The 72,089-nt window shown below is 47.1% G+C and overlaps 1 pseudogene; it reads left to right on the top strand.

The window, feature by feature from the left end:
* Positions 1 to 37,957: 37,957 nt before the first annotated feature.
* LOC120879244 lies at positions 37,958 to 38,413 on the top strand (annotated as a pseudogene).
* Positions 38,414 to 72,089: the final 33,676 nt, after the last annotated feature.

Below are 72,089 nucleotides of genomic sequence, written 5' to 3'. Positions count from 1 at the left end.
GGACAATAAGTTCCTGGGGAACCCCAAACCAAGAAGGGACTGTCCTTGGCCATTCTTGTGACTTAAAAGCATCATTCACAGACTTGAGAGCAATAACTGTGTCACTAACTGTGGGCATAGGAGACCTGAGTTTGGTCTGAGGCAGTGAGAGGGGACCTGGAAGGGGGCTCCCTCAGGTGGGAGTCCCAGGAAGAAGGCCCAGCATAGAAGCACCTGGGAAGGCAGGATGCTGTGGCTAGGGCGTGGGTGAATGTCACCCCACACTGCCCACACTGCCCACTCTGCACTGCTGAACAAGCCTGGCCTGCAAGCTGACAAGTGCCATTAACATCCCCAAAGTAACAGATGTCTTGTCAAGCACTCAGGGCCCATGAGAGAATGACATTGATAAGAGATGGAGTGGAATGAGGGGACCCTCTGCTAGCTACGGAGGTGTCAGAGCATCTGTGTTAGCAGGTCATGAGAACCTCAGTGCAGTGAATGGTCTGCTTAATGAGCTAGTATCTTGTGAGCAGCGTGAGGATTAGAGCATCCATACTCAAAACAGAATGCTCCAGACAACCAGAAGTAGAGGGTTCAGTTGTGTTTTAGGGAGAAGAGGTCAGGCTCACAGAAACTAATATGATGCAAGCTTCATGGACACATGAGCAGCATAGCTGTACCAGGTAACTTTGCAATCTTCTGTAGAATTAGTTTCTTCCTTGAAGAAAGAGTTCAAATAGTCATGTGTGAACAGGTATTTAGTTTCCTTTTTAGGTGCAGGTGTGGGTTGGAAGGACTGATGGGCTTTGTGACTCAGAGGAGCCAGCTCATGGAGATGTTGAAGACACCATTCCTAACATCTGCTCCATCTTGATCAAAGGAAACAGGTGGAGTATGAAGATCCTAGGGATTCCACCAGGGCTGGAATTTTCTCTGTGTTGGCACAAAGGACATTGGGACTGCCTGAGACATTCAGAAAACTATGTAGTTGTTGCTAAGTAAAATGGCAGCATTATTTTCCAGTTTTTAGCCATTGGCCAACTCATTGGTGAGACAAAAGGATCTTCCCAAGAGCGACTAGTGGGAATGAAAGAGCTTTCAGTTATTCCATGCTGCTGCTGCTGCTGCTCAGTCGCTGAGTCGTGTCTGACTCTTTGTGATCCTACGGACGGTAGCCCACCAGGCTCCTCTGTCCATGGGATTTTCCAAGTAGGAATACTGGCGTGGGTTTCCATTTACTCCTCCATGTTCTGTGACTACATTTCCCTTCTTATTTAGCCTGTAGGTTGAAAGAAAAGTCTTAGGTAGAGGTAGTTTGCATGAGTGTGAGGATGCTTGCTAAGACCCCTCAGTTGTGCCCAACTCTTTGCAATCCTATAGACTGTAGCCTCCAGGCTCCTCTGTCCATGGGATTCTCCAGGCAAGAATACTAGAGTGGGTTGCCATGCCCTCCTCCAGGGGATCTTCCTGACCCAGGGATTAAACCTGGGTCTTCTACATTGCAGACAGATTCTTTACCGCTGAGCCACTGGGAAAGCCCAGAGGTATTTTATTATACACCAAAGAACCAAGTTGAGAGTGCTAATGCTCCAGAATTGATGCTGGCTGGCGGAGGCCAGATGCTGGCAGGGAACAAGCAGCCCACCCTGGGGAGCGCAGTAGCTCAGATTCATGTGCCTGGATGCACAAGGAGAAGCAGCCTGTCCTGCCAAGGACCTTCACCAAACTCATCACGATGCAGCTGGGATCCTGCAGAAGTCCTGCTTTCCCTCCAGAGGCTCTCAGCCGTCTCCCAGTCATTGTCCTGTAACTTCTCACTTGTGGGCTGTGGCTGTTCCTTGCTGTTTGATCTGACAGTTAATTTTAGAAGGTCTCAACCTGCTTTTTTTCAGCTTCATGTTATGAGAAAAATATGTAAGTTTGCAGGTGGAGAAAGGATGTATGGTTCTGTTCTTTTCTTGTGAAGGAAGAAAAGAAAATAGTAACCCATTACTTGCTGCAAGGAAATTGCTTGACCTTGGTAAGATTCTGGTTTCTTCTGTGTAAAGTGAGAGTATTATAATTATACTTATATTTAGTGTTGTTAGCAGGATCACAGATAGCATTTTCAAGAAAATATTTTATGAGCTCTTCAGAATTCGACAGGTGTTAGATTTTACTTTCTCAGTTAAACCTTGACGGTTGAGGCTGGGTCTGGACTTTATCCTAACCCACCTGTTCTTCTACGGACTCCATCCTTGGGTTACAACCGCCCGCTCCAGGCAGACTCTCACTACTGAGCCACCTGGCGATGCTGCGGGCAAGTGCCAGCTGTAGCTGATAACGGTCTTGCCTCTTAGGAGAGCCGCGAGCTCTAAGGCGGGATCCAGCCTCTTGCACACTACAGACACATCGTAGTGCACTCTTGGAACAGAAGCTCTTAGGTTCTGATGGTTCTCAAAGTGATTTGCTTTACTGAGAAGTCAACTGGTTCCTTCTTGTTTTAAAGTTGCAAAGGCAAAGCCTTATACTTTCACTGAACTTATAACTAAACTATATTTTCAGTAAAAGACAATATCACCACTTTGGTGTCCCATCAGAAGCACTGCTGTTTTTGCGGCTGCTGAGTCACTCAGTCGTGTCCAACTCTTTGTGACTCCATGGACTGTAGCCCACCAGGATCCTCTGTCTGTGGGATTTTCCAGATAAAATTACTGGAACGGGTTACTATTTTCTTCTCCAGGGGATCTTCCCCATCCAGAAATCAAACCCACATCTCCAGCATTGCAGGTGATTCTTTACCTCTGACCCACTGGGGAAGCCCCATCAGAAGCACTATTTCCATATAATTTGGTAAATTGCTTTGGCAGTGAGAATGTAAAAGAGGTGATCTCACTAGAAATGAAATAATCCACACACCGGAGACAGAGAAAGATCTGAAGAGAATTGTTAGAAATAAGAATTCCCCAGGGAGATATCCCTATTTCAATCTTTAGAAGCTGAGATATTTCACAAAATAACTGTCTTTGGGGTTCAGAAACTCAGAACAAGCTTCAGACCCCAGACTGGCTTGTAGAATTGAGGTCCAGGGGCTATAATTTGAAGTAATTGGAAAGAATATAGGTCATGTGTGATATTGTGATTTGTAATAAGAAATATATACTTGCTCTTCATTCTGGGTTCTGGCTCAGAGCTCTTAAGACCTTTGGAATGTCCTAAGTGATGAGAACAATAAAGTTGTCATTTGTTATGTCAATAAGGTGACTGTCAGGAAAACACCTAAGGATGGAGGCTGGTTGTCAGGGGACCCAGCCTTGTGAATTACAGGGTTGGACCTTTCAGGTGGTAAAGAATCTGCCTCCCAATTCAGGAGACGTGGGTTGAATCCCTGAGTAGGGTTCCATCCCTGGCTAGAGAAGATCCCCTGGAGGAGGGCATGGCAATCCACTCCAATTTTCTTGCCTAGAGAATCCCAGGAACAGAAGAGCCTGGAGGGCTAGAGTCCATAGGGTCACAAAGAGTTGGACATGACTGAAGCTACTTAGCAGGCACGCAGGCCCTTTTCAGCCCCACCCCCTGACATCTAGTGAGGAGAGACAGGCTGGAGGTTGCATCAGTCACCAATGGCCAATGATGTGATGGATGTGCTGCATGACAAAGCCATAATAAAGACCCAGAAAGGAGGAGTTCAGAGAGATTCCCAGCTGGTGAATGCTTGGAGCTTTGGAGAGCATGTCAGGGGAAGACATGGAAGCTCCACCCCTTTTCCCCATGATTTGCCCTATGTATCTCTTCCATCTGGTTGTTCCTAAGTCATATCTTTTTATAATTAACCAGTAATCTAGTAAGTAAGATGATTCTCTGAGTTTTGTGAGCCACTCTAGCAAGCTAATCAGACCCAAGGAAGGGGTCCTTGGGACCTCCGATCTTTAGCAGATCAGTCAGAATGTTACCAAAAATGCAAGTTCTTGAGCCCAATGCACAGTGAGGCCAAACAATACCAAAATATCAGAGTCTGGAACAGAGAAAGGTTTATTAAAGGGCCATGCAAGGAGACAGGTGGGTCATGCCATAGAAACCCCAGACTCCCCGAAAACTCTCAGCAAAGCCCTTGTCTAGAAAAGGGGAGGGAGGGGTGTGGTTAGTGGTTGCAAACTTCTTGGTGTTAGATCTTTTGTTCTGGGGGTCAGGTTGTGGTCGGGTAGTGATGTTCCTGTAAATCTCTACCAGGAGGACATTGTTCTCTATTCTGACAGGAATGGGCCAGGTCCCAAGGCACAACTTCCACCCTCCAAGGTCCCAGTCCTGGAGTTTTGCTTTTGAGTCACTCAGTGTGTCCAGCTCTTTGCAACCCCATGGACTGCAGCCCACCAGGCTCCTCTGCCCATGGGATTTCCCAGGTAAGAACGCTGGAGTGTGTTGACACTTGCTACCCTGGGGGGTCTTCCTGGCCCAGGGATTGAACCGGCATCTCCTGATCTTCTCCTGCATTGTGTGTGGATCCAGCCCCACTGCTGACTAAGAGGAGGCAGCTCTCAGTTGGCAGCTCTCTCCCCATCAGGGCTGCGTTCCCAGGTTCCGAGCAGCTGTCACGGGGAGTGAAGCGATGGGGACTGGGGGCAGTTCCCGCAGACTGCGCCCTGGGCAGGCTGCCATTGCTATTAGGTCACAGGGACAGGCGTGGGGAGAGGTTCACTGCTGTCTCAAGGCCTGGGCCAAGGCGAGTGGGGAACTCTGGCGAGGGCCCTGGAGCCCTGCAGGACACAGCCCCAAGCCTGTCCTCTGGACCACCCCAGCTCACCCGCCGGCCAAGGCCAGGGAATAGGCTGGAGGGCCTTGGGTAGAAGGCCGGACCCACCCCTTACCTCATTCTCCATCTCCTCACCAGCACTCTGCTAACTCTTGGCTGAATCCCCTCACTCACTGTCGCTCTTCGGCAGTTCCTCGCCTGTGGGAGGGGACAACTACGGCCCCAACCATGGCTAAGTGGGACCCGTTGCCTGGTGACAGGGTTCAAGTAGTGGCCTTACAGCAACAGCTGCACTCACTGTGCTCTATTATAAAAACTCCTGGGCTTGAGACTGGAGTTTGAGGTTAGGAGGTGGGGGGTAAGTCTTCTAGGACTGAGCTGTCAACTTGCAAGATCAGATGCTACCTCCAGGTTGAAAGTGAAAGTTGCTCAGTCATGTCCGACTCTTTGCGACCCCAAGGGCTATCCAGTTCATGGAATTCTCCAGGCCAGAATACTATAGTGGGTAGCTGTTCCCTTCTCCAGGGGATCTTCCCCAGGGATTGAACCCAGGTCTCCCGCAGTGTAGGCAGATTCTTTACCAGCTGAGCCACAAGGGAAGCCCAAGAATACTGGAGTGGGTAGCCTATCCCTTCTCCAGCAGATCTTCCCGACCCAGGGATGGAACCCAGGTCTCCTGCATTGTAGGAGAATTCTTTACCAGCTCAGCTACAAAGGACATCTTCAGGTTATGAATTCTAATTCAGAATTAAGTTAGATTACAGGAGACCTAGCTGGTGTCTGAAAATTGCTTGCTCATTTGGGAATGCTATCTCCTACACTGACATTGGAATTGGGTGCAGAGTTATTTTACAATTGAATCAGAGCAGCTTGAGTTTTAGTGCCTGGCAAAGTTATCTACAGATGGGGTTCAGTTCAGTTGCTCAGTTGTGTCTGCCTCTTTGACCCCATGGACTACAGTATGCCAGGCTTTCCTGTCCATCATAAAGTACCAGAGCTTGCTCAAACTCATGTCCATCGAATCGGTGATGCCATCCAACTATCTCATCCTCTGTTGTCCCCTTCTCTTTCTGCCTTCTGTTTTTTTTCCAGCATCAGGGTCTTTTCCAATGAGTCAATTCTTTGCATCATGTAGCCAAAATATTGGAGCTTCAACTTCAGCATCAGTTCTTCCAATGAATATTAGGATTGATTCCTTGCAGTCCAAGGGACTCTCAAGAGTCTTCTCCAACACCACAGTTCAAAAGCATCAATTCTTTGTTGCTCAGCCTTCTTTATGGTCCAACTATCACATCCATATGTGACTACTAGAAAAAAATGTAGCTTTGACTAGACGAATCTTTGTAGGCATAGTAATGTCTCTGCTTTTTAATAGACTCTCTAGGTTTGTCATAGCTTTTTTTTCAAGGAGCAAGCACCTTTTAATTTCATGACTGCAGTCACTGTCTGCAGTGATTTTGGAGCCCAGGGAAATAAAGCCTGTCACTGTTTCCATTGTTTCCCCATCTATTTGCCATGAAGTGATGGGGCCAGATGCCATGATGTTAGTTTTTTGAATGTTGAGTTTCAAGCCAGCTTTTTCACTCTCCTCTTTCACTTTCATCAAGAGGCTCTTCAGCTTCTCTTTGCTTTCTGTCACTAGTAGTATGACCCCAGTCAAATGATTTTACCTCTCTGCGTTGCTCTTCCAACCTTGGAGAGCTCAGGCACGTGGATCACCCAGAGAGTAGACAGTACAGGAGGAAGCTCTCATCCACACAGCCTCTCCTCTTTGCCAGGTGAGTGGGAGTGCAGGTTTGTTCCAGGAGTGTCTGTATGGGGACCAGGCAGACGGGTGCTAGACGTGGGGCTGGCACACCACCCTGCTGTCACAGTCACATCACAAAGGCAGATCCAGAGATTAGGGAAATAAATTTCACCTCTTGATGAAAGGTGAAAAATCATATCGCCAAAAGACATAGACACAGGCAAAGAAATAAAAGCTAGTATTTTTGCAAGAACAACTTAATGCAAAATGTAAAACAACAAAAACCAAACCAAAAATCAAACCAAAACAAGAATTCTGGTCATAATTTAGACTTGAGAGGGTGAAAAGCAATCAGCCTTGGGCATGCTTCCTGAATCAGTGGCTCCAGACATAGTCTGTCTCCCAATGCATTGACTACACTCTTCCAGAATTTAGGTCTTAGATGAGCTCCCCTGCTGGTAAAGAATCCACCTGCAGTGTGAGAGACTTGGGTTCGATCCCTGGGTTGGGAAGATCCCGTGGAGAAGGGAACTGCTACCCACTCCAGTATTCTGGCCTGGAGAATTCCCTGGACTGTGTAGTCCAGGGGGTTGCAAAGAGTCGGACATGACTGAGTGACTTTCACTTTCACTTTTACTTCCTGATGTGAGATTCTGCTCTCGTACGTGTTCCTGGCAATGTCCTCTTGATGCCTGTTGGAGATAATGGGAGAAGGATCTGGGGGGAGGTGGGGATGGAGAATCATCTGGCTTGACTGTGTTTGAGTTTTCTTCACTTTTTTCTCCAGCTGGGAATCCATCTACACCACATGCTCCTCACTCCTGGTCTCAATGGTCTTGGAGTCCAGGGTGGCCCAGAGTTGACCCAAAGGGTTCTAGGTGGTTCCAAAACAAGGCCAATCCAATCTCGGCTTCTCTTCTCAAGGTGTAAGGATTTGAGGATCACCCTGGGGTCTCCCTTTGCTCCAGGAAAGCCCTCTGACCTCGCCCAGGGGAAGCTGTGGGGTCTCACCAATTTCTTAGGTCTGCATCCACCTGTGGCATGCAGGTCTCCCGTAACAGAATAAACTGCCTGCCGAGTGAATAGGGCACCCTCATCAGTCCATGCTTTTGTGTCTCGGCTGCCAAGAACCCTGGGAAGAACAGAATGTAATGCCACCCCTGTGCTGGCTGGTGTTTAATCATGTGAGCTGTGGCATCTGAGAAGACATGCTGCTTAAGGGAGCTTGGACCCAGGCTGTGGAGCGTCAGCGGGTATCCCCATTGCTTGTAGCTGAGCTGTACATTCCCATACGATGTTCTAATGCAAAGGAGAAGTAAAAGAGGTACACTTTCCTTGTCAACATTAATCGAAACAAACTCCGATTTCGTGTAAGAAAATGCTAGCATGTTAAGCAGCTACTGATAGCAACAGTCTAATCTGCGCACTTGGCAGGCAACCACAGAAAAAAATCAGAGAGATTTGTTTGGTGTAAAAAAACATAATTCATAGGAGATATCTTCCTAACGTTTGTCACAAAATTGAGGTGGGACAATAATTTTTTAAAAAAAGAGAACTGTAAAACCAGGAAGAGTATTGGAGGCATTTTTTTAAACTTGTGCAAGTTGGGATGACACCTCACCCTCCACGGAGACCTCAGCAACTCCACGTAACAAAGGAAAGCTTTTTGCTTGAAGCCGGGAGCTGTGTGTTACCTGGGCACCTCTCAGAGCTGGACAAGGAGCTCGTTAACCCTCACACCAGGAAGGTGTGCACAGAGGCAGGAGGCATGGCTATCGGCTTTACAGGGATGAACCAGTCAGATCCCAGAGTCATCACACAGGGGCCCTGCAAGCGGCCTGAGACCTGCCGTCCAAGGCTAAATGCTTTCCAGTGGCACCAGTGCAGCGTCATAGCCAGAGAGTACGCGGGAGAGTGGATGAAAAAGCAGCTCCAGTCAGGCTTTTGGGGCCCCGAGAGCTGGCACCTTTGGGGTCCACTGCACCCTGTAAGGCTACAATGAGCCATTGCCCCTTGGAAGCGGAGATATCTGGTCCTTCTCCATCAATGTGATCTTTTAAAGTGTAAGATCAGGGCTTCCCTGGTGGTCCAGTGGTAAAGAATCCACCTGCCAATGCAGGAGACCCGGGTTCCATAGCTGATCCAGGGAGAAGCCACACGCCACGGAGCAGCTAAGCCCGTGGGCCACAACCATTGAGCCTGTGCTCTAGAACCTGTGGCCGAAACTCCCGGGCCCCTGTGCCGCAACTCTTGGAGCCTGTGCCCCAGAGCCCACTCTCTGCAGCTGCAACCAGAAGCCCGTGCACTGCAGCTGGAGTAGCCCCCGTTTGTCGCAGCTGGAGAAAGCCCGCGTGCAGCAATGGAGGCCCAGCGAGCAGCCAAAATAAACACATAAATGAAATCTATTAAAAAATAAATAAAATGTGAGACTTCAGAAGTGAGACTTTCAAAGCGATGAGGAGTATAAATGATACTATTATTTTTTTTTTTTTTAAAGAAAAAAGGCCCACTTCTGCTTTCAAAGGCCACCTTGCTTGCTTGATGTCACACAAGCATCTGGGACCAACCCAGAGGCTGCAAGGTTGCCCCTTCCCACGGCTGGGGTGTGTTTGCCCCTGTCGGGGTGCTAGGGTGACCCCAGAATGGACAGGAGGAGGTGCACCCAGTGAGGATACAGGGGACCCTAAGGAGGTGTGGGCAGGCTGCCTTCTGGGGCCTGGGGCCTGAATCTGCCAGGCCACTGATGCCTGCATGCCCTCCCTGCTCAGAGGAAAGCTGTTCACTGCTATCCACTGTTTGCTGTGGTGGGTCCAGCTCCCACTGAGGCTCTCAGGCTGTGCCAGGGGGCCCGGGCCAGCCTCCGGGCTTCCAGGGCAGACGGAGGAGTGAGTACCAGGCAGGCTAGCTTTGTCAGAAACCATCCAGAGGGCCATGCGGGGGAGGAGACAGCCTTGCCTTTCTGGATTTTCTCTTACTGGTTGTGGGTGTGTGAGAAGAGGCAGGTGGATGGATGCTCTCTGGAGCAGGTAGGCTGTGGGCAAAAGGATTCCTGCTGTGGAGACAGGACCATCCATCCATCCCAGGGGGTGCGTGTTGGGTTCACACTCCCTGTGTCTCTCTGCCTCCAAAGCTGGGTGGGTCTGCACTCACTCCAGATGTTTCCCTACCCTCATGGATGGTGGGCTCTGAACCTGCGCCATCCTGGAGTAAGAAAGAGCAAAAAGATGTGAACATGCCCAGAAACACCACTGTCTAGTCATAAAGATCTCTGTCTCTATCTCTGCCTGACCCAGGCTCTCCCCTTCTGTTTCTGAATCCCTTGATCTCCTTACAATGGTTTGCAAAGTGTTTGAAAGGAAGGATTGGACCAGCCAACGTACAGGATACACCACAAAGTGTCTCCTCTAAGGCTCATAGCCTTCAGTTGGTTTTCTTTTCTTTTCCCAAAAGGAAAAATAAGTTGATCAGCTGCCACATTACAGCCAATGAGGCTCTGGTGGCTTCTCTGTGAATCCTACCTTCTCTCTTGGAACTGGAGGCAGTTTCCAGGATGTCAGGGGTCGGGGGTGAGGTTTCCTACCAGCCCAGGGAATGGGGTTGGGGGGGATGGTCCTACCAGCTCAGGGGTGGAGGGTGAGAGGTTAACAGGCAGGAAGGCCAGGGGTCTCTTTCTGTGGTTTAGCAACAAACTGTCAGGGGGTTCCTATCAGTCCAGGGATGAGGGGGAGGTTCCTACCAGCTTAGAAATTGCGGGCGGGGTCCTACCAGCTCAGGGATGGTGGGGTGGGTGTCCTACCAGCTCATGGGTAAGGGGTCCACGGACTGCAGCACGCCAGGCTCCTCTGTCCTCCACTATCTCCTGCTCACCTTCATGCCCACTGAGTCGGTGATGCCATCCAACCATCTCATCCTCTGTCGCCTCCTTCTCCTGTGGCTTCAGTCTTTCCCAACATCAGCGTCTTCCCCCCTCTCTGACTTCCGTGGCTTTTCTTTAGAGCTAAACCAGTCTTTTTTATTTCTACTTTTTTGCCTATTGCTCTGCCCCACTGCCAGTCACATGGATTCCCAGCAGAGCCCTCCCTCAAAGGGAGGCAGGCTGGGGACCGGCTGGCGAGGAGGAGGCCCGGAGACGTGGTGGGCTATGTGTCCTGGGAGCAGCTCTGAGGAGGCTCCGCTGACCACCTAGCTGAGCCGAGACCCATCCTCTGTCCTCAGCTGGTCCTTGGGCTGATACTTGGGTTGTTCCCAGAGCTGTGTTAATTGGGATTAGAGGGAGGAGAGAAGCCCCACGCAAGTGCTTTCTGAAGTGTGTTAGTCACTCAGTCCTGTCTGACTCTTAGTGTCCTCATGGAGTGTAATCCGCCAGTCTCCTCTCTGTCAATGGAATTCTCCAGGCAAGCATACTGGAGTGGGTTGCCATTCCCTCTCCCAGGGGATCTTCCTGACCCAGGGATCGAACCCGGGTCTCCTGCACTGCAGGCGGACTGTTTGCCTTCTGAGCTGCCGGAGGAGTCCTGAATAGAGAGACGTTTCCTAACTTCAAAGTCCCCGTCCTGCTATTTTGAGAACCTAAATGGACAAGTTGCTGGAGCTGCAGCCTATTTCAGCTGGATCGATGACTGTAGTTTTGTGAAATGGGGGTGACTGTGTTCACTACCCCACCGCTAAGCGCTGACAGTCTTTACTGGGGGGAAAGAGGCTGAGTGGAGAAAAGATCATCTTGCATCATGGACTGCAAGGAGAGCCAACCAGTCCATCCTAAAGGAAATCAGTCCTGGATATTCCCTGGAGGGACTGATGCTGAAGCTGAAACTCCAATCCTTTGGCCACCTGATGGGAAGAACTGACTCACTGGAAAAGACCCTGATCCTGGTAAAGACTGAAGGTGGGAGGAGAAGGGGATGACAGAGGATGAGAAGGTTGGATGGCATCACCAACTCAATGGACATGAGTTTGAGCAACTCCGGGAGAGGGTGATGGACAGAAAGGCCTGGCATGCTGCAGTCCATGGGTTCACAAAGGGTGGGACACGAATGAGCAACTGAACTGAACTGACTGATTTTTATTAAGTTGTTTGGGACTGGATAGTATATTCATCAGATTATTCAATCTAAAATATATTTCATTTCCTCAGCACGGCAGACAATTCCCCCTTTTTTACGATGGTTGAGGAATTTAATATTGAAGGGATTTCACTTGGCAGTTTGCATCTGTGAAAATTCAGCTCAGATCTGAGGTGCATAAAAGGCAGAAAAAGACAAGGCTGTTCAACTCAGCAAACGAAACAAGAAATCTTGCTGAGTCTCAGGAGTTTATCTGTAGCACAGAGCATGTCAGTCAGAGCACCCCCCGCCAAGAGCCCTCGAGGCCCCACCCCTACCTTTTATAAGAGCAGGAGCACATGTGCAGTTGTGCAGTTTAGCGGGAAGGATGTAGTTTGCAGATGATCGGGCTGATTTCTTTGTGTTCAGCTGACCGTTTCCAATGAGGCAGGAACTCCTGTCTTTCAGGACTACACGGCGATGCAGCAGGGTCAGGCTGGGCCGTGTGAAGAAGCGGTAGGCCCCGCTTCCCCTGCGTTCTGAGTGTTAGTGCAAACTCGTGGCTTGCTTATACCTGCTGGCCATGCAGGAAATGTCTCCATGGCTGCTCTTTGGAGTAACAAGGAGTGGCGTCTGATGGATATGGGCTTCCCAGGTGGCTCAGTGGTAGGGAATCCACCTGCAATGCAGGGAGACGTGGGTTCGATCCCTGGGTCAGGAAGATCCTGTGGAGAAGGAAACGGCAACCCCCTGCAGTATTCTTGCCTGGAGAGTCCCATGGACAGAGGAAACTGGCAGGCTACAATCCATGGGGTCACAAGGTGTCAGACACGACTGAGCGCTTGCACACACACACACACACACACACACACATCTGATGTACATAGAGGAATGAATTCCAGTTCAACAAACCAACAGAAAAAAATTCCTCTAAATGCTTTCAATGTTGGGAGGGTTTGGGAGGTGTTGGAGACAAAGGAATAATGGCAAAGTAGAGAGATGGACCACTTGTCTAATTGAAGGAAGCCTTGGAAACAGACTCAGGACCAGCATTTTAGGGTTCAGGTGGTGAGCTGGACCGTGTAACTTATTAATACTTTGAATGGTCACTGTTGCTTTCCCCACTGAAGCAAATTAGAATTTTCTACCTTTTTTTTCCCATATTGAATGAAGACTTTTCTTTTTTTACTCAGAATATTTAACATAACTGCTAAGCTTTCTTACTCCTAATAATACTCTAAAAGCAGAAATACACTCTGATAAGTCCTTGACTTTTAAAACTTACAGTTACTGTCAATGAATGGCATAGTCCCTAGCCCCCGCATTCTGCCTCCGTAAAGAAGTTATTGCTGATTCTGATCTTGTCCTTGAAATATTTCAGTTAATTAAAAGAATGTGAAGGAGGCCCATCTCTCCAGCTCGGTGCTGTTAATTACAAAGGTATTCAATATGCCAGTGCAAATGGCATTCTGCTAGTGCTTAATTAAAATAAATACAGAAATTTAAATGAACAAAACAGATTTTGGCACTGGTCTGCAGTTACGGGGCCAGATTTTATCTGTGGATATAACGCCAGTGGAGGAATACATCTTTACTCTTTGCTTTTAATGGATTGGCATCTGGCCAGAAGCGGGGCATGCAGCCTGCCGTGACATCCTCCAAGTCTGCAGGGGTTGCTGGGCCCACCTTCCTCACCCCCACTCCCTTGGACTCCCCCACTTCAGCAGCTTCTGGGAAACACTCCAGATTTTAGCGGAGGAAAGAGAGCTTGCTTCTCGAAGGGATCTTTCCTCAATACCAAATGGGAAGAGCAACATATATTTATTTCCCACCTTTCACGAGAAGCTCTGAGACGTTTTCCAGTCAGGAACTCATTCATTTGCCCAGTCCCCTCCAGGCAGGCAGCTGGAAAGGGCGCCTGCTCCAGACTGCCTGAGCAGGAATTGGAAGAGGTGCCTGGAATAAACCGCTTTCTTGGGATGCTGTCCCCATCCCCACCAGTTCCATGCCAATTCCATGCCTACAGGAGCTCATCTGGGGGTTGAGAGTTCACCTTTGCACCATCCATCAAGGCGGTGCTGATAATCAGCTTGATGCTGCCAGTCGAACGAATGGGATGTTTATTCACAGCTTCCCAAGTGTCTTAGGACCTCCGTTTGCATATGAACAGTGACAGTGGTGTATCAGACTTCCTGGGTGCCGCCTAGTGGGGTACATATGCCGGGACCTCAGGTTAGGGGGGTTGTGGACGTGGCCGCGCCCCAGTTGCATTTCATTATTTTTGTATACACCACAGCATTTATTCTGAATCAGCCATGTGCCTGTGTGCCCAGTTGCTGCAGTCATGTCTGACCCTTTATGACCTTATGGACTGCCATCCACCAGGCTCCCCTGTCATTGCGATTCTCCAGGCAACAGTACTGGAGGGGGTTGCCATGCCCTCTTCCAGGGGATCTTCCCAACCCTGGGATGGAACCCACATCTCCAGTACCCCCTGCATTGAAGGCGTATTCATTACCACTGAGCCATCAGGGGGGCCCCAAACAGCTATAATTCCATCCAATTTAAAGACTACACTGACTGCCTTGTCATAGGAATGATTTTTTGTTGTTGTTGTTATAAGTGATAGAAACCCAACAAGACTAGTTTACAACAAAGAGTGAGTCACCGGGAGCTCCCGGATGCCGGAGGAGCAGCAAGAAGCAGAAATTCTGCGGGATCTGGAGGACAGAGAGCCTCGCAGACCCCCCTTGCAGCCCTGCTGGTCTGCCTCTGCTTGTGGGTCTGTCCCCCACCACGCTCCCCTCCTCCTCCTGCTCTCTCAGAGCCCCTGCCTCCAGCAGGTGAATGAGGGCACCTGTGTGCTCAGGTTACAACTTCAGCCACTGCCAGAGGCCATCGGATGCGGCTTCTGGTCCTCAGTAACAAGACCAGTAACTGACCGGTATCTGAGTGGAGGCATCGAAGAGTTTCTTCTCAACTTGAATTTTCAAGTTGTTGAGTTTATGCTTCCACTGCAGGCCTTTTGTGATAGTTTCTGGGAAGAAATCTGTAAAATGAGGGGCCTACTTGAAGGCGTGGGTCAGTCACATCCACATTTCCTGGAAAAACAAGATTCTTCAATGATCAAATTCAGTATTTTCAAAATTATCAACTAGGGGGGGCAAAAATAATGGCAATAAAACCGTGACATGAGTCATCAGGCTAATTATATTCAGGGTGTCCTTTGTTGGAGGTGCTAGTGATAAGGAACCAATGCAGGAGATGAGAGTTCGATCCCTGGGTCGGGGAGACCTCCTGGAGGAGAAAAACGGCAACCCGCTGCAGTGTTCTTGCCTGGGAAATCCCACGGACAGAGGAATCTGGCTGGCTACAGTCCATGGGTTTGCAAAGAGTCAGAGACGACTGAAGCGACTTAGCATGCGCCTGGGGGCAGGGCAGCCACTGACACAGCCAGTCCTATGCCAATCGTTTGGGGAAGGAAGAGGGGTCCCTCAAGGGGTTGCTGCTCTCAGAAGAAGGGGCTGCAGATGATGGCAGTGAGAGATGCCCGTGATGATGATACGATATGTGTGTTAGCTGCTCAGTCACATCTGACTCTCGGCGACCCCATGGACAGGCTCCTCTGTCCATGGAATTCCCCAGGCAAGAATACTGGAGTGGGTTGCCATTCCCTTCTCCAGGGGATCTTCCCCACCCAGGGATGGAACCGAGTCTCCCACACACTGCAGGGAGATTCTTTACTGTCTGAGCCGCCAGAGAAGCCAGTGCTGAGCGTGCCTACCCGAGTGCAAAGTGCAGAGCTGGGGCAGCAAGGGTAGGATGGAGAACGAGAGCTGAGCGTCACGTGAACCAAGTGATCCAATAACTGGTAGCTTTCATCTGAGGCCTGAACTGAGCCTGAGAGGCAGGCTCTGTGAGCCCCGGTCGCGGGAGCGGGTGACGCATGTTTATTCCTGAATGTGAGACACTCCCAAGTGTCCTGTGGGGGAGCGAGACCCCTCCCAGGACGGCCGGACTGCATGAAGAAGCGGCAAGTCACGACACACGCTGGGGGGCAACGGTTCTGACCTGTAGGGCTCCGAGGGGAGCAGAGAGGAGGGGACCCCAGGGGGGAAGGATGGTTTGAGAAAGGGGGACAAGAGGAAGGAGCCTGCGGATCACCTGGATGGAAATGATGAGCTGGGGTTTGGGTGGGCGGGGAAATGACAAAGCACCACAGCCCGGGGGGGGCGTAAACCACGGCTCCGGAGGCTAGGAGTCCCAGGTCAGCAGTGGGCAGGGCTGGTTTCTCTGCAGTCCTGTCCCTGGTGTGGTGTGTAGGTGCCTCCCTACAGGGTCTTCCCTCCAAGTGGTCTCTCTCTGTGTCCTCATCTCCTCCTCTTATAAGGACACTGGTTGCATTGGATTGGTGCCCGCCTCAACGACCTCACTTTAACTGACTCTCCTCTGTAACTGCCCCACCTCCAAACACAGCCATATCCCAAGGTACTAGGGTGGGCGCTTCGATACACAGGTTTCACAATTCAGTCCATAACATGAAGGAACTGGACACTGTGCCGGGGTCCCTTTTAGAGCACATGGAACGTCTCAGCGAGAGTTTCTCTGTTACCTCAATAAGCAGCTGTGATCAGACTTGATCCCTAAGATAGTCAATGGGCAGATTGCAAACAGGACCAGTGGTGGGTTAGACTGAAACACGAGGCAGACAGGAAGATGCCTCCTTTTAGTCGTACGTTTAATGTTGCTGGATGGAAAGGTTCAGGCTAGGTTCACGGACCCGTCTTCTAGTTGGCCACCCCTGCTTCTGGGTCTAGTGAACTTGCCAGCATCTAAGACGTCCCAGGAGGCTGTGGGCAGGAAGGGGAGAGTTAAGGACTGTAAACGGGGGTGCAGATCCTCCTGAAGCCAAGCCAGCAAGTGTAGAGACCAGAGACACAGGGATCAAGTATTTAGGCTCATGGCAAAGAAAAGCTCTGGCAGTCTGTGGGGCTGGGGCACTGGACAGCTTGGAGCTGGACCCCAGGAGGACCCTGCATGGTCCTGGGTTGGGTCCTGGTGACCGGGGGCAGCCTGGGTGGGTGGTGAGAGCCCCTGCCTTGAGGCTACACTGCGGTCGTCTAAGGACTCCAGCTTCTCCCGACTCCACCCAAGGAGTCCTCATCCCATCGCTCTTTCTCCTCTGGATCCCTGGTGCTCCCTCACTTTGTCTGACCACAAAGACAGGTATTTTCTCGGCTCAGAAGGAAGAAACACTCTTGTTTACAGCCTCGTCCGCGCAGGGCTGCAGTAAACCCAATCCTGTCTCTGAGGAATGTGTAATTAGCGCCAGGTTCGGCAGCAGGCTTCTCAGCCCTGATTAAAAGCACTGGAGGTGATGGTGAGGGGATCAGGACTCTCTCCCCCTCTCCCAGAGCTGCTCATTAGAGATGCTGGGAGGAACCAGCCGCCGTCAACATCCTTGATGTAAGACACACGATCGGGGCCACGGAGAGGCCTTGCAGCCTGCGCTAATGGGGGAATTAGGAGGCTGACATTTGGTGTCTGCAGTTCACTCTGTGACTCACACTCTCATCCGCTTGCAATCTGATGGCCGGAACCAGACAGCGTGCTCTAAACCAGGCTGCCTGTATTTCTCCTTCCACTCTTGTGTGTTTTCCTACCATCTAAAAATACTTCAATGCATGGTATCATTTTAGGGAGTTTCGTTATTCAGTCATATCTAAATAACTTCCCCGGTGGCTCAAACAGTAAAGAATCCGCCTGCAGTGTGGGAGACCCGAGTTCCAGCCCTGCGTTGGGAAGATCCCCCTGGAAGAGAACATGGCAACCCACTTCAGTATTCTCGTCTGGAAAATTCCATGGACAGAGGGAGTCTGGTGGGCCACAGCCAGACACGACTGAGTAGCTAACACACACATCAAAATAGCGTTTAAGTAGGGCTATAAAAATTGCAGAGATTAGAGGTGAAACCTGTAATTGAAATAGAAAACCACACATTCATCTAATACATTGGCCCAAATAAACATAAACGTGGGTTCCAGGAGACACCAAGACCAAGATCCAAAGCAGTAGTTAGCCTTTTCTGCGGCTTCTGCTCCAACTGTTAATAGGATGGTGACCACTGCAGCAGGAGGGAAGACCCACGTCCGTTCGCCTGGAGCAAGCAAGCTAGCACGCGCGTGGCAGCTGGCGAGGACTCAGGACAGTGCCCGAGGAAATGCTTAGCGCGGTGACACAGGCTGTGTGTGCTGCAGGCATCCAGGGACCCAGACCCGGAGGGAGAAGGGAGGCATTTAAGCCTGGAGGATGCTGTGAAGAAAACGGCAGTGTGATGGTGTGGGGAGCAAGGCGTGGGGCTGTGCAGGACACGCGGCTTCCTTGTGGCAACAGGGTGGCTGGGCAGAGGGAAGGGGGACCGACACCCAGAGAGCCCGGAGCTCAGGGGGTTCTGAGACCCAGTGCAGGGAGACGTCAGAGGTCTGGACTCCAGGGGCAGCACTGGAGGGCTGTGGTGGGGGGGCGGGGCGGGGGACAGATGACATGTGCTTCCTCGTGACAGTCAACAGACTGTGGTTTGGGTCTAGACTCTGTGTTTGTGGTAGGACTTCAAAGCTCCCAGAAATGTCTCTTGTGAGCATTCCCACAGTCTCTGCCTTGGAACGTGGGAGGGAAATTTGGTGGAGAGTAAAAGTGGTGAGAGTGGGCTTCCTTGTCTTGTTTCTGATCTTAGAGGAAATGATTTCAGGTTTTCATCACTGAATAGGTTGCTGCTAAGTCGTTTCAGTCGTGTCCAACTCTTTACTACCCCATGGACCATAGCCCGCCAGGCTCCTCTCTCCATGATATTCTCCAGGCAAGGATACTGGAGTGGGTTCCATGCCCTCCTCCAGGGGATCTTCCTGACCCAGGGATCGAACCTGCACCTCTTATGTCTCCTCTATCGTTAGGCGGGCTCTTTACCACTAGTGCTGCCTGGCCTTCATGATGTTGAGGTATGTTCCCTCTATACCTACTTTCTGGGTAAAGTATCCTTGGTTGTTGTTTTTCCCTTTTTATCAGTTTCAATATATTGCATCACCTCTTTTTAGCCTGCAAAGTTATTGCTGAAAAGGCAGTGGGCAGTCTTATGAGAGTCCCCTTGTATGTAACTTGTGGATTTTCCTTGCTGCTTTTAGTATTCTCTTTTTATCTTTACTTTTTGCCATTTTAATGACAGAGTGTTTTGATGTGTTCCTCTTCGGGTTCATCATGTTTGAGACCCCCCTTTGTTTCCTGGACTTGGATGTCTGTGTCCTTTCCTAGGTTAGGGAGGTTTTCAGCTATTTCATTTTCACGTATTTTCTCGGCTCCTTTCTTTCTTTTCTCCTTCTAGGACCCCTGAAATGTGAATGCGAATCCCAAAGATCTCTTAAACTGTCCTCATTTCATTTTACCCTTTGTTCTTGTCTTCTGTTCAGCAGCCGTGATTTCGGTGTCTCCAACCTCTGGCTCGCCGGTTCATTCCTCTGTATCAGTTGGTCAACTATTGATTCCTTCTAGAGCAGGATTCAGCAGCCTCCAGGATCTAAGGCCTGACAATCTGAGGTGGAGCCAATGTAATCATAATAGAAATAAAGGGCACAATAAAAGTAATGTGCTTGAATCATACCTCCTTCCCAAGTCCATGGAAACATTGCCTTGCACGAAACAGGTCCCTGGTGCCAAAAAGGTTGGGGACTGCTGTTCTAGGGTATTTTTCATTTCAGTTACTGTATTGTATTGTTCTTCATTAGTTTTATTGTTCTTTGTATTTCCTGAAAGTCAAAGTGTTAGTTGCTCAGTTGCAACCAACTCTTCGTGGCCCCTTGAACTGTAGCCCACCACAGTTAGGCTCCTCTGCACATGAGATTTCCCAGGCGAGAATACTGGAGTGGGTTGCCATTTCCTTCTCCAGGGGATCTTCCCGACCCAGGGATCGGACCTGGGTCTCCTGCATTGCAAGCAGACTCTTTACCGTTTGAGTCACCAGGGAGGCCCTTCCTCACCACTTGTGCCACCTATTTGGAGTCTTTTCCAGTTTTGAATTCAGTCTCGGATGCAGGGTGAGTTTCTTCTCCGAAGACAAGATCCACAGGGCCCTGCCATCCTTGCCCCCTCCACACCAGGCTTCCGCCAGCTGGCTGCCCCAGACTGTGTGAGCCCTGCTGTCTCGCCCTGGTTCTGACGGGAGCTCGGCATATCCACACCCAGACTCCATCTCCGGGTTCGGTCTCTTAATAGATGGTGCTGTAAGGAAAGTCAGCTGCTTCCGGCAAGCAGTACGGTGTACCAAAGGCAAGGCTGGGTTTCAGTTTCGAATGGGCTGCGCAGACCACAACATGCATAATCCTGCCCCGATTAATTAAAGGCTAAACCTCCTATTCTCTGGTTAAACACAGGAGGACCGACTAGCAAGGATGCTCCCGTCAGGGCAGATGCTCTGGTCCAGAGGACAGGCAGGCCCCGTGTGCAGAGGTCATTCTTTGTTGGATCCCGGCCAGCTCTCATGCAGAGGGACTGGCCCTGGGATGCAGGCTCAGCATCACCTCACTGGCCCAGAGGCCGCCAGGCACAGGCCTGAGGATCACAGCCACTCAGCCCTCCCTGGACCCGGAGATGGAGGCAGGGGGCGTTTCAGCCAGTGGGAACAGGAGACATGGGCCACAGATCAGAGGGCTGAGACCTCACGGGCTGGAACACCTCAGCGGGGGGAGCCAACAGGGGTGATGGCTGGGAAGTTCCTGGTCTCTGCAGAGCTGCACAGAGCGATGGCCTCGTGTTCAGCTGAGAGCAGGGCTGCCTGCTCCATCCTCAGGACGCAGGAGAATGGTGTGAGCGGGGCGCCGATGGAATGAAGCCAGGACAGGCTGTGCTGTTGATCAGCCGTGTCCGACTCTCTGTGACCCCATGGACTGCAAGCTTCCCTATCCTTCACCATCTCCTGGAGCCTGCTCAAACTCACGTCCATTCAGTTGGTGATGCCAGCCAACCATCTCAGATTTTCTGAGGCCCTGCTAACCTCACTGCACTGACCGTCAGCCAGACTCTTGTGTGGACACAGTTCTAGTACGTCCTGATTACAGCAGAGCACTAAAGCCATGTTGCATTATCTTTATTCTGAAAGAGCAGTCTTGCTCCTTCTTCTCTCGCCATCAAATCTTTTTCTGTGGATGTTTGCTCTGGCTGGATCCAAGTTGCCCATAATCTCCCAGGACACTGACCTTTCCACTAATGTCAGAAGTTCCCTCTGATAACAGGAGATTCAAAAAGAGGACAAACCGTTGCAAAGTGGATTTACCAAGGCTCGAAACCGGGCCATTATCGCACATTAATTCTGAACGCCTCCCCTCCTCTGACTCGGGAGGGAATTTATCTTCCCTGGCAGTGGAGCTGGGCTGTGTTCCCACACAATTCATCACCCTCCCTACCTGGCAGGGCATTTTTCGAGTTTTTCTTTTTTTTTTCCTTCCAAACGCAGTGCCTCTTTCTGGATGGAGGCTGAGCATTCCCCGCTGGCTATCTTGCCGCTCATTTATCCAGACCAAATCTTCTGTCCTTTGTATCTGTCCAGTTCTGAAATTTAGATTTATCTATTCTGTTCCTGTGAAAGAAATTGCCCTTGTCAACATTGTTTAAAAGAGTTTGGGGGTAGCAGGTGCATATGAGTCCCTGCTTCGAGGTGTGGGAGGTTGTGCTGTCTCCAGGGAAGCGTCCCAGCACCATGTGGATGGATTCCCAAGCTTTCCTGTGACATCCACACAGATCATTTCATTACCCAGTATTTACATCTGAAAACATTTCGTGTAAAGGTGATTCTAATGTTTTTTCATCCCCACATCCAAATTTTTTTTTTCTTTTTTATCTTAGAATTATAGTCATGGATAGCACCCTATGGGCTTCCCTGATAGCTCAGTTGGTAAAGAATCTGCCTGCAGTGCAGGAGACCCTGGTTCAATTCCTGGGTCAGGAAGATACCCTGGAGAAGGGATAGACTACCCACTCCAGTATTCTTGGGCTTCCCTTGTGGCTCAGCTGGTAAAGAATCCCCTTGCAATGCGGGAGACCTGGGTTCGATCCCTGGGTCAGGAAGATCCCCTGGAGAAGGGAAAGGCCACTCCAGTATTTTGGCCTGGAGAATTCCCTGGAATGTATAGGCCATGTTTGTAAGACAGGATACCCATAATTTTCTCCCAGAGCATCTATATCTGTCTTCTCTATTGCTTGGGCTCAAACCTTGGTGTATGGGCGCCTCGGGGAGTAATTAGGGTAAGAAATGTTAAGGGAACTGTGAATGTACAGTCAACAGAGCTGTTGCTTTCAGCCGCCTTGCTTGTCAGTCCTCTTCTCTGCCCTTCCAGGCGGTGGGAACGATCTGTGGCTTTGCACACATTTATCTCATCAGCATCGCGTGTCCCTCCATCAGAGCTGCACCTGCCAGGTCAGCACGTTCCGTGTCCACAGCCTCAGTTGCTGCATAGCCACGTTCCTTTACCCTCTGGGGCAACGTGGCGGCTTTTCCTCCCCTGTCTGAGCTGGTTGCACTCTCTTCCTGGATCTTCCCATCTCTCTACCCATAGACTTAGGGACCCTGGGGTTAATTGTTACAGAACAGAGAAAAACCAACGCTGACTCTTTGCAACCCCATGGACTGCAGCCCATCAGGCTCCTCTGTCCATGGGATTCTCCAGACAAGAATACTGAAGTGGGTTGCCATTTCCTTCTCCAGGGAATCTTCCCGACCCAGGGATAGAACCCAGGTCTCCTGCATTGGTGGTGGATTCTTTACCATCTGAGACTTCAGGAAAACCCCCCAAAACTGAAGTGTGATCCTCAAAGGACCAGAGGGGTGGAATGGGAAGGGGGATTGGGAAGTGGAATGGGAAGTCAGCAATTTCCTGTTGTGCAATGTTGTGTAATAGCCAAAGTGAAAGTCACTCAGTCATGCCCGACTCTTTGTGGCCCCATGGACTATACCGTCCATGGAATTCTGCAGGCCAGAATACTGGAGTGGGGAGCCTTTCTCTTCTCCGGGGGATCTTCGCAACCCAGGGATCAAGCCCAGGTCTCCTGCGTTGCAGGTGCACTCTTCAGCAGCTGAGCCACCAGGGAGGCCCACGTTGTGTAATGAAGCCTCACAAATAAAATGAGACACACAACTCATGCCATTTCAGGGCGAGGAAGGTTACGGGAAGGTGAACGTTGCTAATGACAACCACTGGGTCGCAGTAACCGCCCTCCTTCCCTCTGCTGCAGAGTCGCCCCGATAGCTCTGCGTCGCTCCCCAAACGCTCCCAGTCCCAGTCCCAGTGATCTTCCCAGTGGATCTGGGTCGGACTTGGGGGAACGGGCATGGCTCCCAGGTGGGTCAGGCAGAGCTGCCGGCAGGCTGGACCTCTGGGCCCTGGCCTCTCTCTGCAGCAGGGGGACACTCTGGGATGCCCTCTGGCTTCTCCCAACCCCCCGTGAGCCCCAAAGGCAGCAAGCCTCCATGTGTGCACAGCCAGCCCTTCCCGCTTCCCTGCTGCACTGACTCCTGAGCTGGGACCTCTCAGGACAGAGTCTTCGCTTCTCTCTGTCTGGCTCCCACTTGTGGCCTCCTTGGTTACGAGCAATGTGGGTCCCTTTGTTTTACTGGCACCGCCTGGTGTGACCAGGTGACACCTGAAAAGTCTCAGGAAGCTGCAACGCTGCTCTCTATGCGTTTGGCGGCAGGTTGGCCGGGCGCATTTTATCCTCTCTTGTTTGCTTGGTGCTTCCCTTGTGGCTCAGCTGGTGAAAAAAATCTGCCTGCAGAGCAGGAGACCCTGGTTCAATCCTTGGGTTGGGAAGATTCCCTGGAGAAGGGAAAGGCTACCCACTCCAGTATTCTGGCCCAGAGAATCCCATAGACTTTATAGTCCATGGGGTCTCAAAGAGTCAGACATGACTGAACGACTTTCACTTTCACTTTCTTTCACAGACATTCTTGTTATGTAAACTTGGAACACTAAGACCTTTATAAATGTCACTATGCCAACAAACCAGAGATCAAATTGCCAACATCCGCTGGATCATGGAAAAAGCAAGAGAGTTCCAGAAAAACATCTATTTCTGCTTTATTGACTATGCCAAAGCCTTTGACTGTGTGGATCACAATAAACTGTGGAAAATTCTGAAAGAGATGGGAAAACCAGACCATCTAACCTGCCTCTTGAGAAATCTGTATGCAGGCCAGGAAGCAACAGTTAGAACTGGACATGGAACAACAGACTGGTTCCAAATAGGGAAAGGAGTATGTCAAGGCTGTATATTGTCACCCTGCTTATTTAACTTCTATGCAGAGTACATCATGAGAAACACTGGACTGGAAGAAACACAAGCTGGAATCAAGATTGCCGGGAGAAATATCAATCACCTCAGATATGCAGATGACACCACCCTTATGGCAGAAAGTGAAAAGGAGCTAAAAAGCCTCTTGATGAAAGTGAAAGAGGAGACCAAAAAAGTTGGCTTAAAGCTCAACATTCAGAAAATGAAGATCATGGCATCCGGTCCCATCACTTCATGGGAAATAGATGGGGAAACAGTGGAAACAGTGTCAGACTTTGTTTTTTGGGGCTCCAAAATGACTGCAGATGGTGATTGCAGTCATGAAATTAAAAGACGCTTACTCCTTGGAAGAAAAGTTATGACCAACCTAGAGAGTATATTCAGAAGCAGAGACATTACTTTGCCGACTAAGGTCCATCTAGTCTAGGCTATGGTTTTTCCAGTGGTCATGGATGGATGTGAGAGTTGGACTGTGAAGAAGGCTGAGTGCCGAAGAATTGATGCATTTGAACTGTGGTGTTGGAGAAGACTCTTGAGAGTCCCTTGGACTGCAAGGAGATCCAACCAGTCCATTCTGAAGGAGATCAGCCCTGGGATTTCTCTGGAAGGAATGATGCTAAAGCTGAAACTCCAGTACTTTGGCCACCTCATGCGAAGAGTTGACTGATTGGAAAAGACTCTGATGCTGGGAGGGATTGGGGGCAGGAGGACAAGGGGACGACCGAGGATGAGATGGCTGGGTGGCATCACGGACTTGATGGACGTGAGTCTGGGTGAACTCCGGGAGATGGCGGTGGACAGGGAGGCCTGGCATGCTGCGATTCATGGGGTCGCAAAGAGTTGGACACGACTGAGCGACTGAACTGAACTGAACTGATGCCAACAAATCTACAGAAGCACCGTCATCTCTTTACTATGCATCTAATGATTTTTTAATTAACACTTTATATTTACCAAGTATCTACCATTAACATTTTAAAGAGTTGCCGAAATAGGGAGCCTTCGATGCTGGAAAAATGACCCTATAAACAAGTCTCCTCCACATGGGTTTTCTCCAGAAGGGATGACCACAGCCCATGTGTTTGTATGAGACCTGGCCTCATATGGGACAAGGGGCTAACTCAAAACTAGAGCAGATCTTGACTAATCACATAAATACAGGGGACCAGAAGTGTGGATAATCCAAAGCCATGAATAGTAAGAAGTATTTTATGCGTCCAGTTAACACATTTACTTTGCGTTTGCTACTGGTGAGTGTTTCTCACACTGCTCCATGTAAAGAGACTATTGACTCCACTGTGGGTAAAGATGCTGGGTGTCCCGGGCCCAGGAGGGTTCTGAGGGTGCTCTGTGGGGCAGGAGAGGAGGCGGCAGCAATCGCCATATGAGGAGGCAGCGCTGGTCTCCCGGGAGGTGAGAGCGGCATTTGGAGTTGCTTGCAGCCTGCTCTACCCTGCCCCGCCTGGACATCTCTCTCATCCAGTGGAAAGCTGGCAGACACGGTGTGGCCAAAGCCTAGGAAGGTGCCTGTGCTCTGGGGCTTGCTCCCTGGCCTGTCTGTCTTCACCAGCGGAAGAAGATGCTGAGTCAGCCCTGGTCCCAGGAGGAGGATGAGAGATGTGTGGAGCCCAGCTGGAAATCCACCAACCCACAGGTGTATGAGGGTAAGTAAATGCTTATTGTCAGGTTTTTTTTTTCTTTTTTGTGCTGGTTATATTGTATTATTATGGCCAGAGGTGACTGACGGGCTTCTCAGGGAGCACTAGTGGTAAAGAACCCGCCTGCTGATGCAGGAGACCTAAGAGACGGGAGGTTCAATCCCTGGGTTGAGACGACCCCCTGCAGGAGGGCATGGTAACCCACTCCAGTATTCTTGCCTGGAGAATCCCATGGACAGAGGAGCCTGGCAGGTTACAGTTCATAGGGTCACAAAGAGTTGGACAGGACTGAAGGGACTCAGTCCACACGCATGGAGGTGACTGACAATATTTCCCCACCATGGAGTTTTCTCTTAAAACTATACCAAGACACTCCACTGTCTTCCTTTCCTCATTCTTTCATCACACCCTTTACCCGCCTTCTTTACTGCAGGGCTTTAGGTGCTGGGGAGGGAGGAGATACTATGGAGATGACCGAGGTGATACTTTTGCTGCCGTAAGGAATGCACTCTCTTGCTGGGCCTTGGGCTCTGGGGGTGGAGAGAACTTAATAAGCCAGGAGGCAGTGCAGCTGAGCACTCAGGTATCACACGGGCATCGCCCCCGTTCCACCTAACGGCAGTGGGGACTTGAGTCAATTACTGGATATCTCTAAGCCCCAATTTTCTCATCCGCAGAATAGTGATAATTACACTAATCTTACAGGGCTTTTGTGAGGATTCAATGAGCCAAGGTAGATGCGAGTAAAACACTCAGCACAGCTCCTGGCCCTTGGAAACTGCTCAGTGTGGCAGCTGGGAAATGATTGCAAGAGAACACGCTGAGTCCAGCCAGTGGAAGAGACACTGCTTGAGCGTGTCTGCCTGCACGTTTGGTGGAGGAGACTGCGACACCTGGAGTAGCTGACATGGTGGAGGGATGGGTATTTTCATCTCAGTGCCTCCTCGTCTTCTGCAGACTGTGAGTCCTTTCAAGTTTCATTGTGTGATGACAGCTATCTGTAGCATGGACCATTGAACTCCCAGGTGCATGGCCATGGGGATGAACCTCACAACAACTTTTCAGTCCTGTACACATCGTATTTCACAACAGGAGGCTGAAGCCAGCAAGTGCTTTCCCCCTCAGCTCTGTGGAACGCAGTCAGCCTCGGTTAAAACTGCAATCCAGTCCAGCCCTGCTTCTCCAATGAAATAAGAACGAACTTCTACAGAATGCCTATTTGCCACACACAGAATTGGAAAACCAGATAAACACCTGGTAGTCAGGGCATGAGCTCTGTTTCTTAATGAGGGACCTGCCTTTGTTGTCTCGTTCAGTCACTCAGTCAGGTCTGAACGTGACCCCATGGACTGCAGCACGCCAGGCTTCCCTGTCCTTCTCTGTCTCCTGGAGCTTGCTCAAACTCATGTCCACTGAGTCAGTGATGTCATCCAGCCATCCTGTCCTCTGTTACTCCCTTCTCCTCCTGCCTTCAATCTTTCCCAGCATCAGGGTCTTTTCCAATGAGTTGGCTCTTTGTATCAGGTGGCCAAAGTACTGGAGTTTCAGCTTCAGCATCAGTCCTTCCAATGAATATTCAGGATTGATTTCCTTTAGGATTGACTGGTTTGATCTCCTTGCTGTCAAAGGGACTTTCAAGAGTCTTTTCCAACACCACAGTTCAAACCCATCAATTCTTTGGCGCTCACCATTCTTTATGGTCCAACTCTTAACTGTGTGTTTTGAAGAAGCTGTCTTGCTTTATGATGACGTTAGTAATTGTTATAAACTCTCTGAGTGCCATATGTGAGAAGTGGGAAAATTGCTTAAAATCGCTGGATCTTTCTACCATTTCACTGATGCTTCTTGGTTTATCTGTGAGAAGAGGGAGCATAGTCTGCAATTGCCCCCTAAAGATGAGCTACTTTTCATCTTTGTTCATTATATAATGAGACATTCAGTTTGACAGACAGTGATAGGATCTTCCAATATTGAAGGCAATCATTGTTCCGCAGGATAAAAGGTTGGCTTTGAGATGTTCTGTGACCTTAAGTTCTGCCTGGAGCCTTGTGTCCTGGATCGTGTTTCCTAGGAAGAACCTCTGAGATGGAGAAGCTCTGCGTGCGGACAGCTGATTGGGAAGCCCTCTGGGGACCCACACCTGAAGGGGAGGGGGGCAGAAGGAGTGGGCAGAATGGGGTGCTGGAGAGTCCTGCAGTCACAACACAGGCCTCAGTGGGTCCTGGGGGCAGGTCTGGAGCAGGTCCTTTTCCTTGGTCCCATATCACTGCAGACACTGTCTACAGCTATGCAATGAAAAGATGCTTGCTTCTTGGAAGAAAAGGTATGAAAAACTTAGACAACATATTAAAAAGCAGAGACATCATTTTGCCAACAAAGGTCCATGTAGTCAAAGCTATGGTTTTTCCATCAGTCATGTATGAGTGTGAGAAGGTTGAGCGCCAAAGAATTGATGCCTTGAAACTGTGGTGCTGGAGAAGACTCTTGAGGGTCCCTTGGACAGCAAGGAGACCAAACCAGTCAACCCTAAAGGAAATCAGTCCTGAATGTCCATAAGGACTGATGCTGAACCTGAAACTCCATTACTTTGGCCACCTGATGTGAAGAGAGGACTCATTTGAAAAAACCTTGATGCTGGGAAAGACTGAAGGTGGGAGGAGAAAGGAACGACAGAGGATGAGACGGTTGGATGGCATCATTGACTCTATGGGCCTGAGTTTGAGCAAACTCTGGGAGATAATGGAAGACAGAGGCGCCTGGGGGGCTGCAGTCCATGGGTTGCAAAGAGTCGGACACGACTGAGGGGCTGAAGAGCAACAAGCGTTTGGAGGAGAGAGCTGGGCCTTGGTCCTGCTTCATTGCCCAGTCATTGTTCATGGGCCATCCCTGGGAGTGAGACATGATTCTCAATGAGGTGTCTTTTTTCAGCCAAAAGCAAGTTCCAGAGGTAGACTCTGCTGAGAGCTGCCAGCTGCTACCATCACAGGAGTGACGTGGCTGTTCACTGCAGCCTGGCGTGTTATGATGCAAGCACGACTCATATGCTGTCTCCCAGAGGAGATCTGGCAGCCTCGAAGCCAGAGAAGAATTTCCTTGGAAAGGCCTAATAAGGGCCAGCTTCTGAGATGGGCCCAGGACCCTGAGAACTATTTTTACATGTCCCATACCCTGAGTGTAAGCTTCCTGGGGGCACTAGGGTGAAGAACATGCCTGTCAGTGCAGGAGACACGAGAGACATGGGGCAGTCTTGGTGTCAGGAAGAGCCCCTGGAGGAGGAAATGGCAGCCCACTCCAGTATTTGTGCCTGCAGAATCCCACGGACAGAGGAGTCTGGAGGGACACAGTCCATAGCGTTGCACAGAGTCAGACACAACTGAAGCGACTTGGCACACAGCACACATAGGCCCTGAGCAACCGTGGAGACGGGGCTAGTGAAGGAGAGAGCACCCTGGAGAGGCGGACGGAGACCGGACGTGGAGAATTTTGGAAGGTCCACTCAGAGTGAAGCGAAGAGACCAGAGCAGGGCATCAGCCCTGGGGAGGGGGGAGACAGAGAAATGATTAGCTGGGGGTTCTGGAGCCCCAGGTACAAAATACACCGAGTAGATGGGATTGGAAAGATGGGTGGAGGGAAAGTGGCTAAAGCACTCACATGCCTGACTTAATGGTTTGGGATCCATGTGACCCCAAAGCAGAGCTGTTCAAGGTTTTGAACCTGGAAGACCATGACCCAAAAGGCAGTTGGAGTGGCAAGAGTCATCAACACAAGATGGTCCAAAGCTCTAGCAGTGTTCCAGTTAGGGACCAACACGCTTTTAAGCCTCCACTTGAGTGCCAGGAGGACAGTAAAACCCCAGACTCTGGTCTTGATGGCAAATGCCATCTATCTTCTGAAGTCATGAGGAATTAAATACCAAACGGGTACGGACTGCAGACGTGTACGCGTCTCAGAACAGACTCGGCAGCACTGGCAGAATGACTGATGAGCAGCTTTTCTTCTGGAAAAGGGTCAGTGAGATGGGAAGGCGTGTTCTCCACTCATTTTCGGACTGTGAAGCCAATATTGGTGACTGTCATTAATTAGTCAATTAAATCATTAATTTATTGAGTCATTGGCAATAAAAAGCATAACGATGTATATCTGCCACAGTGAAAGCAAAGTGTTAGTCGCTCAGTTATCTCCAGGTCTTTGCGACTGTAGCCCACCAGGCTCCTCTGACCATGGAATTCTCCAGGCCAGAATAGCGGAGTGGGTAGACATTTGCTTCTCCAGGGGATCTTCCTGAACCAGGGATTGCACCGGGGTCTCCTGTATTCCAGGCAGATTTTTTATTATTTGAACCACCAGGGAAGCCCAAATGATTTGCAGTCTCAGTGAAGACAATGATTCAGCAATTGGATACAAGGAAACTCCATTAATTTGTTTTAACTTCACAAAGCAGTTAATTAGAAAGTAGAATAATTAGTCAGAAATTGATACTAATCAAAGCATGAGTCTCAGTGAGAAAGATGCCCAAGGAAGCACATGACAGTCATTGCCAAAAGACGAACTGTTGATAAAACTAAGTGATCTAGTTTCTAGTATATTTTATGGCAAAAGGGGGATTCTCACCCTTTAATCTCATACAAATACCAGAAAGAATAATAATAATTGGAAAGCACTTTTCAAAATAAAATGCAAATTTATATTTAAATGCTTGAAAACTAAGACAACCACCACTTATTTAATAGTAAAACTTTAATCCATTGGTGTGTGTGTGCTCGGTTGGTGAGTCGTGTCCGACTCTGTGCGACCTCAAGATTGGAGTCCACCAGGCTCCTCTGTCCATGGAATTCTGCCGGCAAGAATGCTGGAGTGGGAAGGTAGCCACTTCCTCCTCCAGGAGATCTTCCCAACCCAGGGACTGAACTCCAATCACTTGTGTCTCCCACATTCGCAGGTGAGGTCTTTACCACGGAGCCACCTGGGAAGCATTAAAGAAATAAAGTTATCCTCTAAATTAATTTTGATTGCATACCCTGTATATGCCAAAGCCTGCCTGCACTGTGGGAGGAGGCTACTGAATTGCGAGCCGTGCTGCCTGAGGATCTTAGGGTTTCAGCCTCTCCCAGTGATAGCTTACGGTGAACGGCGTTGGATTCGCAGTCTCCGAAGAAGCAGCTTTGGCTTCGGGACCAAGGACCAGGCTTGATCACTCCAGAGCTTTTGTGTAGCAGAGTTTTATTGAAGTGAAAAAGGGACAGGGAAAGCTTCTGACACAGACATCAGAAGGGGAAAGTGTCCCCACTCACTAGTCTTACCAGGGCCTTATATACTTTTCCCAGACCCACTCCCACAACATACAACTAAAATTAACAAGACGAGAACTAACAGTAGAAAGGTCTGACCAGACCCAGTAGAAGAAAAACAAACAAACAAACGTTTGTCCTTTTCTCCTTCTTGAGAGCCTCAGACCCCTTTCTCCTCCTCCTCCTCCTCCTCCTCCTCCTCGGGGACCCTGGACTTCTTATCAACCTAACTAGTAATTGACTCTGTCACCAGGACCCTAGTTACAAAGAGATGGCACAGGGTTCCACCAGCCTAACCACAGGGGACTGATCAGCTTGCGACAAAACCCCAAATCCAATTCTAGATGGAAGCAAAAGCAGGCAGGAACTGGAGGGACTTCCAACCTGAAAAGGAGAAAACTGTATTTCTGGGGTAAAAAATCTGTGACCCTCTGGGACAGCTGTGTCACGGACTGAAAGAAGACGGGAACTTCCCTAAACGAGTCAGGGAAAATGGAAGCCTTAAAATTAGAAATAAAGACACATTTTAAATTTATTTCTCCCTATCTTTCCCCTTCAGTAACTAAAAGATTGTTTTCTATGCCTGTGAATCTTTTCTGCTTTGTAAATAAGTTCATTGGATCCGGATCACTTTTTTTTTTTTTAGATTCCACAAATAAGTGATATCATATGATATTTGTCTTTCTCTGTACAGATATACATACTATAAATAAAATAGATAAACAACAAGGACCTACTGTGTAGCACAGGGAGCTATTTTCAATATCTTATAACAAACTGTAATGGAAAAGAATCTGAGAAAGAATATGTATGTATAACAGAATCACTTTGCTGTACCCCCAAACTAACAACATTGTAAATCAACTATACTCTAGTAAAAACTTTTAAAAAATACAACAGAAAATAAGTACACATTTTTATAATATAAAAAGTTTGAAAAGTTCATAAATCCTGTGATATCGTACACTAAATAAATAGATAGTTTGAGTTAACCAACATCTGGGTTATAAATATTTGTATCTTCCTAACATGGCTTTCTGTATCCCCATGAGACAGACTTTCTATCTGCAGCATAAAGGTGAGGAAGTTGAAGTAAGAGCGGGCAGCACAGTTCTCCAGACGCAGAGTTGAGATGCACACCCTCCCAGCTGAGCCTCAGTGTCTGCACGTGCGTATGTGCATGGTTGTGTCCGATTCTTTTCGACCCTATGAACCATAGCTGCCAGGCTCCTCTGTCCATGGGATTCTCCAGGCGAGGATCCTGGAGTGGGTTGCCATTTCCTCTTCCAAAGGATCTTCCCGAACCAGGGAGCCAACCCGCGTCTCCTTCTGCATTGGCAGGCGGACTCTTTACCACTGAGCCACTGGGGAAATCTTGAAATAGCATGATGAGCTTTATAAATCAAACAGCTCCAAAGACAAATGGGTGAAGCTCTGAATTACAAATCCGGAGGAGAGCAAAGCTAAATGATTTATAAGCCTATGAAGAGATCAAATTCACCAACCTCAGGGGAATGCAAATTAGCTTAGAAAGCAACTGCCACTTTACCCACATCTGACATCAAAACCCAACAAAGAACCAGGGCCCCACTGCTGGGGCAGGTGCAGAGAGCGTGTGAGAAGGGGCCTTTCTGCTGGGCTATGAGTGCATCCTCCTCTGTTGAGGGCTGTTACAATTCACAAACTGGTGTCTGTCATCTGGAAACCCATCTCCCAGATGTGAACACAGGAGTTTTGCAGGCACATATGGACAATGTATTATTTTGAGGTGGCAAATCTGATCAGCATCAAATTGCCCATTTGTAAGGGAATTGCTGAATGGTTGAATAATCCCTGATGTATGCACTGCATAAGTTAGTATGTGGCTACTAAATTCAGTAGCAGCTACGTCGATGGGTGGGAAGATTTCTACAAAGTACTATGGAGGTGGGAAGGTGAGCGGCAGAGAAAGTTGCATGTTTTTATTTCTGTAAACAAGTGATGCATATTTTCTCTGTGTTCTTGCAACTGCCTTACTCGGGTTGTAGTGTTGCAACCCGATTCCTCAGGTGGGAAGAGAGAGGGCTTCCATAGTTGGGGAGAGGGGGAAGAATAGGAAAATAAGAGAAAAAGACTGTCCTTTAAACTAGGACAATAGTACAATCCAGGGCTTCTCTGGTGGCTCAGATGGTAAAAAATCTGCCTGCAATGCAGGAGACCTGGGTTCAGTCCCTGAGTTGGGAAGATCTCCTGGAGGAGGGCATGGCAACCCACTCCAGTATTCTGCCTGGAGAATCCCAAGGACAGAGGAGCCTGGTGGGTTATGGCCCAAAGGGTCTCAAAGAGTCAGACACAACTGACTCATGCACGCATAATCACAGAACATAGATTTTTTTAAAATTTTATTTATTTTTTATTTTACTTGTATTGGTTTTGCCATACATTGACATGAATCCACCACGGGTGGATATTTTTTAAGTCGTTATTTTTTTAATAACAGAAGCTCGAGCTAGAAATTTGTGGAATGCTATGACTCATAAAAAAGTACATTTTGCTGCAAGTCATCCTGTCTTTGTTCTGTGCACGTGTGTTCCAAACGTCTGATTTCTTGTGCTCCCAGAGGGCAGCTGTCTCTGAAATCTGGGCAAAGCAGGATGAACTCTTGGTGTCACAGCCCAGGAGACCCCTGACACCCTGGCAGACTCTTTCCAGAGAGGGGCAACTTGACAAGACAACCGTCTGTTCCTGCGGCTCCTGGTGGGTATGCAGGACAGTACCATTGCTGGGATCCCCCCACCCCCAGCCCACTAGAGGATGCCACTTCTCATTGCTTGTGTCTCAGTGGGGACGGGGGTGAGGGGGGAGAGGTTCCCTCCCTTACAGGCACCAGTGCCCTTTAAATTCACCAAGACCGTCAGTCTGAGCTGCATCTTCATGCCTGTCTGTTTGTAACTCTTCAGCCGCTAAGAACAAGCCCACACACAATCTTTCAAGGTCAGGTATTGATTTTCAGTCTAAACAGTAAATCCATATTGAACAAGAAACGGTGCCTTATTAATTAGGCCTCCCCCATCTCTTCCCATGTCTACTGGAATAATACAGTCATCATGCCATGCTTGCTTTCTGCCTCCTGTATTGTCCAGCAAGGCCCGGCTGAATTCTCTGATGACCCCGAGTTCCTTGCCTGGAGGGCCTGGATTAGTGGGTCTGAGGCAGGGCGTGCAGAATCCAACCTGTAACACGTCACGGACATGGGTTATTTTCTTTAACAAAAAAATTTTACAGCTAGATTTTCTTTTCACTTGCCATAAGTTCAACATGTCACTTAACATACAGAAGACTTTGCCCAGAAGTGCTTGTGCACACCTACTTGCATGCACTCACATTCTTACATATTCACACTCGAGTGCAATGCACGCACATGTGTGTTCGCACCCACGCCTGCCCCTTACCGTGAATGTCATGTCTCATTCCAGACACAGGAACCTGCTCCTAGGCTGCTGGGTGAATGTTGAACTCAACACCCAAACTGACTTCTCCTGATCCACTCCCAGGAGTGACGGATGACACAGCCAACCGTTTCCACTGCCCCCTGGGTGCTATGCTGTGCTAAGTCACTTCTGTCGTGTCTGACTCTTTGTGACCCCATGGACTGTAGCCCTCCAGGCTCCTCTGCCCATGGAATTCTCCAGGCAAGAATACTTGAATGGGTAGCTGTTCCCTTCTCCAGGATCTTCCCGACCCAAGGATGGAACGCAGGTCTCCTGCACTGCAGGCGGACTCTTTACCTCTGAGCCACCAGGGAAGCCCCACCACTTGCCCCCTAGCCACGGTTTGCTTTGAAACAGAAGCCTCCGCATTCCCCCAGCAGTGCCTCTATCTCCCATGTTGCTAACAGGCAGTGAAGCAACCGCCTGCTGTAAATCAAGCGCAGATGGAAGCTCATGCTTCAGAATTACCGCAGGGAGCATAAAGGGGCCTGTGTTCAAGCAATCTGGCGCTTTATATTTTGCTTGCGGGGTGGCTGATGGAAAACTGTTTGGGGGTTTCCACTCTAAAGACCAACAGGACTTCTGCTTTCGAGATAAAGGAGAAGCTAGCTGCCTTCAAACTTTCCTTCTGCTGCCTCTGAGGAACCCTGTGATTTGCATTTTAGATGTAAATTCATGTAAATCAGCACTTATTTTCAGAAGAAATTTGACCATTGAGGGCAATCTGGAGTTGTTTTCTGATGCCAGTGTGCATTTGATTCCCGTGTAATTTCTCAGCACATGGATTAAACCTGCAATAAGCGTGGTGCAACTGTGATTGGGCATGCAAGACAATCGACCCTTATTTTGCAGCAAGGATGGGAAAATCTAATTATAACGCCTTTTCCAGCCTGTGAGACAAAGTGAGGCTGGATGCCAGCTAATTAATTGGCTGGAGTGGGGGCCATCCAGGACCCTCCCTTACTGGGTCAGTTACACTCTTTTAGCCTTCAGTGCAAAGACTGCATCTCACCCAAGGCCAGGTTATTACCAATGACTTCAGTTTCAGCAAAGCAAAAGAATGCGCAAAAAACCAACCCAAATTAACCACCCCCTCACGAGCAGACCTTTCTATTAATACCTGGCTATGTTCTTGTGAATGATGGATGTGTTATTCTGCTGACCACATCTGAAAAAGTTGGAAAGCCCTGAGCAGAAGACTTCATAAAAGGAATGACCTGCCACGCTTAAGGCTTTGGAAAAATGGATGTCAGCAGAACTAAGTTGCAGCTTTTCTTGGGTGTTAAGGAAATGAAGAAAAGGTGGGGAAGGTGCTTGTGTAGACTGTAGAGTGAGGGCTATCTAAAGATACACACTTTGTGTCATTACAGAGATTAGACAAATTTCAGGAAAAACATCACTGAGCCTGAAATAGAACAATTCGTCACTGGAGAAAACATTGGTCTGTGAGGCAGGATATCAACATACACCGAGTGTGAAGAGGTTCCTTGTGTGTTTTGTAAGGAATGCACGATGGACGGTGACGGAAGGCATCCTGAACAAGACGCAGGATGGCTGGAGAGAGGCTGTGATCCTCGGTGCATCATGAAGGAAATCAGCCCAGGCAGCATCTCAGGTGGTCCTCCTGGGGCGAGTAGATCTGAGAGTTGACGACACACGTTCTTGATAATAACAGGAGAAATTATGCAAATGATTGCCCAAAGAATCTAGACTTTTCCTCCAACCCTTATAACTCTTGTAGATCCATTATTCTTTGTAAACTACTTTTGAAATATGAGGGGATAGTTCTTGCTGGCGTTTCACTTTCCTTCTCGTTTTTAAGAGATGTGGGGGGAAGGGTTTGAAGCTGAGAGTGTCCTGCCACCTCGAACTATTTATTGTTCTGTCTCCAGATCTCAGTGTGGCAGCCGGCAGCCTCCCCTGGGTGTGCCAACAGCTGCTGTTGCCTCTGTGGGGACCCCACCAGCATCTCTCACTCAGGCCAAGAGTCAGATGGGTGGGAGGGGGCTGGTGGAGATTAATTAGCAGGAGGAGCCAGCTCGTTAGTGGCGAGGGGATGTCTGCTGGGAAGCTAAAAGGGAAGTGACAAGGGGAATTAGTGACAAATCAGTATTAAAACGCAGATAGAAAGGCCTCTGCTAAATCACTATGCTCAATCCCATAATGAGAGACCAATAAATAGAGGCGTCCCACCAGAGAGTCTGCAAATTGCGTGCAGGGGTGATGGGGGGGGGGTCCTGAAGAGAGCAGTGACAGTGCTTCAGGGCTTGCAAAACTGTGAATTGGAGAAGAGGGAAAAGGATGATTTAGTCCAGTGATGTAATAACCGTTTTCAAGAATCAAAGGGGCTGTTATGCTGAGGAGGGTGACCAGCTGTCCCCTCTCTCCAGTGAGGCTGGAACAAAGGGGCTTGAGTTGACAGGGAAGAGTGACCGGGTGGGGAGTGGGGGGTGGCACGTGGCATGGGGGGTGCACGGACTGCCAGGCGCAGGCGGAGTGAATACCCAGGAGTAGAATGATGAAGCCTGGAGACGGCTTTCAGAGCGGACCCTGCAGATTATCATGCCTGGAGGTCTTAGGGCTAAGGCCAGTTGGGGTGGGAGCCCTCCCGGACGAAGACGCCCTGCGGAACTGGCTGTACTGAGCAGGACGGCAGAGCGCCCCCTGATGGTCAGGGGCTGCACTGTTCTCAGCGTGCCGGGTCTCAGGGATGGCTGACCCAGAGCCCCCAGGGCTGACCCAGCTGTTGGGGGCAGGGGGCCGGGGGTCTGGGCTGGGGTGGGTGGAGTCCAGACCTCCAGACCTCCCATTCCAGATAAGCTTCCCCATGACCTTGAGATTCTCACCTGTGTTTCTGCCTCCTTCCTGCCCCACTTCCATGACCAGGGTCAGTTCAACTCACCCACCTTGTTGCCACCAGCCAGACCCACCACCGGCACACGCTTCCAAGTAATTTGGTAATAATGCCAGCAGCCCAACTAAAACCAGGCAAAGACTTTGATTCTACTTTAAAAAAAACAAAACAACAACAACAACAAAAAAAACGCAGTCATAGACCCATTCTCAGAATCTCTTTTTAAGTAGCAAGCGTGGAGTTCTCTGATTCTAGAGGGGATGGCTACTGACTATATTAGGAATAATCTCTCTCTAATCTTTTGAGAGCAGAGGCTGTAAATTCAGTTTGTGTAATGCCACAAAGTCTGCCTCAGAGATTGTTACTAGCGGAGAACTCCTCCCGGATTCTCGATGGCTATCACTCTGTGATGGTACTTGTCTTGTATTAATATTTCTTGTCTCGGAGCAATATAATGGAAAATGAAACCCCACTTATTGAACCTTTGCTAAGATGGGCAGAGAGTAAATAGAGCCACTGCTTGCTCTCCGTGCCAAATCCTCGTATAAATCTGAGTTCATCTCTTCTCTGATTTCATAGGTATACATCATGAATATCACCAGAATCGGGCAATGATTAATCTTCCCAGCAGTTACCAGGCATCATCATGCTTGCTTAATGGGAGCAATCAGTAGCTTAATCACTGAGCTTTGTGCAATTAGATGATACAAACAACACCCTACCTGGCCAAACGTTTCTTTCGCTGGAGATCATTTTATTTGTTTCCATGGAAAATTTGCAGCTGTGGGCTGGGCCCAGGTCGCTGGCGGTCCAGGGCTCCAGCCAGAGGGCAGGGATGAGCAGGTCCATGGGCTGGATGGCGGCCTGCACAGCCCTAGTGTGCAGCTGGTTGGAGCACCTGGACGCATTGGTGAAGAAGGCCAAGGTGGTGGTCTTCCTCAAGGGGACGCCGGAGCAGCCCCAGTGTGGCTTCAGCAAAGCATTGCTGCAGGTCCTGTGACTACTCAGCCTGCAATGTGCTGGATGACCCCCAGCTCCAGCGAGGCATTAAAGACTACTCCCACTGGCCTACCGTCCCGCAGGTATACCTCCACGGCGAGTTCGTGGGGGGCTCTGACATTCTCCTGCAGATGCACCAGATCGGGGACCTGGTAGAAGAACTGGAAAAGCTGGGCACCCGCTCTGCCCTCTGAGATGAAAGACCAGGACTCAAAGTGAGGGAGGGTGGCCCAGGCGAGGAGCCGCTGAAGCCAGAGTCTCACCTCCAGAGAAGCCTTACCCATTCTGCTTCCCACTCTTCAGGTGACTGTTTGCACTGATTCCTCCAGTTTGTAAGCAGACAGGTGATTTTAGCCTGTCTGGTGTCTGGGCAAAGAATATCCCATCGTGAACAAAATCATAACCACTGCACTGTCGTAATCAAGGTCGTATTACGATTGTTGTCAGCAAAATTCCTTCTTCTGTTGTCCTTTGCTCTTTGCCTGATTCAGGAGTAAACCTCGGAGCTTCTGAATCCTTGTTATTATTCATAGGTTCTCCTCAAATATGTCAGTCTACAAAGATAATATAACCCCTTCCCCAGTTTTTTTTTTTTTTGTAGCTTGTTCTGTTAAGGAAAATGATGGACAAGGAAGAAAATAAGATAACTGGGTTTTCTGGTTTTTTAAAAAGATAAATGGCCAACCACTTGGGAAAAAAAAAAAAGAAAGAAAATTTGCAAGGTCTAGGAGGGTGTGGCATCTGGGGAGCAGTGACCTGGGGATGCTATAACCAGGCTGACGTCTCTTCTTGACATCAGCCCAAGAACTGAGATTAAAAGTTCATGGCCCCACTTTACCCTCTGCATCTTAAATAGGATGCAAAACTGCGTCTTACAGGTTTGTCCAGGAAAAACACTTTGGCCAATTAAAAAAAAAAAAAACAAAACATATAAGTCACATGGACTTCCCAGATGTGGTAAAGAATCTGTCTGTCAATGAAAGAATTGCAAGAGATGTGGATTTGATCCGTGGGTTGAGAAGATCCCCTGGAGGAGGAAATGGCAACCCACTCCAGTATTCTTGCCTGGAGAATCCCATGGACAGAGGAGCTTGGCAGGCTACAGTCCATGGGGCTGCAAAGAGTCGGATACGACTGAGCAACTGAGCACACAGCTCACCTATCATGAAATTCAACACATTCCAGTGGTTTTTAATATGCTCGCAATGGTGTGCAAACATAACCGCCATTCAGTCCCAGAACATTTTCACCACTCCAAAAGGAAAGCCTGTACTGCAGCACTCACCCCCTCCCCACCAGCCCCTGGCAGCCCCTCACTGGGCTACAGACCTACCTGTTCTGGGCATTTCATATTAATATACATGCAGTTATACAATGTATCACCTTTCGTGTCCGGCATCTTTCACTTAGCATATTTTTGAGCTTCAAGCCTTCATTTCTTTTTATGGTTGAATAATATTCCATCTTCTGGAATGTTCTACATATTCCAGAATGCTTTGTGTTTATCCCTGCAATCCACTAATGGGCATTTGGGTTGTCTCCACTACTTGCTGTGGTTTGCTTGTTGTAAGTAGTACTACTTTGTGTTTATGTTTCCAAGTTTTGTGTGAACATGTGTTGTCATATTTGCCTAGGAATGGATTTGCTGGGTGATATGGTAATTTTATATTAAATTTCAGAAGGCCTGTCAAGCGCTTTCCACAGTGGGTTCATTGTTTTACATTCCTGGCAGAAATGATGAGGATTCCTGTTTTTCCATATCCTTGCCAACTCGTGATTTTCTCCTTTTCAGATTAAAGCCAGCCCGAGTGCCTGTGAAGCGGTAAGTCCCTGTAGTGACTACTAACGATGAAGAACATCTTTTTATGTACTTGTATGTGTTCTCTGGGAAAATATCTATTCAAATTCTTTGCCCGTATTTTAATTGGACTATTTATCTTTTCTAATGTGGAGTTTTAAAATGCCTTTATATGCAGGCAGATCTCATTTTATTGCTCTTTCATTTTATTGTGCTTCACAGATATTGTGGTTTTTACATATTGAAGGTAGTGGCAACCCCATGTTGTTAGATGATATTTAACATTTTTTAGCAATAAAGGGTTTTTTTTTTTTTAACTCATTTGACTGCACTGTTAGATGCAGCATGAGGGATCTTTGATTGTGGCGTGCGGGATCTAGTTCCTGAACCAGGGATCAAACCCAGGAACCCTGAATTGGGAGCTCAGAGTCTTAACTACTGGGCCACCAGGGAAGTTCCAGTGAAGTATTTTTTGATTAAGGCATAGTTATTCTTTTTTAGACATAATGGTATTGTACACTTAAACTATAATGTAGATATGGTTTTTATACCCACTATGTCGTTCAATTGCTTAGTTGCCCCTGACTCTGGGACCCCATGGACGATAGCATGCCAGGCTTCCCTGTCCTTCGCTGTCTCCTGGAGCTCACTCAAATTCATGCCCATTGAGCTGGTGATGTTAGCTAACTGTCTCATTCTCTGCCACCTCCTTCTTTTGCCTTTAATCTTTCCCAGCATCAGGGTCTTTTCCAATTAGTCGACTTTTCATATCAAGTGGCCAGAGTATTGGAGTTTCAGCTTCAGCATCAGTCCCTCCGCTGACTCTTCACACAATGAATATTATATGCGCTGGGCAGCCGGAACACTTGTGTAACTCCCCTTATATCTATATTCACCTTGTTGCAGTGATCTGGAAATGAACTCATAATATCCCTGGGGTCGCCTTGCATTTTAGATACAAGATTCATACCAGACCCATGATTTGCAAACATTTCCCCCTTCTCTAGATTGTCCTTTTGCTTCCTTGAGTGCTCCTTTGATATACATAGTTTTTAATTTTGATGAACATTTTGTCAACTTTAATCAAAAGTCCTGGGTCAGTGTTTCTGAACTTGTTTTCAGTATCATTCCACTAAGGAGAAAATTCTAATTTAATTTGATGAGATACATTAAAAGTTAAGGGACAGATTTTTGTTAACCAGCCTTCAGCTTTGAAGGGCCACAGTCATTGCAATATATAAGATTTCCTCCAACAATCAACTTTTCCCCTTGGGGAACAATTTTGCTGCCTCGATTCTGCCAAGAATTTAGGTGTTAGGTCAAAGCTAGTGCCCTTCAACTGAACTAGGGTGATGCTGTGGGATGTGAGATTCTGTGGGTTAGTGAGCCTGGATCCGGTGTTTCCCTACACGCTCAGCTAGTCCCAGTGGGGACGGTTCCTCTGGCCATGTTCAGGGATAGGATATGAGGCTGTACAACTTTTCTGAGAAATGCCAGAGGGGACACTGGTCCATGGAGACTCTGGAGTAGCATCCTGGGTGCTGATGGATGCTGGGGAGTGACTGGACTACTGCTGCCTCCAGCGTAGCTCCTGAGAAAATCCATGTCCATCTCTTGCCCATCTCTGTGAGCATCAGCACAGTCTGGACCTCCCAGAAGCTGAAGAATCTGTTCTTTACTTAGTGAACAGATGGAGCTGGTCTGCAGTAGGGGTGTGGGGTTTCCCTGGTGAAGTGAAAAATGAACCCAGGAAGCACGAACTCTTCCAGAAGAATCTTGAGGTGTCCTGATGGCTTTAGAGTCCTGGGAGCCTCCTCTGAAGTGTCAGGGGCCACAGAGGTGGCTGGGTTGTCTACTGCGGCCAGACTGCCTGAAATCCCCAACCGCTCCAGAGCTGCCCTGACTTTTGAAAATAAAGGGCTTCTCTAGTGGCTCGGACAGTAAAGAATCTGCCTGCAATGCAGGAGACCTGGTTTGATCCCTGGAAAGGGAGGCTACCCAACCCAGTGGGTAAGGAATGACTACCCACTCCGGTATTCTTGCCTGGAGAATTCCATGGATAGAGGAGCCCAGAGGGCTGCGGTCCATGCGGTCTCCAAAGAGTCGGAAATAGAAGTGGGTGCACGTGGATCCCTCCTTTGGGAGTAGACAAGATGACCTCAAACATGTGAGAATCCTGACTTCTATACCGGTTACCACCCCTACCACCACCCCCAGCCCCACCTCTGGATGGAAGAAGTACTTTCTGGTGAGCTGATTCATAGGTCATACAGGACAGAAGGGGGTCTGGTTGAGAGTTGCTAGGCAACACACGGAGATGTGACCAGATCAGAATGAATAGCTACAATGGATGTTCTGGATGACCTGTGGCTTTTTGTTTGCTTTTTATCTCCCATTCTGATTGTTCAGATCATTAAACGTGGCCATCCAGGCAGCCCGTCACTGAGAAGCCTGCTCTGCTGCAGCAGGCATTTAGTTTCCAAGGAAGGGATAGAGACAGTAAAATTTGATGTACTGTGAGGTCAGAGCTCATGCCTCATGGCTTCTTTCCTTTCTTCTTCCTCCTCTCCTCCTCCTCGTCTCCCTCATCTTCCTCCTCCTCTTTCTTGTCTTCTCCATTGGACCAGATAATGTTTAATTTCCTAATTTTAAAAGTAGGTATTATCCTCCACCAGAGAAGATTGAAAGATTAATTTATCTCAAGAACCAGTGTAAATGATCTCTTAGTGTTTTCTTTGGTGATAAATATCTCACTTCTGGTCTTCTTGCTCCATATTTAGAGGAAGTGGAATTTTCTTGGATGGTTTTCTGGAAACATTCAATTATCTAGAGGAGACCATATGGTGAGGTGAACACGTGGAAGATATAGAAATCCAGAATAAGAAAGCTTTTAAAACTGGACACATCTAATCAATTCTCTATGTGTCCAACGTGTTACTCAGAGGAATTGATAACATACTTTTTTCCTGGAGAAGCAGGTGGCAGTTGAATTTTTAGAACAGTTTACTATTAAGTGGACATTCTGGCATAAGAAAACAGTGAAAACATGGATGCTACATTATTTATCGTCTTTTATCACTAAAATACCTTGTTCAGTATCACCGAGGCTGCAAAGTAACATGACCTCATGTCTGTGATCAGAGACAGCTCATTATCTAGTGAGTCAAGATTAAAACGTGCAAGGACTGAGTAATACTCCACGGCGTGCCTGGACCACACCTTCTTCACCCGTCCATTTGTCAGTGGGCCTTCAGGTTGCTTTCATGTCCTGGCTACTGTAGATACCGCTGCAGTGAGCGCTGAAGGCATATGTGTCTTTTTGAATTGTGGTTTTCTCAGGGGACATGTGATAAAAAGGAAGGAAACTGGGCCATTTGTAGAGATGTGGATGGACCTAGGGCCTGTCATGCAGAGTGAAGTAAGTCCAAAACAGGAAAATAAGGATCATCTATTAAGGCACATATGTGGACTCTAGGAAAATGGTGGAGATGAGTCTATTTGCAGGGCAGGAAAGAAGATGCAGACACAGAGGATGGACTTGGAGACATGGACGAATGTCTCCAAGGGGACGAACTGGGAGGCTAGCTTTGACATATATACACGACCACGGGTAAAATAGATAGTAGGGGGAAGCCAAGGCATCATGCCATTAGTTCATGAGGAGCCTAATGGGTTAAATGGGTTAAATCGGTATATGCATGTGTGTCTAGCAGAGGAAGCTCGACTCATTGCTCTGTGATGACCTAGAGAGCCAGGACGGGGGCAGGGGGAGGTCCAAGAGGGAGGGAATATATGTGTACATACAGCTGATTCACTTCGTTGTACAGCAGAAGCTAACACACCATTGTGAAGCAAAATAATAATAATAATAATATAACCCAAAACTTGTATGGGAAAGTGCAACCAAATTATTGGAAAAGCAGTCTTATAAGGAGAGATTGCAAAGGCTAGTATTTCAGAAGAAAGCAGACTTAAGTTCAAGTGAGTCAAGTGCAAGTCACATTTAAGTGAGATGATGAGAAAATAAATAGAATAAGACACTAGATACGAAGGAGAACATTCAGGAGGGGTACCTGGGCAAAGGTGCAGAGGTCGGACAAGGGAGGGACGGCAGCCGATGGAGAATGGTGGCCACACAGACTCACACGAGGGGTCTAGAATGTGACAGGTGCAGCCACACTCCCCTGCGTTTAGCACACACTGTGATCAAGGAAATGGCAACCCACTCCAGTTTTCTTGCCTGGAGAATCCCATGGACAGAGGAGTCTGGAGGACTCCATGGGGTCACAAGAGTCGGACACGACTTAGTGACTAAACCACCACCACCGAGCGGTACCGTCGTGGGAGAAATGGTCCGGTAATGGGTGGACCAGAGGCAGAGAGATGGTCAGGAGTATGGTCAGGGAATTCGGGAGCGAGATGCTGAAGGCGTGGCGGTTGAGGGGGTGGGCAGTGCAAAGGAAGGAAGGACGGGAAATGCAGACTGAATATGGAGAAAACCGCCCAAGGCCAGGCAACTGATTGGCTATGCAGGGAGGTGAAAAAGAAAGGAAAGAACGAGAAATGAATGGAGAGTTTCATGTCTGCATGATTAGAAACATGATGAAGAGCAAAGTCAGGAGGAGGGGGTGGTTTGGGAGGGAAAATTATTGTGTGTTTCAGGAGCTGAAGGTCCAATAAGCAGATGCAGGGGTGAGTGGTGAGAGACGGGTAGCTCTCAAGCAGGTAATGTGAATCACCCATCTGCAGGTGCAGGGAAGCTACATCTGTGTGGTGAGATTCCAGCTGGGGAAGAAAAATTTTAGGAAAGCTTGTTCTCCAGAGGCAGTGAGACACCAGTGCATGAACTCTTCTCCTTGCAGGAGTTTAGGTCCTGCTGGGCGTCTCATGGCACCTCCAGTTCAGTTACGTTCAGACCAAGTCCTCTTTTTCCTCATCATCTTCTGGTTCTTATCTCAGTTTTTGGCACCAGTAACAACCAGCTAGGGATTCCCTGGTGGCTCAACAGTAAAGAATCCACCTGCAGTGCAAGAGACCTAAGAGATGCAGGTTCGATCCCTAGGTCAGGAAGATCCCCTGGAGAAGGGAATGGGAACCGACTCCAGTAGTCTTGCCTGGAGAATTGCATGGACAGAGGAGCCTGGCGGGCTACAGTCCATGGGGTCACAAAGAGTCGGGCATGATTGAAGCAACTGAATACACATGCCCTCAGTAACCAGGTAAGCCGGCAAACAGGAGACCTGGGAAACATCTGGACTTCTCTTTTCACCCCTTGTCATGTCTTTTAGTAAACATAGTGCTCAACTGTAATGTAGTCAATCCTTATGTTTAGTGAGGTTTTTTGGTTTCGTTAAAGAAAGCTTTATGCAAAAGACATGAGGATATTTCTCTATGCAGTTATGAACACACTTTAGCATTTTCTTTCCACATTTGTGGCATTAATCCACCTGAAAATAAACTTTTGATGTATGGTGTATGAGGCAGGGCTCTGATTTCATGCATATTTCTTCCATGTAAATAACTACCTCAACATTTATCAAAAGGACACACCCTTTAGTCTTAAAGTGTCACCATGGGTTTTTGCCAAGAGCACACGCATGCACAGATCTGTTTCCATTTAATCCGTTAGGTTCTGCATGAACTAACGGCATTGTGCCTTAGTTATTGTACTTTATAATAACGCCTCTGGTGTGCTAAACAGTTTTTCCATTTCCTAATTCATTCTTCTTCAAGAGTGACTTGGATATTGAAGTTCCTCTAGGAGCCTTTCATTGTTGGTATGTAGAAATGAAATTTATTTTTATATGCTGAGTTTTTGTAAACTTTCAATTTTGCTAAATTTTCCTTTTGATTCTAATGATTTTTTATGAATTCATTTCTATATATAAAATTTGTATCATCTCCATTTTCAGTTCTTATATTTTTCCTTTCTTTGTTATTCTTGCCTATCCTGATGGCTGGGCCCTCCTGTACACTGTGGAAAGAAATTTCTGATATAAAGCATCATTTTTCTTGTGTTCCTAATCTCAGAACAAAAAAATTAATTTTTAAATGATTAATTGCAATATTTGCTGTAGATTTTCTTTTGTAGAATAATTTCATTAGACTGATAAAATCTCTTCTGTTCCTAATTTATTAGGCGATTTGCGATTTTTATCATGAAAAAACTTTATCAAGTGCTGTTTCCGCATTTGTGACTTTCTTCATTTGTTCTGTTATTATGTAGGATTACATCAGTTGATTTTCCAAAATCAAACCAACCTTGCACTGCGGCGTTAGACCTAATTTATTCGTGATAACTGTACTTTTTTGCCAGATTCAATTTGTTCATATTCTGTTTAGACTTTCTGTGTATGGTGGTGGTTTAGTCTCTAAGTTGTGCTTGACTCTGCACCACAGACTGCAGCCCACCAGGCTCCTCTGTCCATGGGATTTCCCAGGCAAGAATATTGAGGTGGGTTGCCATTTCCTTCTCCAGGGGATATTTGAGAAATATTTATCTGTGTAATTTCATTGCACCTACTATTCTTGTCAGATTTTATGTTAAGGTTTTATATGAATTTCAGAAAGTGACATGAGATTTTTTCTGTCCTCCAAATGAATTTATATGTATGTATGTATTTTTTTTTAATAGGGAAAAGCTCTGTGACAAGACACTTGGACCTAGAGTTTTTCTTACAAGGTTTTTGTTTTTTTTAAGCTCTGTATTATGGAAATATTCTGTTTAATACATTTACTGGTATCAGTTCAGTTCAGTTCAGTCGCTCAGTCATGTCCGACTCTTTGCGACCCCATGAATCGCAGCACGCCAGGCCTCCCTGTCCATCACCAACTCCCGGAGTTCACTCAAACTCATGTCCATTGAGTCGATGATGCCATCCAGCCATCTCATCCTCTGTCATCCTCTTCTCCTCCTGCCCCCAATCCTTCCCAGCATCAGAGTCTTCTTGATGAGTCAACTCTTCGCATGAGGTGGCCAAAGTATTGGAGTTTCAGCTTCAGCATCGTTTCTTCCAAAGAAATCCCAGGGTTGATCTCCTTCAGAATGGACTGGTTGGATCTCCTTGCAGTCCAAGGGACTCTCAGGAGTCTTCTCCAACACCACAGTTCAAATGCATCAATTCTTCGGCGCTCAGCCTTCTTACAGTCCAACTCTCACATCCATACATGACCACAGGAAAAACCATCGCCTTGGCTAGGAGGACCTTAGTCGGCAAAGTAATGTCTCTGCTTCTGAATATACTCTCTAGGTTGGTCATAACTTTTCTTCCAAGGAGTAAGCATCTTTTAATTTCATGGCTGCAGTCACCATCTGCAGTGATTTTGGAGCCCAAAAAGATAAAGTCTGACACTGTTTCCACTGTTTCCCCATCTGTTTTCCATGAAGTGATGGGACTGGATGCCATGATCTTCATTTTCTGAATGTTGAACTTTAAGCCAACTTTTTCACTCTCCACTTTCACTTTCATCAAGAGGCTTTTTTAGCTCCTCTTCACTTTGTGCCATAAGGGTGGTGTCATCTACATATCTGAGGTTATTGATACTTCTCCCAGCAATCTTGATTCCAGCTTGTGTTTCTTCCAGTCCAGCGTTTCTCATGATGTACTCTGCATATAAGTTAAATAAGCAGGATGACAATATACAGCCTTAATGTACTCCTTTTCCTATTTGGAACCATTCTGTTGTTCCATGTCCAGTTCTAACTGTTGCTTCCTGACCTGCATACAGATTTCTCAAGAGGCAGGTCAGGTGGTCTGGTATTCCCATCTCCTTCAGAATTTTCCATGGTTTGTTGTGATCTACACAAATTGCCAACATCCGCTGGATCATAGAAAAAGCAAGAGAGTTCCAGAAAAACATCTACTTCTGCTTTATTGACTTTATTTACTGGTATATTTGGGTTTAAATGTACCATCTTACTTTGTAGTTTGAACTTTCCCCACATGTTCTGTGTATTTTTCTCTCCTTTGTTGTCCCTTAGTTTATTTATTTTATTTTATTTTTTTTGTCCCTTAGTTTAAAAGAGTATTTTTTAAAATCCTTTTTTAATTAGAGGAAAACTGCTTTAAAATGTTGTGTTGCTTTCTGTCATACAACATGAATCAGTCATAATTATACCTGTAATGCCTCCCTGTTGAGCCCTCCTCCGACCCCCATCCCTCCCATCTAGGTCTTCACAGGGTGCCAGGCTGGGCTCTCTGTGTTATATAGCAGCTTCTCACTAGCTATTAACAGAGTATTTTTTAAATCAAATTTTCCTCTTCACTGGCATAAAAGTCAGGCACTCTACTTTCGTCCTTTTAATACTTATCCAAGAAATTGTACCATGCTTACTTAACTTACTACTTTTAAAACAATTTGTTACTTTCATCCTTTTTTCAGAACAATGCAAGGAGATTATAACACTTGACTGTTTATCCTTGCTTGCTTAATTTATTATTGTTACTTTAAAGTTTTTTTAGTCCTCAAGAGACATTATTTTGTATAGTAAATTTATTTAGGTTTACCCATGTATTTCCACTTTGTTGGGGCTTCCCTGGTGGCTCAGACAGTAAAGAATCTGCCTGCAATGCAGGAGACCCCACTTCGATCCCTGGGATGGGAAGATCCCCTGGAGGAGGGCATAGCAATCCACTCCATTATGCTTGTCTGGAGAATCCCATGGACAAAGGAGCCTGGAGGGCTACAGTCCATGGGGTTGCAAAGAGTCGGACATGACTGGGTGACTAACACTTCTACTTTATTTGCCTTTATTTTCCTCTGCATTTCAAACCTTTGACCTGGGCTAATTTTTCCTCTACTTGACCTATGTCCTTAAGAATTTCCTTTAGCCTGCTGTTGCCAGTGCTTTTGATCCTTGTTATAAAGAGTGATTGTTTAGCCCTCGTTCTTGGAGGATATGTCTAATGGATATAGATTATTTCTCTCCCACTCATTGAAGACGTCAGTTCTTTGTCTTCTGACTTCAGTGGTTGTCAACAAGAAGTCAACTAGGATTCTCATTCCTTTGAAGGACTGTCTTCGTCTCTCTTTCTACAAACACACACACACGTACACTCATACTCACACGTGTGTGTGTGTGTATATATATTTCTGGCTGCTTTTATGATTTTTGTTATCCTTTCAGTTTTCGAAGTTTCGTTTTAATCTGTCTTCAAGTGGATTTGTCTTCATTTTTCCTGTTTGAAATTGCTTGCACTTTTGAACTTGAATCGTTAGGTAAACTATGGCAAAACAGCTTGTGACAGTAGGGAGGATTATGAGAAAGACATCATAAAGAAAGGAGCAATCAGATTCAGAAGGTGTGGGAGGGAGAAGCAGGAAATAGAAACACGCCATCAGGACCAGGTGCTTAGAAAAGGAGCAGTGACGTGTGTGTGTGTGTGTGTGTGTGTGTGTGTGTGTGTGCACGTGTGTGTTGTTGATGGTCACACTTGAATGAAACTCAGAGGCTACATAAAATTTTTATAAATAATCTTTCTTCTCAACATCTCACTGAATTCCTAGTAGAAAGTTTTAAAAAGGAGATTTCTAATATTAATTCTTAAATTCCATAACCAGGGTGAAAACTTGGAAGCATAATGCTGAACTCTAGGTCACAGTGATCCTGGGAGTTCTCCCTGAACTAAAAAGAATGTTAGCTTTTCAGTTGTCTCATATAATTTGAACACGTTGTTTGAAAAATTAGTGTAAAATGAGAACATCAGAAGCATGACATCAGCTTTCTTCGTATTATATAAAATGCAGTTACCTTAAAACTCTTACAAGTGTCAAATACCCTGGAGTTGTTATTTGTTAAGAACGCAAGTAATGAAAAGTAGATTTCATTCCAGTAGCTTGATGCCCTGATTAATTAATTATGCTCAAAGACAGCCTGGTGAGCCGTGCAGAGTGCCCATCGATTTTCAGGATGCAGACAGGCATGGAAGCCGACCCACGGGGAGCAGTTTTAATCCGTCAGTCCGCGCCGGCCCCTTTGTTGAAGCCAATCACATCTGACACTCCAGGATCCCGGCATTCGGCCTGTGCTTTGGCAATTGGCTTTTCTTCTGCTTAATAAAGAAGCAGTAAGAGGCCCACAGGGCGCTCACAGTCTGTCAAGTTTCTCCCTGTCGACTCTGCTTATCTCTTCATTCTCTAGTATTTCTCAGGCTACTGAGAGAATAATACACCGAAACCATTACTTCCCAGAGAGATAAATGTTCTCAAGCCTTTTCCAGCCGTAAGGGGAGCTCTGTGACCTCTGCACTCCATAGACCCCAAGACTGGCTTGGCAGTTGGACTTGGGGCACCCACTCTTTCCCGGTTGACCTCTTTGTCCCAAAAGTGCTCTCACTGTTAGAGAGGATGTCCACCTCAGGGCCCTGATACTGGCTAAGAAGAGGATTTTATATAGATCCAAACTCACCAGGAGCAATGTTGTAAGACTTGCTGTTCCAAAGTGTATTCAACAGTACCAGGTGCCTACTCAGGCTTGCATCGAGCATGCAGTTACCTACGTGTGTGCATGCACGCGTGCGGGCCTGCTTGTTTCACAGTCTGAGCTGCATGGTTTATAGGGGATCCGCATGGGGTCCGTTCCACATTCTCACTTGATCCTGTTTTAAACTATCAGAAGCACCAGGCAAGATTAAATACTCAGTGTCCAGCCCTGGAAAATGACGATGAAGGCCGCTCTGTCTGGAGCTTACAGAAGGCTGAAAGGCTGTGGTGCAGTAAGATGGAAAAAGCCTGGACCACCCTCAGTCCTGACATTGCTGCTCAGTGGCTGGATGAGTCTTCGAAGTTTCACTGCGCATGAACTGGGAATGATTCCTGCCTTTTAGAGCTGCTGTGAGAGCTAAATGGGTAACACGCATTCAGCACTTCCCCAGCAAATGATGCAATGGCCTGAATGTCCGTGTCTCCCCAAATTCATGTGCTGAACCCCTAATCCCAACGTGATGGTTCTGGTAGGTGGGTTCTTGTAGGTGATCAGGTCACGCAGACGTGCCCTCATGAGTGGGATTACTTCCCTTTGAAGAACAGACACAAGAACTTGCTCTCATTCTGCCCTTCCCCCCATGTGGGGGCACGAGAAGTCTGCAACCCCGAGGCAGGTGCTCACTGCACCATTGAGGCCCCGATCTCAGATTTGCAGCCTCCAGAGCCGTGAGAAAAATGTATCTGTTCTTTATCTGACGTCATTAGCGATAGCACCCCCATACTCATAAACTGAGAAACACGGTACCAGTTTAATCTAAGGGTGCCCCTTGCTAGCTAAGAAACAAGGATATTGGTGCAAGTGGTCTAGACATTTTTTTCTGGTGCTTACACATTCTGACTTTAATACTGTAGTATCAGACTTTAGATGTCTATATTTACCAGTGTGACTTGTACAAATGTAGCTGGATTTTATCTTGAAATGTTCCTTTAGTATCTCAAAGGAGGCTCAGAAGACAGAGAGATGGTAGCCAAGCCGTCTGTCTGAAGGGTTTTTTTCCTTTTGTCCATTTGAATGATTGATTAGCCAGGAACCTGAGTCACAGAGGGTCACAATCACGAAATCATGAGCTGAGGTGAGGGGGCTCTTTGTGAAACTCCTGCTATGTGCTAGACATCTTCATACAGTCTCACTGAATCATGTGAAAAGCCCTCCAAGTTTGGCAGAATCAACATCTCTTGTTTTGCAGATGAACATAGCTGAGAGGTCTCATGGGCAGAAAGGAACAGGGTGCGAGGTTGAGTCCTTTCCCCCTGACCCTGATCCTTGGGTTTCCTCTTCGCCACTGTGCTGGGAGGCATGAGTCAGGGGCCCAGAGGAGAAGACAGATGGAGCGACGGGGTCGCTGGGGAAGAGGATGGTGGAGTCAGCAGCCCAGAGCCACTGATTTGACCCTGATGGGAACACAGGAATGGTTGGTGGCCAGTGTGTATGTCTTGGGACAGAAACAAGCAGAAACTGGACAGCCTGTGGAAGGTCAAGGCCGAGCTTCCACCACATCCAGAAGGTTGGAGATCAAGCAAAGGGTCTCCCTTTCCACCTGCCTCTGTTCATGACTCTCATGCCCTCCTTTATGTGAAGATGCAACTGGCTTTCTGCTCTGGTTTAATTTCCTTAAAAACTGGGACCCAGAGAGGCTCTGTCATGAGATCCTGCAAATTCAGAAAAGGTTTATAAAGTGTGAAAGCAATGGGAAAGTGTGGCAGTTACGTAAATGCTGCACTTTAGGATTGTCTGATTCAGAAACAAATAGAGACTTCCAGGGTCTATAAAGGCGCACTTGCGTAGGACATTGAAATTGTTCTATTACTTGTTCATTTTCTTTTATGAAGTAGAGAGCCTGAGAGAGAGAAGTGTAAGCAAAATATAATTCAATTTGTAGACATTCAGCTTAAATATTTCTAGAAAATATCTGTTTACAGATCAGAGGAATGCCTGTCCCAGAAACATGCCTGAACTATTGTTTCAGAAGCCAGCATCCCTTTATTTGTCACCAAAGGACTTATTAGTTGGCTTCCAATCATAAGGACATTATTTTTTCTAGATTATTAACTTCATTTTGCATGTTGCCATCCTAAATCCACTGTTTTCTTATTTGATGGACAGCAGCTTTTATATCCCATATTTCTTTCCTTATTCTGAGGTTCAGCCGTTGCAGCTGCTGTTCCCCTGTTGGAACATTTAAAAAACATTTTTACTAAGCCCTGCTATTGAATGTATTTGTAACAGGAGCACAGTTGACTCCTTACTTATGATCTACATTTGGCTAACGAGGCTGGTCCTTATCAGAAATTGCAGGGTGAGATAGCTAGATAGCATCACCAACACATTATAACTCATTAGACACGAATTTGAGCAATTTCCAGGAGATAGTGGAGGACAGGGGAGCCTAGCGTGCTGCAGTCCACGGGGTCGCAAAGAGTCGGACACGACTTAGCCACTGAACAACCATTAGTTCTTGGATTTTGGCTTTAGAATAAAAGCAGTGCGTATGCAGCTGTTCTTGAACGTCAACCTTAAGGCAATGAAAATCGAATGACCAGGATCTGAGTTGAGGGTGTCGCAGACCTGAGCCCCTCCTGCATGCTGACATCTGGATCCCAGTGGGTTGGAAAGGAGGTAGGGTCTCACTCTTCTGGACCCTGCTTTGTGTTGCTGAGGCCAGGGCTCTCCCAACCATGACTCCACTTGGCCAATTGATTCCCATGAGGTTCTAACCAAGAGGATGCTGGAGGGAGAAACCGCTAGGCTGGGGGTCAGAGAGTGACTTGATCTGCTCAGTGTGTTGATTCTAGGAACCTGCTTTCACCATGACAGTGCCTGTTGGCCCCAGTTTCCAGTTCTACCCATGCCCCCAAACCAGCCCCAGTGCACCCGCTCAGAGATAAGAATACCAGCTAGACAAACACTCCCACAGCTAAGTTTTAGTATCAGCATCCTGAACTGGTCCATCAATATCGGTGATGCAACTTCCGCACGTGCTCACCCAAGTTTCTGAACCCTGATCAGCTCACCCTCTTCCCTCGGCCACCCCAGCTCAGAGAGTAGCTCTTTCCTGCACATTGCATCTTTGTGTTATGATCTGGTTCCTTTTCAATGCTTTGCTGTTGTTCAGTCACCAAGCTGTGTCTGATTCCTTGTGACCCCATGGATGGCAGCACGCCGGGCTTCCCTGTCCTTCACTATCTCCCAGAGCTCGCTCAAACTCACGTTCATTGAGTTGGTGATGCCATCCAACCATCTTATCCTCTGTCACCCACTTCTCCTTCTGCCCTCAATTTTCCCCAGCATCAGGGTCTTTCCCAGTGAGCTGGCTGTTCACATCAGGTGGCTTTACTTTTGGTTAGAGAAATGTGTATGTTGATTTCTCTTTGTTAAAATGACTAGTGAAATTTCTAGTTAAAATGACTACTGGAATTTCTATGTTCCCGAGTGGACCTCAGCTAATGCCATCAAGTTCTTCATATATGAAATGGCAGTAAGAATACCCGCCTGTTATTATGGGTTGAATTGATTCCCTCCACATTCATATGTAGAAGTCCTAGCCTCCAGTATCTCAGGATGTGGACTTACTTGGGAATAAGACCCTTCAGGATGCAACCAGTGAAGAGGAGGCGCTCCTGGAGTGATCAGGTTCCTAGTCCGACATGACTGGAGCCTCTGAAAGAAGAGGAGATAAAGACACAGATACACGAGCAGAGAACACCCTTCAGTGACAGGTAGAGATGAGCAATGTGCCTGCAAACCAGGGGACGCAGGGTTGCCCGCTGTCGCCAGAAGTAGGAGAGAGAGGTACGGAAGACCATGCCCCCCAGAGTCCTCAGGAAGAAATGATTCTGCCCACACCTTGATGCTGGACTTCCAGCCTCCAGGAGTTTGAAGAAACTGCTCTCCATTGTTTTAAGCCATCTGGTTTGTGGGCCTTTGTAACAGCAGCTCTAGATTCAGCTTCACCGACGGTTCGGCAGGTGAAGGATCCCCCCGCCATTGCCAGGAGAGGCAGGAGATGTGGGTTCAATCCCTCAGGCAGGAAGATCCCCTGGAGAAGCAAATGGCAGCCCGCTCCAGTGTTCTTGCCTGAAAAGTCCACTGGACAGTGGAGCGGGGTGGACTGTAGTCCAGAGTCTCAAAGAGCTGGACACAACTGAGTGATTAAGTACACACACACACACACACACACACACACACTTGCGCATATGTGTGTGCACATGCGCACACTTAGATCTTCCAAAGTTGAATTTGCACAAGTACAGGGTCTGTGAGAGAACAACAGATTCTACAGAAATTCTTGTGATTTTATATAGCTGTTAGTTCACCTAATGGCTCAACACTGTTTGTTCAGCAACATGAGCGAATTGCTGCATTCTCTGTTGAGTCTGACTTCGGAAGCACTACGAATTCTCTGTAAGAAACACAGGAGATTGTCAGGCTGTGCTTCTTATCTATGTGCTCAGTCGCTCAGTCATGTCCGATGCTTTGCAACCCCGTAGATGTTAGCCAGGCTCCCCTGTCCATGGGATTTTCCAGGCAAGAATACTGGAGTGGGTCGTCATTTCCTCCTTCAGGGGATCTTCCCAACCCAGGGACTGATGCTGAGTCTCTTGTGTCTCCTGCAGGGCAAGCGGATTCTTTACCCAATGAGCCATCAGGCTGATTTAAATGTTATATTCCCAACCTGTAAAGGGGGTGGCCTCAATTAGAATACACATTTCAGACTGCACAACCCAAGGACATTCTGTGCTGTGATGGGGTTTACTTCTGTTTGCTGAAAATAAAGATGATATTCTATGTGAACGCATGTAATCCTTCTGTTTACAGTAGAAGACAGGGCTGTAGATTCTAAACACCAAATATCTAAAACACCTATGAATTTGCTCATTTGTCCTATTTTAAAGGTGCATTCAAAGTAATTTGTGACGTGAGAAAGCATTTGAGTAGTTTGGAGCTTCAGATTCTATCCGTAATGGAATGCCTACTTTTCCCCAGCCCCGCACATCATTCACAGGTCTAATACCAGTGGCCACAAGTCAATTTAGAAATTGCTACCTTTCAAGCAGAAATGTAGAGTGTTCACTGTTTACCACGTGTGTGGGCTAGTGCACAGAATTCACAAAGATATTCTTATCATCTAAGACATAAAAGAAAGAGTCTCAGATTCTTTTCAGCTTTGTCTTTTCTTTTTTTTTCAGAATGGAAAGTTAGAAAGCATAAGAGGAGGGTACAACAGGACAGGGGCTTTTCAGTGCTTCTGATAAAGGACGTCTTTTGTAATTTCATTAATTTAGTGACAGTTCATGAGATGCTTGTACTTTCAACAAACACTAATTGAGGAAACACATTACTGTAAAAGATATGAATTCAGTAACAGCTTGGAGTAATTTTTTATTAATCACAGTAACATCAATATAGTTGCAAAATATAGTATATGTGTGTTAGAGAAAGTGTGTGTGTGTGTTTCTGAAAGTGTGAAAGTGGCTCAGTTGTGTCCGATTCTTTGTGACCCCATGGACTGTAGCCCACCAGACTCCTCTGGCCATGGAATTCTCCAGGGGAGAATCCTGGAGTGGGTAGCCATTCCCGTCTCCAAGGGCAGATTCTTTACCCTCTGAGCCACCAGGGAAGCCCAATTCAGTTCAAAGGAAATACACAACTGGTGCAAGAAATCCTGCACTGCCCCTGGATTCTGAGGCCTGGGGTTGGCACAGAGGGAGGAGCAAAGGACAGAAGGCCTGGGATCTGGAACCTGGCTTCCTGTCCTGGTTTCCCTTGCCCCCCGGGGCCTGGGTAATCACGGAAAATTCAACCTTTCATTCACTGTGCCTTCTTATTCCTGAAAACAGTGCCAGCTTTAGAAGGCCTGCTCATTTCAGTGTGACCTCCTGGGAGTCTCTTCTGAGTTTGGGTATATGGCACTTTGCAGTCAGCGATTTCCAATGTCAAGGCACTGTTTCCACCTGCTGTGTGAATAATCTGCTGGTGACCCTGGTCTTGGCCTTAAAGAATTAATGAACACAGAGAGGGGATCAGGGCCTTCTGTGAACATTCAATTAACTGAGGAAGCTTCTGTGCAGTGGCAGGAACGGCCAGTGCCTGGTCCCCAGGAGGGTCCTCAGCCCAGGCTCCTGGGCTGGGCTGGTGGTTATTGATGAGGCCATTGATCATCCATTGTGCCAGCTCATTTTGGGTCTCCTCGGGGAACCCACTGTTCTTTCTCTCTGACTTCCTTCCTCTCTCCTACATGTATGCATTTGACCATGAAAATGTGTCACACTGCCTTTTTGAGCCACAAGGGAAGTCCAAAAATACTGGAGTGGATAGCCCAGTCCTTCTCCAGGGTAGTGAATCAATGGGGTAGTGATTTCCCTGTTGTTAACCAAGATCAGGTGTCTCTGCCTCCCTGATTCTCAGTTCTCTGCAGCAGTTCAAATACAGCTTACATCCATGGAGTAGAAAATTTAATATCTTAGGATTTTAACTCTCTCCAAACTATTCTATCAGTTCAGTTCAGTCGCTCAGTCGTGTCCAACTCTTTGCGACCCCATAAACCACAGCACACCAGGCCTCCCTGTCCATCACCAACTCCCAGAGTCCACCCAAACCCATGTCCATTGAGTCGGTGATGCCATCCAACCATCTTACCCTCTGTCGTCCCTTTCTCCTCCTGCCCTCAATCTTTCCCAGCATCAGGGTCTTTTCCAATGAGCCAGCTATTCTATAATGTTTATAAAATCCCAGTCAAAATTTCAGAAGGGTAAATAAATAACAAAAGGCATACTTACTTGATTTTAATTGGAACCACATAAAATTCTGAGATAATTTTAGAGGACAGTTAACATCAGAGTCTACTTCATCTTCTAACCCACAGAGAAGGCAGAGCCCACTATTTATTCAGGTTTTGGTTTTCTTTTCTTTCTTTCTTTATTTTTTTTTCTTTTTCCAGTAGTAATTTTGTAGTTTTCTGTGTAGAAGTCTTCTGTTTTGGTGTTTTTAAGATTATAAAGTATATTTAAGCATTTAAAAAAAATTTTCGAATCATCTTTGCTGGTGTAGTGTCCACTAGACTTAGTAAACTGATTTATTACTTTTAGTATTTTTTATCTTTAGATTATTTTAGCTTTCTTTTAAAAAGCACATTACCTTTTAATAATGAAATGAAAGCTTAATTCTGCCTCTTTAATACTTACCTTTTTAAAACACTTAAATAAAGTATTTATAGATATGGTAAAAGTGTTAGTCATTCAACTATGTCCAATTCTTTGTGACCCATGGACCACGGCCCAGCAGGTTCATCTTTCCACGAACTTCTCCAGGCAAGAATGCTGGAGTGAGTTGCCATTCCCTTTTCCCAGGGATTGAACATGGGTCTCCTGCATTACAGGCAGATTCTTTACTGTCTAAGCCACCAGGGAAGCCCCTAGATATGGTGATGGTTCCCTTTATTTTATTTTATTTTTTTTAGATGATAAGAAAAATGTTTTTATTTTTTTTAAACAATGCACATTTATTATCTTATTGTTCTATAGATCACAAGTTTGAAATTAATCTTATGTGCTAAAATCAAGGTTTTTGGCAGGGTTGTGTTTCTTCTATTATCAATAGAAGATCACAGCAGAGGTCTTTTTAGGGGCTTCTCATGTCCCCTTGTGACACTGTAAGTGAAACTCATCAGAGAGGTGTGGCAGGATTGACATTTACTAAAAGAACATTTTTGGCTCTTATTTTCTAGTTGATTAAAGGAAACAGTGTTCATGGCCTTCCAAGGTCATGCCAACTGCAATGATATGTTTTAAATAACCTAGTGTCTCAAGGTAATTCCTATCACCTATTGTTTTATCTATCAATCACTGGAAATAAGTGTGTTGATTTTAGATGTTTTTGCAGTATTCCCTTTAATAAATATATAATTATTACTATTTTCCATATTATGATGGTTTTGGCAATATTTTTGTTAACAACTTTTCCATTTTATCTAAATTTTCAAATTTTGAAATATATCTCTAATTTATAGATTTGTTCCTTGATAGCTCAGTTGATAAAGAATCTGCCTGCAATGCAGGAGACTCTGGTTCAATTCCTGGGTTGGGAAGATCCCCTGGAGAAGGACTGGGCTATCCACTCCAGTATTTTTGGACTTCCCTTGTGGCTCAGCTGATAAAGAATCTGCCTGCAATGTGGGAGACCTGGGTTCCATCACTGGGTTGGGAAGATCCCCTGGAGAAAGGAAAGGCTATACACTCCAATATCCTGGCCTGGAGACTTCCATGGACTGTATAGTCTACAGGGTCATAAAGAGTTGGACATGGCTGAGTGATTTTGACATATCTTTATTATTTTAATTTGTGTAGAACCTACATAACCACCGCTTTTATCTTTCCTAGTATTTGTATTTGTACATTCTCTCTTTATGTTTTTTAATATTCATGCTAGAAAATTAATTTTGTTCTAAGAAGCTTTTTCTTTGATTCTATTTTGTTGATTTATGTTCTTTAAAATTTTTTATTTCTTTTTAACAGGAGGATAATTGCTTTACAGTGTTGTATTGGTTTCTAATATTGTAATTAATACCTATACATAGAATCTAGAAAATAATACTGGTTTATGTTCTTATCTTTATTATTTTCTTTTTCCATTTTTTGAAGTTTAATTTGCTGTTTATTTTCTAATATCGTGAGATAGACACATTTCTTAAGCAGGACACGGAAAGCACTGATTATTACATAAAAGGCCAATAAATTGTACGATATTAAGATAAAGAAATTTTGTTTTCCAAGAGACATTAGTGAGAGAATAGGAAAGAAAGCCACAGAGAGGGAGAAGACATTGGCAAAGCTGGTATCCAGAATGTATAAAGATAGTTACAAATTCATAAGCAAAGGCCAATAACACAATTTTTAAAAAATGGGCACAAGCCTTGAAAAGGCACTTGGTGAAGTGGAGTGGGCAAGAGTGACCACTAACCCACTAAGAAGGTCATCCAGGAAATGGAGTGGAAACCCACAACGTGATTTCCTATACTCCCCCTGAAACAGCTGAAAATACAGATGAGTGAACAAGACAGTGTTAAGTATTAAAAGGGCTTCCCAGGCGGTGCCGGTGGTGGTGCCTGCCAATGCAGGAGACCTAAGAGACCCAGGCTCCATCCCTGGGTCAGGAAGATCCCTGGCAGAAGGAAACGGCAACCGACTTCAGAATTCTTGCCTGTAGAATACCACAGACAGAGGAGCCTGGTGGGCTACACTCCAGAGGGTTGCAATGATCAGACACAATTGAAGCAACTTAGCACATGCACACACACATAATATATGCTGTGCTGTGTCCATTGCTCGGCAGTGTCTGACTCTTTGCAACCCCATGGGCTGCAGCCCGCCAGGCTGCATGGGATTCTCCAAGCAAGAATACTGGAATGGGGTGCCATGCCCTCCTCCAGGGGTCTTCCTGACCCAGGGATTGAACCTGCCTCTCTTGTGTCTCCTGCATTGGCAGGTGGATTCTTTACCACTGTGCCCCCTGGGAAGCCCACATATAATATGTGAAACTCACTCAGTCGTGTCTGACTCTTGGTGACCCCGTGGACTATGCAGTCCGTGGGATTCTCCCGGCCAGAATACTGGAGTGCCTAGCCATTCCCTTCCCCAGGGGATCTTCAAAACCCAGGGGTCGAACCCAGGTCCCCTGCATTGCAGGTGGATTCTTTACCAGTTGAGCCACAAGGGAAGCCCAGGAATACTGGAGTGGGTAGCCCATCCCTTCTCCAGCAGCTCTTCCTGACCCAGGAATCAAGCTGAGGTCTCCTGCATTGCAGGTGGATTCTTTACCAACTGAGCTATCAGAGAAGTCCTCACATATTATATATACATATACATATATATATATATATCAGACACACACACACTATATATATATATATACACCATCACATATATACGTATATGTAATACAGATGGTGTACTCATAATATTTAATATACATATAGTATCAGTAATTCCGTCTGGATGTAAGAGAGAAAATCAATTCCCGCATTCATTTTGGCTGAAGGGAAGCCCGAGGAGTCTCCCATGAGGTTCTGACAGCATCACCACCAGAGGTAGCCTCCCCCTGGTGGGGCTGGGGATGCTCTCGGACCCCCTGGTCCACTGTTAATGCATCCTCTCATGTCCACCAGGTACACTCGGGGCCCTCATGTGCAAACTGTTTCTCAGTCTTCAGATCTCACCTTTATGATTATTTCCAGCAGCTAAAGGCAAGTTAAAGTGAATTCTTCTGACTTTATGTCATAGAAAACAATGCATTCTATAGTTCAGCCCCCTCCCCAGCCCCGAACCCCACTTGTGTCTGGTAATTACCCCACCAGCTGTGAGAGTGACACTCATCTCGCCAATGTCCCTTAACGTGCCAGGCACTCCATTGGGAATCTGGGTTCAGTTTCTGAACTGATGCCTCTGAGAAGGACTTCCATGATTCCAGGGGCAATACTGAATCCCTGCCATGTCCCCCAGTGCCTGTGAGATGTTCTTCTAGACCAGCGTGTGGAGAAGTGTATGTCTGTTGACCACAGAAGATGAACCGAAGATGCCCACGTGAAGTCCCTGCAACTTCTTCCCACAGGTGAGCAGATGTTACTTGGGATGGCCCCTCTTTCCTTTACTTGAGGCTCATAGAACAGATTAGTGAATATACAGCAGAGGAAGTTTGCTTATCTGGACTGAAGCATCATCTTTTAATCCATTCAAGATATGCATTGAATATCTGCTATGCACTGGGCACAAAGCGATCTGCCAGGGAATGCAAAGATGAGTCAAAACATCCTTGGGGAACTCCCAGTCCACCTAAGACTAAGCCAAGCACCACCCCCCATATACATTTAATGCAACGTGATGGAGTGTGAAGGGTTAGGAGACAGTGCTGGAGAGGCTTCACTGCTGAGGGTCAGGGAAGGAAGACTGGGGCCTGAAAGATGTCTGGGCTTCAAACATCCAAAGAAAAACCAGAATACCACTGGGAAACCTGCCGCCTGCGGATGCCCACGCAGAGGAGTCTGTACCACCCACAGATGTGCTCAGCATTCCTTCTGTGCGTCACCCCACGTGACTCAGGATGGACGGTGTCTTCACTTACTCCAGCCACAAGCAGCATGGAGAGGAGCCGTTATGATCATGACCGCTAAAGAGGAAAGCTTGGACAAAATAATTCCAACAAAGCGTTCTGTTGAATTGTTGAGCTAAAAGCCAGTAAGTCTGATTATTTTTTCCCACTTAAACTTAATGTCAAAAACATCTCACTTGTCAAGAACTTAATTTGGAACATTATAGACATTAAAGTCTCTTTCAATCTGCTCAATTGGTGCCTCCTGAAAACAAAGGTTCAATTTCTTTCCCATGGTGTCTCCAAACCTAGTCTGCTGCCTGGAGTAAATGCAGGTACTGAGTAAACGCAGCACGTGAAAAACAGCCTTGTTCTACAGAAGATGCTGCGTAGGGTACCAGGAGAGGTGCTCGGTAGAATTTGCCTAATAAATAATGAGCCCAGTGGAGGATGGAAGAGTCAAGAGGCAACACCCAGGCGCATGCGCGCGCGTGCACACACACACACACACACACACACACACACATATACACACACACTTGTTTTATGTTCAACTTTCAAGTCTTACCAACTGTGAAGAAGGTACAACCATGTTTGGAAAACCCCCTGGCACGTTGCTTTGCCAGCGAGATCACTAGGGTTCATTTCTTCATTCCAAACTGCTGATTCTGGCTTGAATGTTGCTTCACAGAAACCCATCTCCATATTAAAAGCAGACTCACATTTCCGTCCACCTCTTGGAACTTGTCATCTCTCAGGAGAGGCTGTACTTCCTTCTTTGAGCTAAACCTCCCCAGTATAAGTATTGATATTAACAAAAGCACCCAGTGGCTCTCATGGGCTGTCCATCTTCCTCTGGAGTGTTCACCCAGTTCTCAGATGCACATCTTTAATAAGCCTCATAGGAAGCTTTAGAAAACAGATATCTTGGCAGTTATCATGCACTTCCCCCTGATTTTGTCATTAAATGGACAGTGTGTCTGTACAGAATGTGTGGTCACTTCAGTTGTGTCCAGCTCTTTTTGACTCTGTGGACTGCAGCCTACCAGGCTCCTCTGTCCATGGGATTTTCCAGGCAAGAACATCGGAGTGGGTTGCCATTTCCTTCTCCAGGAACCCAGGAACCCAACCTGGGTTCACCTGCATCGCAGGCAGATTCTTTACCTTCTGTGTAGACCTGATGTGGGGAGAAAAGCGGTATTTGGCTCTAAGATCCTTGTCCCTTGGCTGGCTGTGTGGTTCTGAGCAGTTGCTCATCATGACTCCTAAACGCAGGGGGCCAGCTGGGCAGGGGCACCTGGGCTCTCCACGGTCTCAGGCTTCCTCTTTGCTTTTTCTGCAAAATGGGTGTCACCTTCATTCATGCACTTGCTTCACGGAAGAAATCTGGGTCCAGGCAGCACTACTGAAGAGAGGGGAACTGGAGTTACATAGACCAGATGTCAAAGTCCACTCACGGCCCCGACCAGCCCTGTGACCCTGGGACAACTGCTCACCTTCTCTGAGTAGCGAGGAATGATCACGACATCCCAGGCACCTGGAACCTTATAGGGGCAAGGGCAGCCTCTCCTCCTCATCCCTCCTCAGTGAGGGCATGTGGGAAGCTCTCTTATTGTCCATGGTGAGCTTGTCCAGAAGACAAGCTCTCTTTTTGTCTGTGTCCACATCAGAAAGGTCAGCGATATTACGGGACCTGGCATCAGAAGCAGTGCCAGAGATACTGGCCAGAGACCTTCACTGCCGGGGCTGATCCACGTGGAGGGTTGCCAAGGAGACTGAGCCAGTGAGTCAAAAGGGGCCACTTCAGGGAGAGAAGGTTTCCCTCCCCCCGCAGATCAGCAGTTAGAGACGCAAGATGATCGTGGCAGGCATGAGTGATGAATGCGGAGATTCAGGGTTCTCGAGTTAAGGCCTCTTAACAAGTGTTGGGAAGGCAGTATCTGCTGCTGACTGTTGATCACTTGGGGTCTATCCCGCATGGTATTTCTGGAACAAAAACCAGAGGAATAAAAGGGACTTACAGTAATTATGGGCAGAGAGACTCGGTAATCTTCTCTTCTTTCATTTGAGGCCATCAGGATTGACGGTTTCTGCCTGACATCTTGATACGGGGCTCAGCCCATGGGGTGACACCGGGCACTCAGGGCTGGAGCTGTTGGGGAAGGCGCAGCCGGCCAGCAACGGCGCCAGCATCCCTCTGCTGCGGGGACTCGTTCACCCAGGACGTGCTCGGAGGAACGTGGAGCGGTGGGACTTTTACTGCTGCCAGGTGGGAGCAGGCAGGAACTGGCTGCAGAAGCCGGGGGTTGGGGGTGCGTCCCGTGGGACCTCCGAGCGGGCCTCCTGGGTCCTCCTTGGGAAGATGCTGCCCGCAGGTGATCTCAGGCATTGTTTGGCCTCTTGGCTCAGTGACCGTGCCCTTCAATGGACTTGCCGGGCACAGAGGTCTCCGTTTATGAGGTGGAACTGAATGCAGAACAGGCCTCTGCTGACCCCAGACACATGAGAATTCACACAGAAGCGTCTTGGTTATTTGGCGGCAAGTCACATCACGGCCCCTGCCCTTCCGACTTTGCATTAGATGAGCATACACACAGTGCAATTATCATGAATCTTACATGAGGTTTGAGGGCAGGGGGAGTTGGGTGGAGGGGACCCGGTCCTGGTCTGCTGTTGGTGGCTGATTTCAGAGCTTCCGTGACCTCTGCATAGCCTTGCCTGGGTGACTCACTCTGTCTCAGCTGCTCATCCTATAAAATGGGTATAGTCGAAGCCTGGGATTGCAGCTTCACAAGGGGTGGCTCGGTGTTTTATGTAGTGTTCAGTTCAGTTCAGTCGTTCAGTCGTGTCTGACTCTTTGCGACCCCAAGGACTGCAGCACACCAGGCTTCCCTGTCCATCACCAACTCCCTGAGCTTGCTCAAACTCACATCCATTGAGTCGGTGATGCCATCTAACCATCTCATCCTTTGTCGTCCCCTTCTCCTCCCACCTTCAATCATTCCCAGCAGTGTGTAGTCTTAGGACCATACAAATAAATTTAATTGGTGTGTATGTGTGTGTTTGTAAGAGTATGTGTGTGTGTACACATATGAATGTATTAATATGAGTGTGCATGAGTGTGTGAATGTGTGTTGTGAGTGTGCATGTGTGTGTGAATGTGTTACTAGCTGTGTGTTTTAGCATATGATCATGTGTGTTTGTGCATGAATGTGTGAGTGTAAATGTATGTGGTTGTGGGTCAGTTATGATATATGAGTATGTGAGTGTGAACAGGTGAGCGTGTGGTGTGTGTGAGTCGTGTGCTCACTATGTTGTATGCAGTGGTGTCCCCATGCTTGGCAGTGTGCCATGACTATTCATGTAGCTGGAAAACCCTCCCTAATAGGTGCATCCCCCAAATCTTACAAGATTTTTTTGTTTCAGAAATAAAACAAGAGGTAGATTTAAGGAGGGAAGGCACAGCAAACAGGTTTGAGTTGATGGGGGCGCTTCACTTACCGCAGAGCCTCTGGCTCCCACTGCCGCCGGGGATGTCCCACTGGCCACATCCACCTCTCAGTCTTGGCTCCTTGCAGAGTCTTGGATGCTTTCTTTAAGGTGACACACCCCTCAGCCAGCCCCGCCCTCCGATCCACCAGCAAACATTTTTCTGTCTCGATGTGAAGTGTAGCTCTATCTACCCTCAGCTCCAACCTGGGCACGCTCTCACATAACCCCAGATTCCTCTCAGGTCTCCAGTTTCCCTTTATGCAACCCCAAATCTCCGTAGGCCCCCTACTTTAAGCAATGCAGGACTCCAGGTGCAGAGAAGTCCTTCATCATGTTGGATTAGGCCTTTAGGTGGATATGACCAGTGTCCACAGGATGGGGAGCTTCTTGGAACTTGCCCCACGTGTGGCAGTGTCAGCAGCTGCTCAGTGCACCGCCTTCTTCCCCCAGCACCCTCGAGAGGTGGGCCAGAGGGCCTGTCACCGAGCGGAGCCTAGGAGCCGTTTTCCTGTCTCCTGGAAGCCAGGAAGCAGGAGCACAAAGCACAGCAGGGAGACGGGCTCCAGAGGAAACAGAGAAAGGCAGAGGGCAGGGCACGTTTCCTCCCCCTCTTGGGAGAGGCCAGGGGCAAATGCACCTGGGGTTTGGGACGAGAGCCCAGCACATTTGGGAGGAAACGTTGTTCTTCAAGGAACAGGTTAAAGATGCAGATAGTCTCTGAGGGGAGATACATCCCAGTGTGCTTTGTACACTCACCATGCATCTTAGGCAATATGTGTTTCAAAATAACAGTACCTCCAATTAATAGGAACATATCAATGCGTTAACTACATTTAAAATATGTTATGGCAAGAATTGCATAGAAATCCAGACTGATGAACAGACTTTGGCTTTAATTTATAACAATGCCTACTTTTTGTTTCGTTTTGCTTAGCATCATGGACTTTCAGTGTTCAATGTACCTTAATGATCTCAAAGGATTTATTTAATGAGAAACTCCTTCTGCACTTGAATGGATGTTTCCGGTGTAAATCCAGAGTCCTTTTGTCTTGGCATTTTGGCTTGCTTTTATGAAGATGATGTGAATTTCTCCCTAATGGTGTATTTAATTAATGAAGATGGTTGTGAACCAAATAATGGAGGGCTAGCTTCTCCGGAAAGAGTACAAGGTCAACCATACTGATGCAGACAGGAGAGGCGCTGTGCTTTCTTTGAGATTTCAAAGATCTCCTTCCAAATTAAAACAACAGCCACAATAAAAAACACACACACAACTGAAAACAAAACACAGAGGTTACATTCTAAGTTATTAAAATGTCCGTCTCACTTAAAAACGGCTCCATCGTGTTTGAGGATCGTTATAGTGCTGGTAACATAATGCTGATCGCTGAATTTGTTTTTCCAAACACTGTATATATCGAGTAATCAATAATGAAAGATTTGCTGTTGTTGTTTACTTAAGGGTCTTTCCTTGTGGCTCAGCTGGTAAAGAATCCACCTGCAATGAGGGAGACCTGGGTACGATCCCTGGGTTGGGAACATCCCCTGGAGAAGTTAAAGGTTACCCACTCCAGTATTCTTGTTTGGAGAATTCCATGGACTGTACAGTCCATGGGGTTGCAAAGAGTCAGACACGGCTGAGCAACTTTCAATTCACTTCACTTCACTAAGTCAAGTCTGATTCTTTGCAACCCAATGGACTGAAGCATTTTAGGCTTCCTTGTCCTTCACCGTCTCCCAGAGTTTGCTCAAACTCATGTCCATCGAGTCAGCAATTCCATCCAAACATCTCATCCTCTGTTGCCCACTTCTCCTTCTGCCCTCAATCTTTCCCAGCATCAAGGTCTTTTCCAATGAGTTGGCTCTTCTCCTCAGGTGGCCAAAGGATTGGAGATGGATATAATATACAAATGTTGTGTGAATTAGTTTCCCTAAATGTAAACTGTCTGCTTTGTGGCTGGCTATTGAAACCAGATATTTTGCTAAAGCACATGAACTAAAATTCAGATGGAGCAAAGTGCCACACAGGGGGAAAGTAGCAGCTTAGATGCAAGTCCCATCTGATTACAGAAAGCGAGTTTTATTTTGCTTTTTTTCTGTGAAGTTAGGCACCGAAGAGTTTAATACTCTCCAAAAGCACAAGCATCGTGCCAGGCTCAGCATGTTTGGAAAATTTCATTTCCATTTGAAATGAATAGCTAGTTTTAGGAGCCTTGGAAGAAGCAACATGTGTTATGCATGAGCTCAAGCCGAGCTTTACCTCCGTTATCTTCAGAGTTCATCTCACAGGGTTCTAGCCCTAGTCCCTCTCCTCCCCTTTGGGTCAGACACTAGCCACCTCAACAGTGTTTGCAAATCTAAATAAGCAAAAGCCTTCTGGAAGGCGGCCAGAGACACATGGTCTGCTCTGAATTTCGAGTGGGAACAGATCTCCATAAATTATTTTATCTTTTTATTGCAGGGTATGTTTAGGGTGCTAATGTGCAAAGAAACTCATTTTCCATCTAAATGAGTCTGTGAAGAGGAACATTCCCCGTGTCTCAAAGTGTGAGGGTTAATGTACTCTATTCTCTTGCAAATCATGCAGTCACTCAGGTTTCTTTCTTAAATGGCTTATTCTTGCTGGTTTTACATTTAGGAAATTGAAAAGAGACAACCTCAAGTGAATGTGTTTAACCCATTTCAATTCCAAAGCACATAACATTCTCTACGTAGTTGCCTTTCCTCCTGGCGGAGCTGAGCTGGTTGACCAGTTCTCTTATTTCCCAGTGGTGGCAGCAATCTATCTCACTGTCCTGTGGCTCCACAACCTGTGGGCATGGCCACGAGTCCTGAGGAAGGTGGTAAGTGCAGCATCCATAGTGGATTGCTTTGCACTCAAGATGGGGAGGCGAGGGTCTTAGAGACACATGTAGACCTCTGTTCCCCCCAACTCTCCAGCTCTCCTTTGCCTCCTGCCTTTCTCCAGCCTCACAAAGTCTCACAAAGGCAAGAGCAGGGTGGAGGGAAGAGTCTGCAGGCTCCCACATGTCTGCCCCTCATGAAGAAGGGAGATTGGCATAGAAGCTGTCACGGGCAGCGGCACAACCCCTCTCAAGCCTCCACTTTCAAAATGGAGCTTGCCCTGAGCAACAAATCCAACAGAACATACCCCTGCCCTCTGAAAGGCCATCGAACAGGCTTCCAGTATGAAGCGCTGGCACACGACTACCAGGAAAACCATGGGATCTTTGTTGGCAAAGTAATATCTCTGCTTTTTAATACTCTGTCTAGGTTGGTCATTGCTTTTCTTCCAAGGAACAAGCGTCTTTTAATTTCATGGCTGCAGTCACCAACCTTAGTGATTTTGGAGCCCAAAAAAATAAAGTCAGTCATGGTTTCCACTGTTTCCCCATTCGCCATGAAGTGATGGGACCAGATGCCATGATTTTAGTTTTTTGAATGTTGAGTTTTAAGACAGCTTTTTCACTCTCCTCTTTCACCTAATCAAGAGGTTCCTTAATGCCTCTTCGCTTCAGCCATAAGGGTGGTGTCATCTGCACATCTGAGGTTATTGATATTTCTCCCAACAATCTTGATTCCAGCTTGGGCTTCATCCAGCCCAGCATTTCACATGATGTACTCTGCAAGTAAATTAAATAAGCTGGGTGACAATATACAGCCTCGATGTATTCCTTTCCCAATTTAGAACCAATCCATTGTTCCATATCCAGTTCTAACTGGTGCTCCTTGTCCTGCAGATAGCTTTCGCAGGAGGCAGGTAAGGTGATCTGGTATTCTCATCTCTTGAAGAATTTTCCACAGTTTGTTGTGATCCATACAGTCAAAGCCGATGAAGCAGCACATGTTTTTCTGGAATTCTCTAGCTTTTTCTATGATCCAATGGATGTTGGCAATTTCATCTCCGGTCTCTCTGTCTTTTCTAAATCCTGCCTGAACATCTGGAATTTTTTGGTTCACATATTGTTGAAGCCTAGCTTGAAGGATTTTGAACATTACTTTGCTAGCATGTGAAACTGGGGTGATTGTGCAGTTGTTTGAACATTCTTTGTCATTGCCCTTCTTTGGGATTGGAATGAAAACTGACTTTTCCAGTCCTGTGGCCACTGTTGAGTTTTCCAAATTTGCTTGCATATTGAGTGCAGCATTTTCACAGCATCATCTTTCAGGATTTGAAATAGCTCAACTGGAATTCCATCACCTCCACTAGCTTTGTTCCTAGTGATGCTTTCTAAGGCCCACTTGACTTCGCATTTCAGGATGTCTGGCTTTAGGTGAGTGATCACAGCATCGTGGTTATCTGGGTCATGAAGATCCTTTTTATATAGTTCTTCTGTGTATTCTTGCCACCTCTTCTTAATATCTTCTGCTTCTCTCAGGTCCATACCATTTCTGTCCTTTATTGTGCCCATCTTTGGTATCTCTAAGTTTCTTGAAGAGACCTCTAGTCTTTCTCATTCTATTGTTTTCCTCTATTTCTTTGCATTGTTCACTTAGGAAGTTTTTCTTATCTTACCTTGCTATTTTTTGGAACTGTCATTAAGATGGGTATATCTTTCCTTTTCTCCTTTGCCTTTAGCTTCTCTTTTTTTCTCAGCTATTTGTAAGGCTTCCTCAGACAACCATTTCACCATTTTGTATTTCTTTTTCTTGGGAATGGTTTTGATCACAGGCTCCTGTACAATATTACAGACTTCTGTCCATAGTGCTTCAGGCACTCTGTCTATCAGATCTAATCTTGAATCTATTTACCACTTCCACTGTATAATTGTAAAGGATTTTATCTAGATCATACCCGAATGGCCTACTGGTTTCCCCTAAGTTCTTCAATTTAAATCTAAATTCTACAATAAAAAGTTCATGATCTGAGGTGCAGTCAGCTTCTGGTCTTGCTTTTGCTGACTGTATAGAGCTTCTCCATCTTCAGCTATAAAGATTATAATCAATCTGATTTCAGTATTGGCTATATGGTGATGTCCATATGTAGAGTTGTCTCTTGTGTTGTTGGAAAAGGGTGCTTGCTATGACCAATGCATTCTCTTGGCAAAACTGTGTTAGCCTTTGTCCTGCTTCATTTTGTAATCCAAGGCCAAACTTGCCTGTTACTCCATGTATCTCTTGACTTCCTACTTTTGCATTAAATTTCCTTAATGAAAGAGAAAGATGAAACGGACATCTTTTTTTGGTGTTAGTTCTGGTAGATCTTATTGGTCTTCATAGAACCATTCAGCTTCAGCTTCTTCAGCATTACTGGGTGGGGCATAGGCTTGGATTACTGTGATATTGAATGGTTTGCCTTGTAAATGAACCAACGTCATTCTGTCGTTTTCAATACTGCACACAACTGTTGCATTTTGGACTCTTTGTTTACTGTGAGGCTACTCCATTTCTTCTAAGGGACTCTTGCCCGCAGTGGTAGATGTAATGGTCATCTGGGTTAAAGTCTCCCATTCCTGTCCATTTGAGTCCATTGATTCCTTAAACGTCAGTGGTCACTCTTGCCACCTCCTGTTGGGCCTTTTCCAGTTTGCCTTTATTCATGGACTTAATAGTCCAGCTTCCTGTGCAATATTGTTCTTGACAGCATCAGACTTTACTTTCATCACCAGACACATCCAGAACTGGGCACCTCTTCTGCTTTGGCTCAGCCTCTTCATTCCTTCTGGAGCTATTTCTCTGCTCTTCAATAGCATACTGGACACCTACTGAGCTGGGGAGTTCATCTTTCAGTGTCATTATTTTTTTTTTTTTTGCCTTTTTATACTGTTCATGGAGTTCTCAAGGCAAGAGTGCTGAAGTGGTTTGCCCTCCCCACTTCAGGAATACTTGCTGAATATGCTGAGATGAGGGAGACAGTTGGGGCAGCTGAACTGGCACGATTTGATCAGCCAGGCTTTGGTGTCCCCCACCTGGACACATGAGTCTTCCAGACCAGCAGCAGTGACACATCTCTGTGGCCTTGATGGAGCCAGGAATCCCAGGACCGTAGGATGACTGTGTCTGAGCACAGTCAACAACAAGGACATTTTCCAACCACACATGTGTCGCTAGAGTCCCCAGTCCTGCCCAATGGGAGTGCCGGGGTTAACAATTACAACTCTAGCCTTGTTGTATTGCTCTGACCTGCTAGATAAGATAATGAAGCACCCAGTCATAGACTGCCTCCCATCCCAGCAGCGTTCAGTATAAAACAAAGCCCGGCTTTCTTGAAGCTTCCCCAGGATCACCTACCAGTGCCCAAATCCTACGTGTGCTTCCCGGTCCCTCCTTCTGAGGAGCCCTAGGAGCCCCAAGCTGCATGTTTGCCCCTGTTGCAACAGCTCAGTTAAACCGACTCTGCTCACCCTTCTAGAATTTTGGCTGGAGGGCACCCACAGTTCACTTAACAAATATGCATGCGGCCTCTGTTGCCTGCCACGTGTGGTGTCTAGTCCACCATCTCGGCCCGACATGGTCCAGTCGTCATGGACTCTACCAGGAAGTATTGACAGGTGGGAAACGTGGAGGAATGAAATTGCCAGTAGTGATGGGACACAGCTTGCCAAGGAGAGCACAGCGGAAGTGATGTCATCTCTGCTGCCGCTGCTGCTGCTCAGTCGGGCCTGACTCTGTGACCCCAGGGACTGTAGCCCACCAGGCTCCTCTGTCCATGAGGTTCTCCAGGTAAAAACAGTGGAGTGGGCTGCCATTCCCTTCTCCAGGGGGTCTTCCTGACCCAGGCATTCAACTCTAATCTCCTGCATTGGCAGGCAGATTCTTTCCCCTGAGCCACCTGGGACCTGGACAAACCATGGGGGACAGCGGTTCCCAACATGAGAACCAGCAAGGTAAGGAGCCTGGGATTGGAGTGTAGGTGGCTCTTTGATGGTTGTACAAGCAAAACATTGGAGGATGGGTGCGAAAGCCATCAGGTAGCAGTGTGCACGAAAGTCACAATCTCCACCAGGATCGTCCCCTAGTGGTTTGCAACCCACGGATCCAATCATTTCCCCAAAGCAGATGTTTTCCCAAGCTTGAATTCCTGTGGCAGTCACCTGGGATTGGTTAAGTGCCACCTCATTGACATCATGCCAAGTTTTGTGAAGGAATTAAGAGAGAAATTTGCACCCTCACCCTAAGCAGGCTTACCATCTG

This window comes from Oryx dammah, unplaced genomic scaffold, assembly GCF_014754425.2.
Source record: "Oryx dammah isolate SB20612 unplaced genomic scaffold, SCBI_Odam_1.1 HiC_scaffold_20, whole genome shotgun sequence".
Classification (NCBI taxonomy): domain Eukaryota; kingdom Metazoa; phylum Chordata; class Mammalia; order Artiodactyla; family Bovidae; genus Oryx; species Oryx dammah.
This window is presented reverse-complemented; position numbering and strand designations above follow the sequence as displayed.